The sequence below is a fragment of the Trichosurus vulpecula genome (assembly GCF_011100635.1).
Source record: "Trichosurus vulpecula isolate mTriVul1 chromosome X unlocalized genomic scaffold, mTriVul1.pri SUPER_X_unloc_9, whole genome shotgun sequence".
Taxonomy (NCBI): Eukaryota; Metazoa; Chordata; class Mammalia; order Diprotodontia; family Phalangeridae; genus Trichosurus; species Trichosurus vulpecula.
This window is the reverse complement of record NW_023494385.1, coordinates 11,316-83,404: the sequence shown is the minus strand read 5'-3', so window position 1 is coordinate 83,404 and position 72,089 is coordinate 11,316. Positions and strand designations below refer to the sequence as shown.

Here is a 72,089-nt window from a genome sequence, read left to right as displayed (position 1 = left end):
CCCCACACCCCCACCACGCCCTGCTCCGGCCACAAGCTCCAGGCCCCTCTAGTTCAGGGCTCCACGTACAAAGCTGCCCCTCCTCCACCCCTACACCCCTCCCACCCACACCCACTCACCTCCCCACCCCCACTCCCGCCCTCCCCCGCTCCAGGCCAGTCTGGTTCCCTTGGGTCCTTCCCCCTTTCCCTCCGTTGGCCCAGCATGACGCAGAGGAAGCAGAGTCTGGACAAACCCGACCAGAAGGATCTGAAGGCAAACCTGGCAGCAACACAAGATATGGCACATGTGATGGAATGCCACAAACTCTTCCAGGGGGGTCACGGTATACAAAGGATGCACCTCTGACTCAAACCCTAATCCTAAATGTGCCTTCCCCCTAAATGAGTCCCAGAGTGGAACCCCTAACCCTAAATCCTCTATGCCTACACTACTCTTACCTTAACTTTAAATGATCATTGGACTGGAACCCTAAATGCTTCCGACTATAACCCTGACACTAAACGCACCCTGGGCTGGAACCCTAAATGCCTCCAGCTCTGACTCTAACCCTAACCCTAAAGCCTCCTCCATTTCCTACTGTAACTGTAACCTTAAATGGACCCCATGCTGGAACCCTAAATGTCTCTGCGACTCTAACCCTAACCCTAAATCCACCTCCACCTCTGCCTCAGACTCTATCTCTAACCCTAAATGGGCCCAGGACTGGAACCCTAAATGCCTCTGACTCTAATTCTAACACTAAATGCAGACATGGTGGCAGTATGCCACAAGCTCTTGGGGGGCTGGGGTTGGGCAGGACATCCCAGGGATGTGCCTCTGACTCTAACCTTAACCCTAAATCTGCCCCAACTCAGACTCTAACCAAAGGGTGGGGGTAGCCCACCTTAGTTTCACTGGAAGGAGAATCTCTTTTGCTGGCATAGACTCCAGCCAAGGGGTCAGCTGAGAATTGCACCACGCCCTGCAGGGATTGACATGTCAAAAAGAAGAGAGCTGGGTGTATTGGCAAGAAGGGACACCAGATTTGTGCTCCATACCCCTTCCCCTGAGAGTACAGTCATGGGGGGTGGGGACCAGACTGTGCAACCTTGGTCAAGGGAACTCCTTCGGCCAGTGTGTGTGTGTGTGTGTGTGTGTGTGTGTGTGTGTGTGTAGGAGGTGGGGGAGTGTTTCTGCCTCTCTCAGGTTTTGGGAGGTGAAGGGCCTTGCCCTGACACAGATTGTTATGCCAAAAAAAAGCAAGCGAGACCCGGATATAAACTTTGATGTGGATTTATTCAAGCGCGCGACTGTTTGGAGTGAGGACTCAAATCGAACAGCCCAGAACAGGGGTAGGGCCAGGGTATTTAAAGGAAGAAACCACAACCTGCCATGGTCAGATCTTGCAAAAGCAGGAATTTACAGAAGCAGAGAAAGCAATTGGTTAATACTTAGCTTAGAGCCTTATAAGCAATATGGTTAGGTAGTAATTTCCAGAACAGGGAGGGTAACTGGGCCTTAGGCAATTTCCCAAAATTATGCCTTGGGTGGTTACTTTTACTGCGGGTGGGGTTCCCTTGGTGGGACTTTATTTCCATGAAGAAGGGAGCACAAAATGGTGGGGACTGAGGCAAGATGGAGGGTAAACGGGGGGACAGGGCACAACAAGATATGGGTTCTGGTCTTGCTTCTAGGTCATGCTGACCCTTGTTTCTGTCTCCTCCCAGAGCAGGGGGCTCCCTCCACAGCTGCAACCTTGGATGCTGGACATTGGCCTCCTAGAGTGGCTAGGGATGGCCCAGCTGGTGGCTTCCCCTCTACGGCTGTCCAGGCCCTTTCTTGGAACATCAGTTATTTTCTCCCCACAAGATTCCCATCAGCTGCTCCCATGCCCATTTTACAGATAAGAAAGTGGAGACTTAGGGATCTGTGTCCTGAGTCCAGGCCAGGGTACTTCCCCCATGGTCTGAGGCCTCCAAAAGAGCAGCTGATGCAGACATGAGAAGCCAAGGAAAGGTCCCCCAGGTCAGGGAACAGAGATGAAGAGGGGCTAGGCTGGGGCCTTGGTCTCCTCCCTCCTAGGTCCCTGAGGAAAGGAGCTGCTCTTGGGCTGCCTGAGTGGCCAGACACCTCTGACTATCTGCACTTCCTCCAGGACTGTGTGAGCAGCCTGTTTAAAGAGGTCAAGGAGAAGCTCAAAGGCTGGGTGAGCCACTGGACATCAGAGCAGTCCGAGCTGGCATACAAGAAGGTAGTTTGAGCTGGCTCCCTGCTGCTCACCCCTGGGATGCCCAGCATCGGAAGGTCAGGAGCTGGGGTGGGGAGCATCGAGAGCTCCAGCCACCAAGGGCTGTGGCTCCCACTGGGCATCGCCAGCCCCATTTCACAGGTGGGTAAGTTCAGCTCTGGCAGAGGGAGGCACCTTGTCCCAGGTCATGTGGGAGGGAGCAAGGATGTTGCTTGATGATGTCTCCGCTGTCCTCCATGGGATCTGTGAGATGGGTCACCAGTGGGGAAGCATTAGCCTGGGAGTCAAGAATCCAAGCTCAAACCCCAGCTGAGTAAACATGCCATTTCCTCTCCCTGCACTTCAATTTTCTCATCTGGGAAATGGGGTGAGTGGAAAGGTGGAGCTGGGTGAAATGGCCTCCCCCTTCCATCTCTCTGGTCCTGTAGATTTAGTGGCCTGGGAAGTGGGGGAGCTCTTCCCCTCCTTGTCAGTTTGTGGAGGACTGTTTCAACAATTCAGCTAGCAGCTTCTGTGGGGGAGAAAAACCCAACACAAGCCCCAAAACAAGAACACTGCAAGCCCAGGTTCTTTTGATCTGCTTTAGTAAGGAAAGCAATGTTAAGGGGTTAACAATCTTAATTTAATCCAGCATACAAATGTCATTCACTTAGTTCAGGGGAAAAAGCCAGCACCCTGAACTTCAGAGCAAATACAAATTACAAACATCAACAGAGACCTTGTCTCATTCAAATCTCAATGCATAGTTACCAGAGTTTAACAAAATCCTAACATCTGGGTTTACAAGCTGGAGGGCTCTTATCTACAGCTGCCCAGAGTCTCCACTTCAACATGCCTCCAAGAGTGAGAGCCCTGGCAAATAGCTCCATTCTTCCTTTTTATATCCTCTTTAGCCATCATCAAATGTCATTTGAGGGACCGGAACTTAGGCTCTTACTCTTGGCTCTGGTCTTAGCAACTCCTCTTAGGACCCTGAGGGCTTCATGCCCACATAGGCTTAAGTAGACAGGGGTTTGGGCCTGGGACTTTGCACTTAGTAAGGTTCAATCAAAGGCACTTAATTAATCCTTTCAAAACAGTAAGAAAGTACCAACTTAATTGATATCATAAGGACTTGAAGCATCTGGCTTTGACAACATCCTATATTCACACCTTCTACTTCTGGCAGTGGGCTTGGCCTTTGAAGGCTCAGACAGAGAGCACACAGGGTATCCATGGGCAGAGCCCCAGCTGCACTGGACAGGGAGATCCGACACCTTGGTCTCTCTCCAACTGCTGCTTCTCCAGGAAATCATCTTTTTTAATCCGTATAACAAATATACATAGTCCAGAAAAACAGATTCCCTCTCAGACCTAAAAATGTTTGTCTCCCACCTTGTAAGCCTATCCCTTCTCTAGCAGGAGGTGGAGGGGGTGCTCCACCTCTGGTCCCCTGGCCTTATGATAAACACATTTTTACATGGGTCAGAATTTTCAAACATTTCCAAGTTTTTTTTTTCTTTATAACGTCAGGCAGTCAATCAGTAAACAGTTATTAAGCATCTACCATGTGCCAGGCATTGGGACAAGTGCCAGGAACACCACTAAAGTCAGAAAGGTACAGTCCCTGCCCTGGAGAAGTTCCCAATCTGATGGAGGAGACTACAGACAAACAACGATGTAAAACAAGCTGTAAAATACTCCACGGAGGTAGGCTCCCTGAGCTCATCATCTGTACATCCCTCTCCCGCGTCCGTGCCTTTCCCACTCCAGCAATTCCTAAGTCTGCCCAATTGCCTCTGAACTAATTTTGTCATGTTATGGTGCCATAAGATTTTATTGCATCCCTAATTTATTTAGCCATTCCCCCGGTAAACCATTTGGGGCCCTCCCATCACCTGAGAAAGGCCTAAAATCTGGATTGGCCAATCAGGAGAAAGACATTGTGGCCCACTCTGAGCTTAACCCACCATAATGCTTGTGTGCTCTGGTGGAACAGACATACTTTGCTCTGTTCTCTGAGTGAACCCCAAATGCCCCTTTCGGTGTCAGCAACTCTAAGGCCCAACGAGGCTGACCAGGAAGGAGCATTCTGCTGTTTATGACTGCCAAGGGCAAGGCACCTGGGACCAGAAACTGTCTTGAGTAATGGGACTTCTCTTATGTTGGTAGGTTTTGGACATATGCTATATAGGGGAAACGCAGGTACCCCAGGATTGTAACACTTTGTGTGACACTTTGTCATTTCTCTTATCTTACTGTGTTTATGAGCTCTTCAACTAAGAATTGAACCAAATAACTTTATCTTTATGTTTTAGATGATGGAATTAATTCAAATCCACATTTAACTTCTCCCATCAATACAAAAATATTCTACAACTTATCTCTCTTGAAGGGACTTAGATTGAAATCCTTTTTCCCTAAACTGAAGATATCTCTGATTTAGTTCCAGTGATTAATTACTGGTAATTAATTACCATTTGTAGTAATACCTAATTGTTCTTATACCACTTTAAAACATTTAACCTTCTCCTACATAGATACAATGTAATGTTAAATCCCAGCCTTAATCTATAGGATAGTAATTCAGCATTACATTCGGATCCTTCTTTTATCTTGCTGGTCCCATTAATATTAAAAAAATGTTATCCTTTACATGACTATACAAGAGTACCAATTTACCCAATTATTTGACTAAAAACAACAAGATTTCACATATTTGCATTAATCGAATTTTTCATTACCCCCCATAAAACCTTCTAGGTCTTTGGGTATCACAACTTCACAATAATAGATTTTTCTGACAAATACCTTTCCTTTTAAAGCTTTACCAGGACCTCACAATCAAATTTCAATTCTTAAAAGAATATCCTAAAAGCTAATTACTAAAAATTAGTCCTACTGACTTTAAAAGCCAGGTTAGGAGGTCAGCTAGTTTCTGACCCCACTGTTCTCTCTCTTTCAGTAAAACTTCCAGGCTTTCCAAACTTGTTGTACAAATAGGGATCCCAGTAACTGCTGCTACAAAACTTGGAAGTTTATAATTTCTTAAGTTAAACTTCTTTAAAAGACATGGTCAAATAAAATGACTTAACAGCTAACAATACAATTGTCAACCTAACAACACTTAGAGAAATTGCCTCTCTAACAACACAGATGATACAATTGTTTACCAAACAATATGACAAAATTTTTAGAAATAGACAGTTGTCATGTATTTAAACCTTTTAAAACCATAACTAATTAATTACCAATCTGGGCTGAATGTGCTTGCACCTTCATCTTATCACCATTGACATAAACTTCACATCTGAGAAAATCCACATATGAAGCCAATTATATTTAACTTAAACATTTGTTTTTGCCAATCAGTATGCCAAATACTTTTACAATTATGTGATTCCCATATTATTTCTAGGAGTGAATTCCCCCCTCATCCTCTCACTGAACAGTGAATTAACTTTCTTAGTGCCACACAATTAACAAATTTTTCATTGCCAAATAGTAATATGTTCTAATACCCTGGCCCTTAAAAAAATTATTATCCACAATTTCATATATTTCCTTAATTTTTTTTTCAGTTCCCCATTCCTGTCCACCCTTCTTTCTTCCTTCTTTCTATAGGAGTTGTAACCCTTTCTTATCCTGAAACTTTTTTATTGCAGAGAAGTTCAAAGAGAACTTTTCCCATGCACCTTTACGTCTTCCTCCTGCTCACATAACTCTGCCTCTTGAGTGGAGGGTATAATAAACATTCAAGGCCTGAGAACTCAGTCTAACACTTCTCAGGCTCTCTCTCACATACCCTGTTTTCTCCCCATTTTCAACATAAATCATTCTCAACCGCCACAACTAGACATTCACTGACAGTAACTTGTGGGTATTTCTCCTTACAATAGTAAACTTTTAACCAGACTATGGACACACAGAACAAAACTGAATTACCTGCTCTGCTCCCCCCGCCCCCACTCCTTCCCACTGCTGCTGCTCCAACCTGTCTCCTCAGGAATGCCAGTGGGATAGCGAGGGGCAAGGAGGAGTTTACTGACTGTTCTGCTGCTGCCGTTGCTGCTGCTCCTGCTTCTGACAGGCTACACTCACTCATTCACACAGACACACAAAAACACAGACAGGTAGATACAGAAATCCAAAAGCTTTTCCTCTACAAGACCATCTACCGGTATACCTGGAAATCCTCGCTCTGAAATAATAGACTTTGATTAATTTTTCCCCATTTCAAATTAGACGAGTTCCGTCGCAGGAGCCTCTGAGTCAATGACTCTGGAAACCACAGAAGCTGGTCACCCAGCTTCTCCCAGCCATTCAGGGGGGTCACTTGTCGGGGCCCAATCTAATTAAGACCCTTGGGTCCGAAAGCTCTTGCCCTCCCCTGACGGATTATACCGTATAACTTAATGTGACTGATTTCTCTATCCACCAGCTAGAGTTTCAGTTGGGGGATTTTAATTTTAGAATTGGAGCTCTTTGGTTTCTGTTCCCCTTAGTCTTTCCGTCTTCGGAACTTTGCCCAGCCGAAGCGAAAATACCCGAACAGTTCCGGAGACTATCAGAGAAATCTCTGAGTGTGTACCAGTCTCGAAGCCCATCAGGAGTCTCGCTTACAAAGTGGGCAGATCCCGGATGTGCCCCCAAACTGTGTGGGATGAAAGACCCTCACCAATTAAATTTATAACAAGGAGCCACCTCAGGGTGGGAACAGAAATAAATTTTATTCAATTCTCGAGAATAGGGTGTCCTCTGCTAGAACAGATCTAGCAATGGAAGCTCTTTACAAGGCACAAAGCACCAATAATTATACCTAACACAAGAGAATTCCCACCCACCTCTGACCCTTCTCACCATTGGCTGGGAGGTGGGCTTACAATCTGAGCACAAAAGCTAGATAAAGAACAGGGAAATTGAGGCACAGAAACTCCAATTCCCATTCCCTAAGTTAATGATTACAACTGAGTTGACATCTATAAATCTAAAGAAGGAGAGAATAGGATAAGGGGAGGGAGAGACCCTCTCCATTCTTCTACAGTACTTTTACAGTAAAAGAAAGCAGGTCACAGTGACCCTATTCTTACTGAGCAAATCTTTAAGCCAGAACCAGAGGAAAGAACGAAAAGTTTCAGGGTAAACTTTCCCAGAGGCTGAGCCATCAGACTCTCATGGCCTCAGAATTTTTCCACCTCCCTATTTCCTTATTTCTTGATTTTTTAGCCATTTCTTCATATATATATATATATATATATATATATATATATATACACACACACACACACACACACATATCTTCCCTGTGAAGTCTTCACATTTTATTTGCCTCACACAGACCAAACATTTGGAAAATGGTTAACACCCAATAAGCATATGCAGACCCTCTCCCAAGAGCCCCACCATAATCAGCAAAAATCTATAAAAGAGAAATGACCATGTATGGAGGTGGGTGCCAGCTGGAATCTCACAGATCCTTTTGTTTGTAATTCTCTAAGTGGAGCACTTTTTTTTGGCAAGGCTGTGGATTGCTTGGATTTCTTAATTTTTAAACTACATATTCATTTCCTTTGGTCATTTATCTTTTGGAGAATGGCTCTTTGTCTTATAAATTTGAATCAATTCCGTTTATCTTGGATATGAGGCCTTGAACAAAGAAACTTTTTGCCAACAGGTAACTATTTCCCTTCTAATTTTAACCGTATTCAGTCTTGCACAAACAAATCTTTTCAATTTTATATGTTCAAAGTTGTTCATTATTTGGTCATGGATTCTTCTGTGTCTTCTTTGCTCTTCCTTGTTTGGGATGTCATCTTTTATGTCTAAATCCTGGATCATCCGGAGCTCTCTTGGTATCCAGGATGAGAAGCTGCAGGTCTATGTGTGATTTCTTCCATACTGCTTTCCAGTTTTCCCAGCAGTTTGGGTCAGATACTGAGTCCTTCCCCCTTTAACTGGAGTCTTTGCGTTTAGCAAACAATCCTAGGCTTCTTGGTTTGTTTGTTATGTCTTTTGTGTGCCCAAACTGTTTTGCTAATCACCCCCTCTATTCTTTAACCAATACCCAATCGCTTTGATGATTTCTGCTGTGGTGAAGAATCTGAAATCTGCATTTGCTTTAAATTCTCTACAAAAGAGAGCCCAAACAATCCCTGGGCAGCCTCTGGTCCCTAGGGCTGTATTTTGGTGGCTCTGTTGGGGCTCAGCTGGGAGGGGCTTCCCACCTCTGCCATGTCCCCTACTCCCACCTTGTCCTCACGCTCTCATAGGGCACTTGCTTCTGCCATACCCTCTATCCCCATCAATGAGCAGCCTCTCCTAACAGATTCTTTGTAGCCAAGTGTATCAGCCTCTTCCAGATGTCTCCTCATGGCAGTGTCTACTGGTCCCAAGACATTCTTTTTTAATATTTAATTTATTTATTTTCAGTTTTCAACATTCATTTCAATAAGTTTTAATTCCCTCCCCGCCCCCCCTCCCCACCAAGACAGCATGCAATCCGATATGGGCTCTACACACACATTCCTGCTAAACACACTTTCACATTCGTCCTGTTGCATAGAAGAATTATAATGAATGGGAGAAACCATGAGAAAGAAAACAAAACAAACGAAAGAGAAAAGAGTCTGCTTCCCTCTGAATTCTGACTCCATAGTTCTTTCTCTGGATTTGAATGGCATTTTCCATCATGGGTCCTATTGGAAAAGTTTTAGGTCCTTGCATTGCTGAGAAGGGCTAAGTCTATCAAAGTCAGTCCTCAAACACTGTGGCTCTTACTGTGTACAATGTTCTCCTGGTTCTGCTCCCCTCACTCAGCATCAGTTCATCTAAGTCTTTCCAGGTTTTCCCGAAGTCCACCTGCTCTTCATTTCTTATAGCACAATAGTATTACATTACATTCATATACCACAACCTGTTCAGCCATTCCACAATGATAGGCATCCCCTCAATTTCCAGTTCTTGGTCACCAAAAGAGAGCTGCTGTAAACATTTTTGTACATATGGATCAATTCATTCTTTGTCCTGCTCCTCTCTTCACCCCAGCCCAACATCTACTCTGCTGCCACAGTGACATTTCTAAAGTATTCTGATCTTCGCCCCACTCCAGCCATCTCCAATGATTCCCAGTAACCTCCACAATCAAATATAAAATCCCCTTTGTGATTTGAAGTTTTTCATAAATAACCTGGCCTCTTCCTGTTCTTCCAGTCTTCTCACATTCCACCCACCTCCATCGGGACAGATTGACACACAGACACACACAGAGGCATGCACAGACTCTCTCACACACACACAGACTCTCACACATACTCTCCCTCTCACACACACACACTCTCTCTTTCACACAAACACACACACACTCTCTCACACACACATGCACCCACAGTCTCCTTGTCTCTCTCTCTCATACACACATACTCTCACACACACATACACACACACTCTCACACACACACTCACACACACACATACTCTCACACACACACTCTCTCTGTTCGATTAAGCTAGGTTAGGTTCGGATTCGGATTTGAGCTGGCAATAACACACACTCCCAACAGAATAAAGTTTTTGTTGAAAGACAGGGAAATGCTATATTGAACCTACAACCACATTAATCAGCAAATCCTAACCAACACAGTGACAGAGACAAAGACACAAACGACATTTATGCATCACTTACTCCTTTCAAAGCTGACGGGATCCGGGTTTATACAGCTCAATCAAGGCCCTGAAAGGGAAGGTAGTCCCAGGCAAAGCATCTTCTCTATGGGTGAGATCCCAAGGTGATTCACCAGTGTGGTGATTTTTATAGGATCCTGAACAAAGAAAGTTTTTCCTGCCAGAGAGGGGGAGCCCCCCCCCCCCATTCCCAAGAACTGGCTAGGTTCTTAGAAGGCAGTCAAAGGGATATTTCCTGTCTTTTGTATACTGTCTTTTGTTCAGGGCCTATCAGTCTCCAAGCAGGAGAGTCTAAAGATCTGCAAAGGGGAAGGGAGAGCTGGGCTTACACTGTGATAAGGAGGATCTTCTATAATGATTTACCATTCAGTCTCTCATACACACACACTCACACACACACACACACACACACACACACACACACACACACACACTCTCTCACACACACATTCACTCTCCATCTCTCTCTCTCACACACATTTACTCTCTCTCACACACACACACTCTCTCTCACACACAGACACACTCACACACACATTCACTCTCACACACACTCTCCTTTTCTCACACAGACACTCTCACACACACACATTCACTCTCTCTCACACACACACACACTCTCTCTCACACACAGACACACACACACATTCACTCTCACACACACTCTCCTTTTCTCACACAGACACTCTCTCACACACACTCACACACACTTTCACACACACACTCACACACACACTCTCTCACACACACTTTCACACACTCACACACATTCACTCTCTCACACACACTCACCTTCTCACACAGACACACTCTCTCACACACACACTCACACACTCTCTTTCACACACACACACACACACATTCACTCTCTCACACACTCACTCTCCTCTCACACAGACACACTCACAGTCACACACACACACACTTTCTCACACACACATTCTCTCATACACACACATTCACTCTCACACACACTCTCACACACAGACACACTCACTCTCACACACACACACTCTCTCACACAATTCTCTCTCTCACACACACATACTCAAGGTTACCTCTGCTGGCCTCCTGGAACATAGTGTGCCTGGCCATCCCCTCAGGCTGCTCTCTTGGCCCCCTGGGGCTCTTATTTCCTTGACTTTCTTAAAGGCTCAACTCAGATCCTACCCTTTGCTGGGGGTTCCTCCAGCTAGCTGCTGGTTTTCCCCACTTGTCTACTCTGTATATATTTTGTATCATCTAGTTAATTGCAGATTGCATCCCCCCGTTGGGACGTGAGCACCTTCTTAATCCCCCATAGTAAGTGCTTAATTGGTGCTTGTTTATTGAATGACTGACTGGAGGACTTCAGTATCACAGAATTGATATTCCAGTATCTCCACTTCCAACTCCTGCCCTCATCCTGGGTGACTTTGACATAGTGTTGATGTTCCCTGGCTTCCTGGTACAGCAGTCTGTCCTGTGGTGGACTCATCCACTCCACGTCAGCCACACACTGAGATGACTGTGCCTTTAATCTTGCTATCCCCCCCGCAAGGGTTTCACTTCCATGAGCAAGAATCCCAAATTTCTTTATCTCCAAACATGAGCAAGACAGAAAAAACTACCTGGGGCTTAGTTTGCTCACCTATAAAATAGGACGTTTGGATTTGCTCATCTCTACCATCTTTCAACTAATATTATGATCCTATAATTAATAGCATCAGAATGGGGACCCAGCCAGTTGGGGTAACTCAGCTTTCCCTCCCCTTCCTTTCTCTCTTCCTCCTCTCCAAAGGAAGGTAAATTTTGATGGCCGAAAGGTGCCTAGTTAATTGGGGTTTACTGGTGCAATTTCTTTCTTAGAAACCAAACCATAAACCCAGTTCACTCTGAAGCTCATAGATTGGACCACAATAGGTCCCTGCCCAAGCTCCATTTAATGGCTCTATTTTGGGCCCTTCTGGCTCAGAGTGAATGTCAATGGTAACTGTTTCTGTTTGGAACAGCAACTCTGAGGGTCTTCCCCTCCCAGCTTGATTTTTTTTTCTTTTTCCATCCCTTGCCTCAATTCTGTTTTTAAACAATTTATTTTAATTTTATTTTACCAGAACACAAATACAAAATAGAGAAAAGAAACCAAAATATATAAAAAACTATAAAAAACTTGAAGATTGAAGCTTAAATATAAAGAAATAAAAAAGCATGTCATGTGCATAGCAGAACATTGGAGAGGATTCAAATTACGTAACAATAAATTTTCATTTCAAGAAAGCCTGTATGATACTGATGGGGTGCTTGGTGCTTGAGCTCGGACCCTAATTCTAACATCACATTTCTCCTTAGCCTCTGCTTGGGTGCCTGTGCCTGGACCCCAGTTGTAAAATTACATTTCTCCCTAGCTTCAAAACAGTGGCCCCAGCAGATTCTCTCCAGTTAAAGGGCAGCATGCCTTAGCAAAACACTTATCTCTCCTCCTGACACTGCAGTCAGTTGTGCCTATAGAATTTATTAGTTTGGACTCCTTGTGTATCGCCAATTGGCTGTGCACTGTGACATAACAATATTTACTGCCTACTGACCTTACTGATATGTATCCTGGACATAGTTGAGTGGAATACAAGATTGTGAAAGCTTCCCTATGAATAACTCAGGCAAGGCAATATTCAAAATAGAGATCGGACTTAAAAATTTAGTTAGGATGTGAACCTCACCAGGCCTAAGTTTCTTTTTCCTGTAAATCATATGATTTCAAGGAAACCAGATGGTATTCCCCTCTCCTCCTCCCCTCACCTATTTTGCAAACTGCCACCTTAACAGGAGTCTCCCTATGAGGTATTTCTGTAGTTTCTGTACTTATATTGGGTAAAAGCTTATTTCTTTATTCCTGGTTAGATTGTGAGGCCACTTGTCCCTGACAATGGGGTTGGGGCTCCAGCCTCTGGGGTGGGATTTCTTAGAACTGTTTGTACAAGGGTATATAACTCCCTGCTTGCCTTCTACACCCTGCCTCTCTCATCACCACTAGTCCGCCCTGGTAGTGAGAGAGATGCCAAACTCCCACAGCACTTGATCAAATGAAGCTTCTGTTTTTCCTACCTTGAGAAACCACTTTTTTTTTTACTTGAGTCGGTGGTCTCCTGACCCACACAGTCAAATGTATACTCCCTCACATTCATTTTGTCTAACAAGACATTTGATGGAGGCCACCTGGATATCTTCAGCCAGCCCTGACTGATGGTTGACTTAGTGATGCTTCACAGTCAAAACCACACCCACAGGTAGTCCCCCCTTGGGCTATTTCCCAGTGAACTCTGGGTAAGATACCTGCGTAGTAGATACCAAAAGTTCATGTTCCTTTAAGAAATGACCACCTCTTAACCACTCCCTAATCTCACCCCGAAACACCTGTGTGTTGGTAAGCAAAATGGGCTCCTTAGCACTTAGTTCAACAAGTGCCCTTGAAGAGTTTGGCTTTTGTTTGCTTTGAGTAATTCAGTGTATTTCATTGAGTCTTAGTAAGTGCTGAACCCCAGGCCCAAACCCCTATTAGGTGTAAAACCTTAGTGGGTGTGGATTGGCAACTAAGGTGGGACCCAAGGTGGTGCTAACTCCAGGGTGGGTGTAGTTTACATGTCTGGGACAGCAGAGGCTTTTAGACCACATGGGTTTAAGTCACCTGTTTGTGACGATTCTAGGTCACGTGGGTGAGTCGCATGTGTGACTCACCCCTGACGCTGAAAAAGATATAAAACTAAGAGTTGGCCTCCTCTTTCTTGGAGCTCTTTGCCGCAGCAGTTGTGGTGCTCGTGACTCTGGGCCAGTCCTTGTTCTGAGCTCCCGGCTGAACCTAGATGTTGGTAACTATGAATCTGTATTTGGTATGTCTGTTGATGTTTGTAATTTGTTTGTAATTTGCTCTGAAGTTCAGTGTGTTGGTCTCTTCCCCTGAACTAAGTGAATGATATTTGTATGCTGAATTAAAGTAAGCTTGTCGATCCCCTTCACCTTGCTTTCCTTAGTTAAGCAGATCAAAAGAACCTGTGCCGTTGGCAGCTTTCTGGGTGCTGGCTGTGGGTGGATCTTACACCCCAACATAAGCTGCTAGCTGGATTGTTGAAACAACCTGATTGACAGGTTTCACCCCCGAATCTCGTATTTAAACGTTCCGTGTAGCCCTGTAAGTTTGCAGGTTTCCTAAGAACTCTTAACGACTGGAAAGCGTAATAAATCTTTTGCACTTTGACTTAAAGAATGTTTGAGATCGTGAATTCATTCCAGATGGCCCCGACCCTCTTCAATACTTGGGTATTTGAGGGTAACTCCCCCTCAATGACCCCATCTGGGAACTCCAGTTTTGGCATTCCTGGACTGCATCTCCCCCGAGCCTCAACAATACACCTTGTGTTGAGAATTGTCCATCTTTTCTTTGCTTCCTTCTGTTTTCTTTTGCTGTCTGCAGTGCACTTTTAAACTTTGTTCTATATACATACACATACAGATACATACATACACTGATACATACATATATATATATATATATATATATATATATATATATATATATACACATAACTAGTCATGTACTTTCCCAAACCTAGTCCACTCCTGATCCTTGTTTTATGTTTGTACATATTTTTGTTTCCTATCCCTCCTTCCTCCTCTAATTTACTTCTACCTGCTACAACAGCGTCCTATTATTTGCCTCCCCCCCCCGCCCCCGCAGGATCCCTACCCTATCCTCCCATTCCCATTAATCTAAAGACCCTTTACCTATTCCCTCATTCTCCCCTCTAAAAATCCCTCCCTTATCTTCATCCCCACCTTATCCTCTTCTGCCTGACTATACCCCTACCATTTTATTTTTTCTAAATTTAGAAGACTTTTATACTCTTCTAAATATATATGTATTGTTCCCTCTTAAACCCATTCCCAATGAAAGGAGGTTATCAGAAGTACCAGCCCTCCTCCCCCATCTAAATCCCTTGTATCCTTTCTTCCTCTTGCCCCACTTTTGTATAAAATAGTTACTATTTTTAGCTGTTTCTAAATGGTTTTACTTTTGAAATTCATATCATAGTCAGGTTTATCCCTGTCTTTCTTATGAGCTCGACAATTATTTATAATAATCTCAGACATATATTTTCTATTTTATGTTATACAAAAGGTAGGCAGTCTGCCCTTATAGTCAGTCTTTGGTAAGTACCTTATGTTTCTCTTGGTTCTTGTATATCAAATCTTCTATTAAGTTGAGGATTTTTTTAACAAAGTCTTGAAAGTCTGAGGGTTTGTCAAATGACCATTTTTTTTCATTCAAGACAATACTTAAATTTGAAGGGTATGATTTTTTGGCCAGAGCCCCAGGTCCTTTGCTCTTTGATATATTGTGTTCCAAGACCTGCAGTCTTTTAATGTCTCTGCTGCTAGGTCTTGTGTAATTCTAATTGTGGCACCATCATATTTAAATTGTTTTAATCTTGATGCTTTTAATATTTTATCCTTGGGCTAGGGTATGATATTCCTATGAGTTTCCCTCATAGGATCTCTTTTAAGTGTTGTTTGATGGATTTTCTCTATTTCTACTTCCCTGCCTTGTTCTAATGCTTCAGGACAATTTTCTTTAATTATTTCTTGTATTATTGTATCAAGATTCTTTTTTTGATCATAACTTTCAGTTACTCTGATTATTTTTATATTTTCTCTTCTTTATCTATTCTCCAAATCTGTTGTTTTTCTTATAGGATCTTTCACTTTCTCTTCTATTTTTTCATTATTCATGTTTTGTTTAATTATTTCTTGATCTCTTACAGTTTCACTGGCTTCACTTTGCCAAATTCTAATTTTCAAGTTCTCATTTTCCTCCTTGAGATTCTGGATCTCCTTTTCTAATTGGTTGACTTTCATGTTTTTCTTGGATTATTTTCATTTTTTTTTTTGTGTTTTTCCTCCATCTCTGTCATTTGATTTTTAAAGTCTTCTTTAAGATCTTCTATAAATTCTTTTTGAGCAAGTGACCATTTAACATTGCTCTTTAGGGGTTTCTTTACTTTACTATCCTCTTCTGAAGATGAACCACAGTCATCTTTTTCCCATAATAGGTTTCTATGGTTGGGTTCTTTCTCCTTTGCCTGTGCATTTTTTTGTGGTAATAACTTGATTTCTGTAATCACCTCTAGCCCTGGGGTATGGGAAATGGTACCTATTGCCCCAGATCTTCAGTTCTCCCCTCTAGCCTGGAACCAAAGCCAAACCTCCAACCTCCTGGAAGTCCCCACAGCCAAGGATTTTCTGCCCCACTGCTTCTGCACTCACTGGGCATGTGCTAATTCTTTTTCGCCCCTGCCACTCTTTGCAGCACAGCTGGGTCTGGCGTTCCTCATCAGCAGAGCTTCCCTCAATCTTCCTGTGCTCAAATGCACAACTCCCCTCACTATCCTGGGGTGAAAAGTTCCAGTGGCTGGGGCCAAGGCAGCCTCTCAGACCAACTAACCCCAGGACTTGCTGCTAGTTGTTTAAATGGCTTGCTGCTTACTGTTAAAACGGAATCAACCCTGAAGGTGTTTACCGATGTAAACCAAACTCAGTACTGGGATGTTTCTTCAGATCTTCTCAAATTGTCCCAGGAAAATCCTGGTTCTACCCCTGTTCTTTGTCTCCATCCACACTTTGTTCTCCCTAAGGTGCTATTTTAACTCTTTTGTGGGGAAAATCTTGAGAGCTTGGAATTTTCTGACCTACTCTGCCGTCTTCCCAGAATCCTCTCCGCCCTTGGCTCAATTCTTAAAGAGGCCTATTCACTGAATGGGTATTATCTCACTCAAAATGAGAACCCGAAAAGGCCTTAACCTAGAAGGGACAGGGTCTCCCATTGCATCCTGGGCCATCTCCAGTCCTCCTGATGATTATCTGGCCACTGGACGCAGTGGGTCTAGAGGAGAAAGTGACCTTGCACAGCCCTTCCTCATTCAAATCAAAGTAAACTGGAAGTCATCTCATCATCTCCCTGATACAAAAATTATGTTTATTCAAAAAGTTAGAATTCCCCTCCATTCTGTTTGAATATCAAGATGTATTTTTGTTTTAACAACCCGGGTAGCAGCTTCTGTGGGGGTATAAGATTCACCCGCAGCCAGCACCCAGAAAGCTGCCAACAGCACAGGTTCTTTTGATCTGCTTAACTAAGGAAAGCAAGGCGAAGGGGTTGACAAGCTTACTTTAATTCAGCATTCAACTATCATTCACTTAGTTCAGGGGAAAAAGCCAGCACCCTGAACTTCAGAGCAAATTGCAAACAAATTACAAACATCAACAGACAGACCAAATACAGATTCATAGTTACCAACATCTAGGTTCAGTCCGGGAGCTCAGAACACGGGCTGGCCCAGAGTCACACGCGCCACTACTACTGTGGGTAAGAACTCCAAAGACGAGAAAGCCAACCCCTGGTTTTATATCTTTTTCAGAGTCAGGGGTGAGTCACACACGCGACTAACCCACGTGACCTAGAATCGTCACAAAGAGGCGACTGTTTTAACAACCCAGCTAGCAGCTTCTGTGGGGGCGTAAGATGCACCCAGGATGCTGCCGGGACACCGGAAAAGCACAGGTTCTTTTTATCTGCTTAAACAAGGAAAGCACGGTGAAGGGGTTGACCAGCTTACTTTAATCCAGCATTCAGTTAGCATACAGACAACATTCATTTAGTTCAGGGGAAAAGGCCAGCATTCAGTTAGCATTCAGTTAGTTCAGGGGAGCATACAGACAAGCATCAAGAGATATACCAAATACAGATTCACGTACTTCAGGGGAAAAAAGCCAGCACCCTGAGGTTCAAAACATTCATTTAGTTTGGGGGAAAACAAACCAGCACCCCGAACCTCAAAACCAAAATACAAACAAGTTACAAGTATCAACAGACAGACCCAATACAACTCATAGTTACCAACATCTGGGCTCGGCCCGAGAGCAAGGGCTGGCCCAGAGTCACGCTTCCCTGCCGCTGCTTCCCACACCAACCGGAAAAGGAAAGAGAGCTCTTCAAGCTGTCCTCTCCCCTCTTATAGGGCTTTTGACATCATCAAGTGCCGCCTGAATGACCAGGGCCGATTGGTTCTTGAGTTGGCACCTCCCCCTAGGGTAGACGTTAACACCTCCCCTCAGCCAGCCCCATGACTCATCACACAGGAAGTTCTGATTCCTGGTATGGTGGGTGGACTTCCTGCCCCAGAAGAGCAAGCCACAGCGTCCAGAGGCTCAATGAGGTAAGCTGAGTCATTCAAAGAAAACAAAGGCCATTCTGGTTACAGCGACTTAAACCCATGTGGTCTAAAAGCCTCTGCTCTCCCAGACATGTAAACTAGGCCCTCCCTGGAGTTAGCCCCACCTTAGTTGCCAATCCACACCCACTAAGGTTTTACACCTAATAGGGGTTTGGGCCTGGGGCTTAGCCCCTAGTAAGGCTCATGAAATACACTGAATTACTCAAGGGGAACAAAAGCCAAACTATTCAAGGGCACTTGGTTGAACTAAGTGCTAAGGAGCCCATTTTGCTTACCAACACAAGGGGCAACAAGAGAAAAGGCTTTAAAAGCCAAAGAGAGCTTTCTGTTGAGCCTGGACATAGGAAGGCCAGAATTCAAATGCAGCTGGACACTCACTAGCTTTGTGACCCCGGGCAAGTCACTTAACCGCTGTTTGCCTCAGTTTCCTCATCTGTAAACTGGGAAGCATAATAGGAAGTACCTCTGGGGGTTGTTGTGCGGATCAGATGAGATAATACTTGTTGAGTGCTTAGTGCAGTGCCTGGCACAGAGTAGCTTCTATATTAATAATGATCAATATCGTCATTTAATATTTTATCCTGAAGGTCATAGAGAGGCACTGAAGTTGATTGAAGAGGGTGGTGACAGGGTCAGACCTGAGCTTTTGAAAGATCACTTTGGCATCTGTGGAGAGATCACCTGGAGTGGGGAGATGAGACTGTAGACAGGCAGACCCACCAGTGGCCATTGCAGTCACGTCATCGGGGCAGGAGGGATGAAGGCCTGCCCCAGGGGGTGGCAGGGTCAGAAGAGAGAGATACCATGAAGGTCCAATGGACAGGGCTTAGCCACAGCTTAGATGGGGGGAAGGAAAGGGGAGAGAGGAGTTAAGGAGGACCCCTGAGCTGTGAACCAGGGAGCTGGGAGGAGGGGGGCCCTCCCCAGGGAATGGGGCAGGGTAAAGACCACATCCCAAACAGCTTATGGAGCTGATAACGTTCAGAGGACATCTGATTGGAGATGTCCTTTAGGCAGCTGTCAATGTGAGCCTGGAAGTCAGGAGATGGTGGAGCTGACAAGTAGAGCCATGTTGTAGAGATGAGAAGGTAATGGTAGCCTGGTAGCAGATGATCCCAGCGAGGACGAAGGAGAAGGGGGTCAGGGCATGGGGCTGGGGGGTGGGGCCTCCCCAAGGCTGTGACCAGGTGGAACGGGGAAGATTGAGCAAACGGAGCTGAGAAGCAGCTGGGATGAGGAGGAGGAGAATCAGCAGAGAAGAGCCAGTGAGGAGAGGGCAGCAGGGACCGATCCAAGGGCACTCATCCGTGTCAAGGGCCATGGAAAGGCCAAAAGGATGAGCAGGGGCGGGCTGTCAGTGGCCGGGGCCGGAAATTTAGCTACAAAGGGCAGAAGAGACACAGGAAAGGTTTTTGGAAGGAGGGGGAGGTAGGGACGTGTATGTAGACCACAGGGAAGCAGCCCGGGTGAGAAGGGTGAGGACTCCCTTAGGAATGATTCTCACCCATCTGAGAGACACGCACCTATCTGCCCTGGCAGAGGGAACGTTCTCCCCTGAAAGTTCCCAATGCCAATGACATCACAGGTTCAGGGCCTATCCCTTATGCCAAGTAGCATCCAAACCTGGAGGGCTGCAGGGGATATTTTGGCCTCAAATGTAAAGGCTAAATTTTCAGGGGAAGATAAGCAATGCTTGCTTGAACAAACTGGGCAGAAAAGAGGATTGAGCGCTGGGCTCCTAATCAGGTAGACACCTCCTCCTGAGCTCTCATCTGGCCTCAGACAAGCACTAGCTGTGTGGCCCCGAGCAAGTCAACCTAACTCTGTTTGCCTCAGTTTCCTCATCTGTCCAATCAGCCAGGGAAGGAAATAGCAAACCAGTCCAGTATCTTTGCCAGGCAAACCCCAGATGGGGGCATGGGGTCAGACAGGAGCGAAACAACTACCAAAAGGACAATTGAAAGAATAAATCCTCTACCACGTTTCTGGCCAGGGTGGGGAGTGACCAGGGACCTACAGGCCCAAGGTCTCTCTTGTCAATTGTCCTCATTACCCCCTCCCAGACAGCAAGGACCCTTGGGATCACTGAAGACACAGATGAATACATAGACCCATTTTTTCACTTTTCAAATATATTTTGTTTGCAGTCAGTTTACTAAAGACACCAAGTGGGAGAGAAGAATGTTTAGAAACAGAGCCTGGACTTGGTCAGGTCCTCTGAAGAGGGGCTGTCCTCGCCGGAGCTAGTTTCTTTGAGGAGGGAGCCACTTGGGTCCTCCACACTCTCAAGGTGCACATGCTCTCCCTGATGGTCTTTACAGCAGCATCTCACAAAACCAGAGAGAATTCAGGGTGCTTCTGGAGGGTGAGAAGAAACCACACCCAGTCTCCTGCAGGCCTCAACTCAGCTCTTTTCTTCTCTCCAGGGGCATTACAGGGTTCACCTGGAGGGGGCTACTCCCACTGATGCCTCCAAAATAACAAATAACCGGTTGAGATCGGGGCTGAAGCTGGAGGACAGGGAGTGTCTTCTCCCCACCCCCACCCCCAACCTGCTGGTCCTTTGCTGTTTGCAATTGAATGGTGTATGGAGGCTCTTCTCTTGACAGAGCTGACCTTGGAGCCAAGAAGAACCCTGGCTGGGTGGGTTGTCAGACCCTTGCTGGAGGGAGAATCAACCCCAGAGAGCTCCCTGTGCCAGGGAGATCAGGGGCAGTCCCTGCCACATCCTGTGCTTCCATTCAGATGATCAGAGGCCTAGGGCTAGAGCCAGAAGGGGCCTTGGAGATCAGCTCATCCAGTTTCCTTTTATTGTCCAGAAAGGGAAAGGGACTTGACCAAGGTCACAGCTAAGAAGTGTCTAAGGCTGGATTTGAACTTGGGTCTCCACAACTTTAGGCCAGGGCTCCATGCACTCTGCCACCAGTTGCCTCTAGAAGACATGACTTCAGGAGAGATGCCTGCTCTGGGCTGAGTTAGCCAGGGGAGGTAGAAAAGGGCCTCTAGGAGGGTATTGGGGTGGGCAGAGGAGACCCTGTGTGCTTGGGTTGGGCTGACCAGAGCCCAGGATTCTCTTGGTGTTTCAACAATCCAGCTGGCAGCTTCTGTGGGGGTATAAGATTCACCCACAGCCAGCACCCAGAAAGCTGCCAACAGCACAGGTTCTTCTGATCTGCTTAATTAAGGAAAGCAAGGTGAAGGGGTTGACAAGCTTACTTTTAATTCAGCATTCAAATATCATTCAGTTAGTTCAGGGGAAAAAGCCAGCACCCTGAACTTCAAAACAAAATGCAAACAAATTACAAACATCAACAGACTTTGTCTGATTCAAATCCCAACACCTAGTTACCAGAGTTCAACAAAGTTTCAGCATCCGGGTTTACAAGCTGGAGGGCTCCTTAGCTACAGCTGCCCAGAATCTCCTCATCAACACCATCTCCAGAGCCCCGCACAAATGGCTCTGTCCTCCCTTCTTATAGGGCTTCAGACATCATCAAACATCATCTGAATCACCGGAGCTCAGGCTCTGGTGATTGGTTCTTGAGTTGGCCCCTCCCCTTAGGACCCTGGGAGGTTCACATTCACATGGATCACCTTAACACCTAATGGGGTTTGGGCCCGGGGCTTAGCACCTAGTAAAGCTCACTGAGACAAATTGAGTCTCTTAAAGAAAACAAAGGCCATTCTGGTTACACTTGGGTCCAGGGCTGTGCCCTCGGCCCTCTGAGCCCTCCTTCCAGCCCGCCCTCTCTGCCCATCTGTAACAGGGCCTCTTGTCCCAGATCACATGCTCCTTTCTGTTGTTTCTCCCAGCACAAAAATATTCCAGGGCTGCTGGCCTATTGCCAGGGATGGGTGTGGGCTTTTTCTCCAGTCTTTGCCCTGACAGAGGGGCTGCCCAGTGTATTGTTGTGTATGTTGGCCACCCTGCCTTTCCTGCCCACCCACCTGGGACTCTGCTCCAGCTAACCTGGGGTATTGGGTGACCATTGCCCGTGCTTTTCCTGGGCTCCACATGTATGTTCTCCTGCCTCCAGGAAACTTTTCCTGATTTCCCCCCTCAGCTTTTATCAAGTCCTTCGCTTTGAATGTCTCCCTGAGGCATGGACTGTGGGCTCCTTTGTGTTTTCTCTGTGGGGACACCAAATGCCCAGTCATCCTAGACCTGCCGCTGTGGGAGGCAGAGACATCTCTGACCATAGTACCTGCCTTAGGGCCTGGCGAGGGACTCTGCATGTGGCCAGTTCTTCCCTCTGTGAGCAGCCTGTGAAGTAGCCAGAGGTTTGAAGGATGTAAAACATCAGGGCGATTGTCAGCTACCTGAGGGTTGGACACAAACTGCCTCCTGTTGGACTTCATTGAATGGCCATGAGGGTGGGTGCCCAGAAGGGGCAGAGCCTGTTTGGGTGGCAAGTGTCCGGAGGCTGCAGGATGATTGACTTGATGGAGTAGACGGTGGGAGCCATTGAACGGTTTGGAGCAAGGAAGGGGTCAGGACCGGGTGGAGAACCTGGAGCCTCGAGGCCACATGTGGCCCTCTAGGTCTTTAAGTGCAACCCTTTGACTGAATTCACACTTCACAGAACAAACCCACTTAATAAAAGATTTGTTCTATGCAACCTGGACTCAGGGGAAACTTCCTAGAATTGATGGTTGATTGCAGCAGAGCTCCTCAGGAGCCCCCTGCATTCACCTGAGTATGCAGGGACTGATCCAGGGGGGTGGAAAGGATACCACATGTCTTGTTTCAAAGGGTCAGAGGTGTCTGAGTGGGTTTAGGGGTTGGGAAAATGGAGCCCTCTCTGGGGCCCCCTGTCTTCGGAGAGGTAGTGGTGGTTGGTAGGCATCGTTAGATGAAGTAGGGAGGTCAGGCGGGAAATGGACTTCTGTTGTCCTCTCTCATGTTCCCCCCCCCCAAAAAAAACCCCACAGAACTTAGCAGAACCAGGTCTCTGAGTTCTGGTTTGTCTAAAAATAGTCCCAAGGGAGCTCCACAAGGTCCTCTCCCAAAGCCTCCCTGCAGGGTGCAGGTGATACCACCTTCTCAGAGGTGATGCCACCTGCCAAGCAAGGGAAATTAAGACCAGGTGAAGGGTTGGCTGGTGGTCTGTGCTACCCTGAAGGAAGGTCACCTCCCCAGCAGGGGACCAGTCACTCAGGACACTTGGTGAATTTGGCAGGTTTATGTATGTCTGAATTCGGAAGGTCAGGCCATGTGGATGTCTGAGTTTGTTGAAGTAAAAGGAGCCATGAGGAGGCCAGGGACTCAGCAAGCATTGGGTTTATTATCATTGTCTGTGGAGGTTTACATGGACACTGAGCTGGGCTCAGAGCCAACCAGGCGGAAGTTGGAGATGCCTTGTGAATAGGAGTTTGGGTTGGAATTTGGGGGCAGAGGGTGTTTTGGGAACAAGCAGCTCTTTGGAGAGCACTTGTGGAGGGAACTCAGCTGCAGGGGAGAGAGAAGCCCAAATGGGTGCTCAGAAGGGGCCAACAGTGCTCAGCCCCACAGGACTGCTGCAAGGGGAGGCTCATCTGGGGGGCCCAGACACAGGCCTGATTGGCCCTCGGTCACCTCCCATTCCCCAATTTCTTCTCATGGTTGCTCTCCCGGACTAGGCCACAGGGCCCTGCTGGCTTCTGGGTCATGGAGGCCTCTGTGGGCTGGCCAACAGAAACTGACCTCCATTTGTGATGATGTCTGTCACAAACTGAATTCTCAGTCCCAGATACTGGGATGATAAACCCATCCATCCATAATATACCATCCATTCATAGGGTACGGGCTGGGCTTGTGATTTCTTTCCCTTAGGAAAGTCCTAGGTGTGGAAACTCACTTCGCTAATGCAGGTCAGTGCCTCACATTAATCTGTGGCCTCAGAGAGGGTACTGAGAGGGGAGGGGACTTACTCAGGGTCGCACAGACAACCAGAAGGTGTCAGGTAGGACTTGAACCTTCCTGCCTCAAGGCCTCACTCCATCCATTGCACCAAGCTGCCTCTTGGCTTGTCTCCTATAATTTGCTTTATCGCTTTAGACCTGAAAAAGTGTGAAGAGGAGAAGAGATGTGGCTAGCGCCTCTCTTGATGGTGGTGCCCCAAATACGAACATAGCAGCTGAGAGAGAGGGTGGGCAATAATGGGCAGGGCAGGGCCCCTCCACAGTCTGCCACTAACACCTGGCACTTTGTCTCCCTCAGGAAATGAGAACACCTCACCCCAAAGGATGCTTTCTGGAGAAGACCTGGATTGTTGAATGACCCAAAATGTCCAAGGTGGTCCAGCAAGCCCCAGACGAACAGTCTTTGGACTCAGGTACTCGGCCTTGCCTCACCCAGCTCTTCCTCATTTCCTTGCAGGGCTCTTGGAAGTCTAGTGTGGGGGAGAAGATGGACCCTCCCCAGCTGCAACAAGACACCAGCAGTGGGAATGTGTGCAAGCCTGCCCCCCCTGTTGTCAGACAGGTGATGCATCTGTCTGTGACTGCTTAGCTCTCTGCCCAAGCAGGGAGTGGGAGTGGGGAGAGGGCTATGACATTTCAGACAGAGGACAGCTAGAGGTGCTCAAGTTAGCTCCCACATCTTAGTACAGAGCTGCAGTCAGGGAGCTCCTGAGGCCTGGGACCCCAGTCTATGAGGAAACCCCTTCCAATTTCCAGTCAGCTCATTTCTACGTGTATAATACAGTCTGTCAATGACCATCTGTGGCTGTGATTTGTCTCAGGTGAAGACCATGCTTTCCTTAGACACAGTTCTGGCAGAAGACACTCCCTCTGTGATCTCTGGTCTGGGAGCATCTCCTAGACCTGGCCAGCCCTCCAGGCTCCATCAGTGATCCTCAAGTTGCCTCTTCTCAGCTTTCCCACAAATCACCTCCTCTCTGAAGTTCCAGATGGAAAGCTGGTGCAGGGGAGTGATGCCTGGACTTTGGGCTCCTTGGGGCTCTGTAATGACTCTCACTCTACCCAGGGCTTGGGGAGCCCCCTGAAGCATTCTGAATGTCAGCCTGTGAACTCACAGTCCGCCTGAGCCAGCCCCAGAACAGCTGCATCGTGCATGCACGGCGTCATGGAGCATCTCGTGACATGGGCACCAGGAGGCTTCAGAGCCCACATGAGCCCTGCCCCATGTGCTAGCAGTCCATCATATGATCACATTTACCTGCTCTAGGTACCCCCACTCAAGGCTTGCAGGCCATCCTAAGGAAGGGGCCAAGCCCCGATAACCTGAGGTTCCATGAAAATGATTATGGTAGCCCATCAGACAGTGTGATTATCTTCTTTGGAGAGAATGTTTTTCATGCTCCCTTCAGGAGAGAATTCTGGCTTCCATTTTTGCACTTGGCTTTTATATGGCACAAATTTGGGAACAATATAGTGGGTGGAGTGTTGCGCTTGGAACCTAGAAGATCTGGGTTCGAATTCTGCCTCTGACTCTCGTATCCTTTGTAATGTTGGGCAGGCTTCTGTGTGCCATGGGCAGGTCTCCAAACCTGAAGCTGGAAATTGGACCCAGACACTGGGTGGAGATGCCAGCCTTTTGCCACTGTTGCCATTGATAGACATCAGGGACAGGTGCATTGCTAGTTATCCGCAAGGTTGGATAGGTCTCTTCTTAAATGATTGTTGTCTTATCTCATTTGGGAAGGCCTGATGGGGCTGGGGGGTGTGTGGCAGAAACTTTGCTGTAACTACTAGTCAGTGAATGTAATGTTGTTGGTGAAAAGTGATGTCAGTTCACAAGAAAGATTACACCCCTCTGTCAAGACTACATGCGATGATTAAGCACCCTCTCTGTGCCTGGCACTGAGCTGAGCTCAGCTGGAGTGGTGTGACTTTCCAATTATTTGAAATGTTCTGGGTTCTTAAAATAGGAAATCCCTGCTCAGGAAAACTTGATGTCACAACACGTCACCTTGAACTCCATTGGTATGGGGTAGACAGGTGGGGTTTCACATTTTCCACCTTCCAGCTTTGGGCCAACAACCCTAAAGGGGTGGCTGTGTTAAATGTACAGGCCCCAAGGCAGTGGAAGGTGCCATTGGCCCTTGGAGGGAACCCCTGCAGCCAGGCCTTCTTCCCAGCTGGAGGAAGGACAAGAACCAGGAAGGGTGTGATCAGTCCCAGCTAACAAATATTCCCAGCTAGGTGCTGTGGCTCAGTAAGTAAGGAACCTGCCTCAGAGGAGGTGAGACTCATTATTATTGTCATCACAGCGTGAGGGCCCCCATTTCATTGACAAAGCCAGAGAAGTTGGTTTGTCTCTACCTGCCCAGAATAGGCAAAACCCTCTTCTTACCTTAGTCCTTTGTCCTTGGTCCTGCCCGGTTATGACTGGACCCCGTCTTGGTGAGATGTTTGGCCAATGGGGGCACTCCTTCCTTCCTGGGAAGCCAGCTACTTTAGCTCCACACACTAAAGAGTCTGGCCTCCTGAAGGGCTCCCATCCTATTTAACAGGTCTGGAGCCGACCCTTCCATGGCGTAAGTGGACTGGATGGGCCAGGGCCTGTTCCTACATCCCAAGCCTTGACCTCTCCCTGCAGGGAGCCCTTAGGCGAAAGTGGAGGGAAGGCCTAGAACATTTCTGACTATCCCCACAATCAGTGAGCTCCATTCTCAACTTGATCCTGCAGTTTCCCACTAACCTGCTCTTTGGCATTTGTGGGTTGAGAAGTCTGGTAACTGCCACAGCTCAATGATTCATGGCCCTAGGGCCTGTTCAGCTGGCTGACTCCAAGTCTGTTATGTCCTGGCATGGCTGCCTCCACTCCCAGCACCCTGTGATAGACCCTTCCTGGTGACCATCCAGGCTCTCCAGGGCTGGAGACCTATTTCCCTCTTCTATTTCATGGGTTCCATAGCTCTAGAATTCATTCAGAGCCATTTTTTACAGGTGTTTGGAGGGATTTGGGGGAGAGCTTAAGCATATCCCTGCTTTCCAGCCGCCATCTTGGTTCCCGAATTGCTCTATTTTGGACACTAGAAACACCATTTGAGAAAAAGCCAGGTAACAATTCCTGGGATAATTTAAGTTTGCTAAAAAAGCACAAACCCTTTTATCAATACTAATGTCCAAGATAGTTATAAAATGATAAAAGTGTGTCTGGCCCTTTTCATGGCAGATAACGAGAGTGTCCTCAGTGATGAGCCTATGTATATGCTGTACTATGTGCCAGGCACTGTGCTACACTGGCTGCTCAGTCAGTCCACATTTCTAAAACCATGCCAGGTCTTTGGCGATGTGGGTGTTACCAGATATTAGCAGGGCCTCTGCCATGAGGTCACCAGGAACCCTAGCTCTTTGGGTCTGTATCCTCTGCACAGACCTTGTCCACACTAAATACTGCCTTTGTTTGAATTTTGTTAGTCTCTGTGGGTCAGAAATCAGCCCCTCGAAATGGCCCCTTTGGAGATCTGGGGACACATACTCAGGCTGTGGGAAAGCAGGTCTTCTGTGGCTTGGTGCAAACATTGTGCAATGGAAGTTGGAATTAGGGCCCCTGGAATGGCTGAAGCTGCTGGAATCCCTGCTTCCCCAGGGCATCGGTCATGATCCAGGCTCCTGCTCAGCAGCCCTCCACCCCCTTCCTGCAACACCCAGTGCTCACATGTGCTGGCCCGGGCCTAAGCACAGATGGGGCTCTCTTACTGCTCACAGGCCTGACTAATGCCGGCCCTCCGGGGTCAGAGGTTCTTTTTCATTTGTGGACTGCCCTTCCAGCTGCCATGTAAGACGGCAGTGATGCTCTGATTCGTTTGATGATTATCTCCCATTCGCCAGCTCCCCCCCCCCATGGGACAGATAATATAAGTGGTCCTTGTCCCTCCCTTCCCCCCAGACCGGGTCCCATCCCACGTGGGCAGGGCCCTGCAGGCACCGGCCTGTTCACGGAGGCGCAGCAGCCCGGGCTCCAGGCTTTGCATCCTGCCTGTCCTGCCAGCCCTGATGGATACACTGTTTCCCCCTCCTCGACCGCCTCCTGGCTGGATGCTCTCTGTGTGTGCCATCTTTGGATACACTGTTTGATCCACCTGGACCTTAAGTGGCCCCGCCCCTCCTCCTGCCCCTCACATGGCCCAGCAGGCCAGGCACAGTGAACCTGGGGGCTTGGGGCGGGGCTGCGGGGAGGGAGCAGGCTTCCCCCAGGCAGTGCCAGGGGCGTGGGGGCGGGGCTTCTCACGTTTATTGGCCTGGGGTCAGGGGGGCTGCACCCATTCCACTTTCTGGTCTCCTGCTTGGCGCTTATCCCATACCCGTCTCCTTCGCGTCCTCGATCTCTCTGACGGCCTCTGGTGAGCCTTCTTGTTCAGCTGCATCTCCACTTAGGGAAGGTTAAGTAGAGACAGGAGGAGGTGTGCGGATCGAGGGAAGTGACCTGAGTGGCCAGTGAACGGCGGCGAGCCTCATTCCAGTTAAGGGGCAGGCCGGCCGGGATGCCCCAATATGGGGGTGGGGCTAGCCTGTAGAAGTGAGAGTCCATTGCCCCAGCCCTCCTCGGCTCAGGTGTGGAGGGAGCCCCGGGTGAGGTGGGGGGCTCCCGCAAGGGGAAGGCCCTGTAGGGTGGTTCTTTGAGCGCTGGGGGGTGGGGGGGGAGGTGCTCAGTCTGGAGGACGCGGGCGTCTAGATGCGGGAAGTATGCGGCAAATCAGGAGGAATGGCTATTTCTCGCCCAAAGGGCTTTCCCCCCTTGGGAAAGTCTGCCCAAGGTTAAGAACAAAGCCGGGATACAATAACAAACTGCCCTCAGAAGAGGGAGGGTTAGAGCCAGAGGCCAGGGTAGCAGAGCCGGGACTCCAAATAGCTCTGGGTGGGGCTGGAAATCTCTAACCCTAAAATTCTACGGGAAAGTTGGGGGGAAGGTGATAAAGGGGGGCGATAGAAGGGAGGGCATTTTGGGGGTTGGGGCAAGGAGAGAATAGAATAAATGGGCGGGATAGGATGGAGGGAAATTGAGATATCCTTCACAATATTACTACACATGGTGTACCCTATATCGAATTGCTTTCCTTTTAAATGGTGGGGAAAAATTTGGAACTCAAATTTACAACCTAATGTTAATGTTTTTACATGCAACTGGGAAATAAGATATACAGACAGTGGGGTATAGAAATCTGGCTTGCTCTACAGGAAAAGAGAAGGTGGGTTGAGAGAAAGGAGGGTGGGAAGCAGTAAGCAGAAAGCCCCCCCTGTAATGGGCTGGGAGGAGGGGAGAGATGGGGAGAAAATTTGGAGCTCCAAATCTTGTGGAAGTGAGTGTTGAAAACCAAAAATTAATTTAAAAAGTAGCTCTGGGCCTTGGGATCCTGAGGGGATGGGGGCGACCTAGGGCCCATCTAAGGAAGGTGGGCGGTGCCTACTGTAGGTCCCCTCCTCAAGGGTTTATTGGATTGGAGATTCTTACAGGCCTTGAGGGATGAGGGCATGGGAGGAACGGGGAGATGGGAGATTGAGTGACCGGGAACCCCAGACTGAACAGATAGCAGCCTTTTCCTCCATCTGCACTCCTGTCAATGCTACCCCAGGAAAGGACCAGGGCCATGGGGGAAATGCACCCATTGGCTCTTTGCTCTCTAACCTAGAACTGCTGAAACTAGGAATAATATGGAGTTGATAAGAGTTGTGTCTGATAACTTGAGCCTACCTTTGAGACTGTGGAATTAGAGACCCTTCGGCCAAGCTTATGTGAAGGGCCCTGTGCTACAGGGAAGAATTAGCCTGGCCCTGCTTGGTTCCAGAAGGAAGGGCTGGGAGCCAGGGCTAGGACTGTAGGAGAGCTGTCTAGATGTCCCTCTGCTGTCCACACCTCCCTAGGTAACCAGCCAGGGGCAGAGCCAGGATGCAGACATACAAAGTGGTGGTGATGGGCAGCTGTAGTGTGGGCAAGAGCGCACTGACCATCCAGCTGGTCAAGAACTGCTTTGTGTCCGACTATGACCCCATTGTTGAAGACTCCTACCTTACCCAGTTGGTGGTGGATGGCGAGATCTGCCAGCTGGACATAATAGCACGGGCAACGAGGAGTACCAGGCCTGGCGCCAGCAGTTCATGCGCCGTGGGGAGGGCTTCCTTTGCGTGTATGCAGTGGACGAAATAAAGTCCTTTTTGGATGTGAACATCTTCCGTGACCAGCTGCGTAAGGTGAAGGACGTTGACCGTGTTCCCTTTGTCCTTGTGGCCAATAAGACCCACCTGACCGACGGCCTGGTGACCCTGGCACTGGGCCAGGAGGCAGCCAGGAGCTTGAAGGTCCCCTCTTGGAGACCTCGGCCAAGACTCGGAAGGGTGTGGAGCAGGCCTTCCAGGAGCTGGTCCGAGAGATGCGGCGGTCCTGCAATGAGGAGCCCAAATGGCAGCCTGATGCTGAGCAGAATGGTGGCTGCCGCTGTGCAGTCCAGTGCGCAGGTGTCCCTACTGCCCCCAAGCCTCCCCGAGGAACACCCCAACATCTCCGCCCCTCCCCCACCCCTCCCCAGCTTCCCCGCCCCCATCTGGACCCGTCCTCCTCCTGGGTGCTCTTCACTGGACTCCTATGGGGTCTTGGCCCCGCCAGGTCTCACCAGGATTTCTCTAGGCACCTCTTGGTGGATTACTTAGTGTTTTTAGACTCAGGCTTTTTGGATTTTTGCTTTTTTTCCCTTTGAGAAGGAATGACTACTTCACTGCCCTGGTATCCTGACTAGGCATGAAAGCATTCCTTCCCTCCTCCTGTGGGCAGCCTCCCCTGCCTCTCTGGCTGCTCAGGCCCCACAGACAATGGGCCCTAGCCACTTTCTGCCCCATCTGGCACCACTACCCTTGGCAACTTTCTCTCTCCTCCTGGGGGCTGTGAGGGGGCTTTTCTTTCTCAGGATTTGCCATCCACAGGAAATTGTGCTCCCTCAACAGAGCCTCTGACTATTCACCAGGGCATTTGGTGTGTTGGCTGTCAGGGGCCAGGTCAACCCAGTCCTGGGAGTGGCCTGCAAGATATTGTCTGTGGTGTTGGTGAGGTGTTCTGCTTTGAAGTGGCCCCCCAGAGACCCGGGGTGGGGGGGTTGTATTATATTGAATGTCTGTATCAACCTTTGTCCTCAACTTTGCATGTCACCCTATGTACTTTCTCTGGCACTACTGGCTGGGGATGAGGGGTGGATAGAATGGGCCTGTCTCCTACCAGGAGGAAGCCTTGGCTAGGGTTGGGAGGTGGTAATGAGATTAAGTGACTTGCCCAGTGTTACAGAGTGCTCTATCCCCTGTGCTACCTAGCATGTAGGCATCAGCTAAACCTTTACTTTTGGACCTTGCTGTGAGTCGCAGTGTCTTGTTAAGAGGAAGTGAGACTGGGGGGCCTGGCTGTGAGTGGTCTCAGCAGAGACCCCACAGCTGCAGGTCAGATGGGGTCTGTCTGCTTAGGAGCCATCTGACTTAGGCATCTCTGTGCCACCTTGCGAGTGGGCAAAAATGGCAGGGGAAGACTAAGCAAGCTAAAACTGCCCTCCCATTCAAAGTTGGCTATTGTTCAGTTCTAGGATTTGTTACAAATAGAGGTTATTGACTTCTTTCTAAGTGTGTTGCTAGTGTGTTTGGGGTAGGAGTAACCTGAGTGCAGTATGGCCGGTGGGGAGAGCTGGGCTTGGGAGTTGGGCAGGCACAAGTGTTTTAGCTTTGGGACTCAGGGCCTCGGTTTCCTCATCAATAAGGTGGTGGGGGGTCTAGATGATCTCTTGGGTCCCTCCCAGATTAGAGTCAGTTGGGGTTGTGTGGGATGGATTTTACGAATCCAAAAATTAACAACAGAGGCATCTCAAGGTGAAAGTAGAAAGGAAAATTTATTACGATCCTGCAGGAAAGGGCAACCCGGACATCGAGAGGACTGGGGGTCCTCTCAGTGTCAGAGCGCGCTGGACACAGAAAATTGGGGTGTTTATATAGGTCCCTAACCGCAATTCCCCCTCCCAACCTCCTTCCTCTCAGCTTGCAGACGTAAGCTTTGAGGGTACAATCTAGACGCGATAAATCTACCCAGGGACAATGGCAAGGAACAAACAGTATGGTTATTTTTTTACAAGCAGGTGACAGTCATAAACTTCCCACCATTCTTGTTTCATTCTACTATCAATCTCAAGGTAGTAAATCTGTCTTAATAAACAAACAGTTCGGTTATCGGTGACAGGCAGGAATTAGTTGTTAGTTACCTCATCTTCACATCTGTGGCTATGGCGGATATCCCCAGTATCCTTACACCTTGCCTCCCATCATTCTTATACCTAACTAATCTTGCACATCTATATTGCACCTGGCTTTTCGGCTTTTCATCCATTCTTCCCCAAACGGAGGTTCTCTTATCTTGGGGTCAGTGTACAGGGGGTGAGTATCCTGTGTCTTATCCTTATCCTCAGAGAATTTTATGGTTGCTGACTTATTCACCTCAATCCTTCTTTCTTTCAGGCCTCTCGCCATTAGGTAAATACACAGGACCTGTTCTTAACCTCGGGGGCCTTATGGTCACTAGCTAGGCTTGTGGAAAGGAAAATATCTAAGTAGAGAAATGGGACTCACTATCCTACTTATTTCTATTTATCTAATTTGTTCCCTTTTATGAGAGGTCTTCACTCGTCCCACACAGGGTCTCAGAGCACCTCCATCCCCTTCGAAGCCTGAGCTGTCTCTTAACACATTTCCCTGCTGCTTGCCCACCCACCTAGGTAAACCCCCGACCATCCTGCCTTTGGAGTGAGGGGAAGTCCCCCACCTCCTGAGGTGGCCCTGCCTTAACTCACCTGGGTCTGCCTCACTGTTACCTATGGTACCTGATTCTTCCCTTAGAAACCTGTCCAGCTGCACCCCAGACATCCCAGTGACCACAGCCAGCAGCAGGCCTGGGAGGGGACGAAGCATCCTCTGCCTTGCCCACAGGGTACATGTTCCCCAGTGTAAGCCCCAAAGCCAGGGGGCCCAGGCCTGGTTAAATCCAACTCCTTCAGAGGAGGGAAGGATAGGGGTCAGGCCAAAGTTCTGGGAAGCCTTTCCTTCTCCAGTTCATTTCACAGATGAGGAAACTGAGGCAAACAGGGTAAAGTAACTTGCCCAGGGTCTCCCAGTCAAGCTGGATTTCAAATCCGGTCTTCCTCCAGGCCTGGTGCTTTTTTTACCTCACCAGCAAGCTGCCCCCATTCCACCTACAATTTGTTAGAAAAATGTTCACCTGCAAGCATTAGAAAAGGAAAAGGTAAAGAAGCCTCAGGTTTTCTTTAAAAGAATCCAAGTTCCTAATATTCTTGCTTTCTAAGCACTTGGTACAAGGATTCCCCATGAATGGCTAGTTTCTGTAAAATTGGTGCCATTCAAAAGCACAGCTCCCTAGGTTTCCCAGGCTGAGGTCTGGTTGTTAATCATGGAAACCTTTGTATGCAGAGTCGTGGGGGCGGGGGGGAGCAAGGAGAGGGGGTTGTCTGCTTTAAAAAATGCAGTATTCCTGAACCGGCGACCCAGAGCTGAGCATTTTGAACCCTGGACTCCAGAGTTGCACCGGCCACAAAACTGGTGCTTCATGTGTGCTGCTTCTCTTCCTTTTTCCTCCCCTTAATACCAGCTGAAAAATTAATACATATTGTTTTGGAAACAGCATTTTGTTATCAAACCAAAACTACCACAAGAGGAAGGACAAAATGATGACAAATGCACTGAAAGTTTTGTGTCACTGACGAACTGCACATGTCATGTTATAGTTGAAGCTAACATAAAGGGAATTTGGTACAAATTGCCTGGAAACCTACTGTGGCCTAATTTAGGAAGCTCGAGTCAGAGAGAGGGTGGGAAACCTACCCAAACAAAAACACGACGCCCAGCTTCTTTGGAATAGGACAGGTGAGGGAACCCCCCTTCCAAGCAGTTTGGGGTGGAGGGAGGAGATAGGTCAGGGGCAGCATGCAGAGGGATGAAATGCGATCAAAGGCTGCAGGGCCCAGAGAAGTGAAGCAAGCTACTCAGACCACACAGCCAGCTAGTGGCTGCGGTAGGATTTGTACTGCGCTCTAGCCACAGCACTGCCAACAAGAAAACTACCGCGGTGCAAAGGTGCTGGGGGCCTGAGCTAGGATGCTTCCTGGTTGGGAGGGTGGAGAGGAGCAGGGGACAGACAAGTGGAGATTTGGCAGCTGGCTGGATGTGGGGTGGGGGAGACTTTTAGAATGATAGCTAAGGGGAATGGTTGGATGTGAATATAATTTGTTAGGGCTTGAGGAGCCTTGGGTATGTTTTCAGGCAGCAGGGAGGCAGGTAGTACTTAGGCAGAGAGAGAATCTTGTGACAGGGCAATGGGAAAAGGTGGGAGGGGTATAGAGAAAGCTAGGTTTGGCCGAGGGTAGGGGGCACCTCTGCATCTCAGGGTGGAATGAAGGAGGAGAGTGGGGGGCGGGGATGGTGAGCTGAGGGGGAGGAAGGACGAAGGGGGAGTTCCCAGCCAAGCCTGAGAGAAGGTGGGGCTGGGGGAGAGCAGAGAAAGGTCCCATCCCGGGTCAGAAGCAGGGGAGGAAGCAAATGGACCGTGGACTGCAATGATGCCCATACACGGCCATTATTAACATAAATGAATATATTAAATAAATTATACTTAATAATAACGAACATGCAACATAGATACCAAGGCCATTAAACTATGCTCTGCATCACTGGAAAGGTCTCTCCAAGCTGAGAAGGTGGAGCCCATCACTTACTCCTCCTGGCATCAAGCTGGGGCGGGGGGGACTGCAGGTGCAGAAAGGTGCATGTTCTGTTAATCCTCAATAGCTACCTGGGTTGGACACTGATTCCCTTAGAGGGTCGTGCTCTCAGAGTCCCCTGAAATTGTTGGGAAAGAGCTCCCCAAAGCCCCAGTCAGGGTACACTGGACCCCAAGAAACTCTTGTGATTGAGGTTCCCAAATCCCAGGGTGGGGTGTGGCTCTGAGCTGGCAGGAGGTGGGTGTTGGGAAGGGCAGGCTTCCCAGGAGGAGGGGAATGGGGGCTAGGGGGTTGGTCTAACCCTGCATTTCATGTCGTGGGTGTGGAGGGACGGGCAGTCTCCTCTGCTCCTAACTAGCTGACCTGTGTTCCTCTCCTGCCTATTGGACCCAGACCCCCTAGCTAGGTTTCCCTGCCAGCCCCATTAACAATTCAGAAAGGGTAAGTAGAGGCAGGAGGAGCAGGGCAGGTCAGGGGAACGAAAAGGGGGTGCAGTTAACGGGCTAGTGGGTGGTGGCTGGTTTCCACCCCACCCATGTTCCCATAGATAATAGCAGACCTCTGGGTTTACTGTTCTCTTAAGACCACTTGGGAAACCCTGAGATCAGGTGTGGGTCCCAGGGTTTCAGAAGGGTGCCCACAAGCCAGAGAGGGTTGGAAAGAGATCAGCTGGGTTTGAGAAGAGTGTGGGGCCCATGTACTCCAAGGACTGTTTGGAGATGGTCAGCAAAAGGCAGGGGAGCTTCAGGTCTGTCCTTCGGAGAGAGGGGAGGGATACAAAGAGACCAACTGAGGCTGAATGCGGAGAAGGGGGGTGGGAGCCTCCAGTGGAATGGGTTGCCCTGAGTAGAGGCACCTCCATGGAGGAACACTAGACACCCATTCTTAGCCCCTCTCACTCTAGTGTCCCTTGAATGAGGCAGGTAGCCAGTGCATTGAGTGCTGGGCCTCGAGTCTGCATGACCTGAATTCAAATCCAGCTGCAGATACTTGTTAGATTGTGAGGCAGGGCTTACCATGGTGCCTGGCACATAGTAGATTCTCAATGAGGGCTTGTTTCCCTTTCCCCTTCCTTCCAGTGCAGAGACAAGATGCCGTACAGGTTGGTGGTGATGGGCAGCTGTGGCGTGGGCAAGACTGCACTGACCATCCGCTTTCTCCAGAACCGCTTCATGGCTGAGTACGAGCCCACGGCTAGAGACATGTACCATGGCGTGGCAGTGGTGGACGGGGAGTCGTGTGAGCTGAACATCCTGGACATTTCAGGAGGTGAGAACTGCACTGAGTGGCTGGAGGAGTGCATCCGCTGGGGAGACGGCTTCCTCTGCGTCTACGCTGTTGACTACATCAAGACCTTTGTGGATGTGAGCGTCTTCAGGAACCTCATATGCAAGGTCAAGGGCACAGCGAGGGTACCCATGGTGCTGGTGGCCAACAAAACAGATGAGGGTCACTGGCTGGTGGACTCAGACATGGGTCAGGAAGCTGGTGACAGCTTCAGGGTGCCTTACGTGGAAGCCTCAGCCAAGACCCAGCAGGGCGTGGAGCACGCCTTCCATGCAGTGATTCGAGAGATCCGTCAGAAGCAGGCCGAGGACAAGCTTAAGGGCTGCCCAGATGGTTGTGAAGGGCAGTGTTTTGGGCAGGATCATTGCACACTCCTATGAGCAGGTGCACCGCCTTCCCCCAAGCTTCCCTCTGGCATTCTCCAGGCTCCCTTGGCCCCCTCCGCAACCTACTCTGGCCCCCACTGCAGTCTCCCCTGGGCTCCTTGGCAGCATACCCTGGGCCCCTCAGCAGCATCCTCTGGCCTCCATCGGGACAAGTCCTTCTGTCTGCTCTTCACTGGAGTCCCCCGGGACCATGGCCCGGCCACAAGCCTCTGGGTGGGACTCCATCTTTTTCCTCAGGAGCTGTCTGGCCTGGGCATCTCTGCCACCTCGGGAGCCCTGGGCCAAAGGGCAGGTGGGTGGTGCTCCTGCTTCAGGGCACGGTACTAAGGATCCCAAAACTGCCTGCCTGGGGGGAGGGAGAATTAATGCACCTTAAAGGGGTTTCCCTCGTGCTATCATTTAGAGTTGCCTTGTTATTGCAAAGTTTCTTGTTATTACCAATAAAGGTTGTTGGTTTGTTCAGTTGATGAATGTGTTGCTGGCGTTTTCTAGGGGACTGCGGTTGCTGGAGGTAGGAATAGGAGTGCCCTGAGGCCCCTGGAGGAGAGCTGAGCCTGGGAGCTGGGCAGGCATGGGTGTTTGAGCTGTGGGATCCGGGGCCTCAGTTTCCCCATCAGTAAGATATGTGGAGTCAGTCTAGATGGCCTCTCAGAGCCCACCAGCTCTAGGTCTCATTTTGAGGCTAGACTGAAATTCTAGGAAACCCTGGTCCCCCAGGCCTCCATTTCCCCATGTGTGAAATGGGGTAATGGCACCTGACCCCCACCTCCCAATTTTGGGGAGGTGATACACACAAGCAAAGTCCTTTAGAGATTTGGAAGCCTTGTAACAATAGAAGTACTAATCCCTTAGTAAATTTCTTAGGAGTCATCAGTCTCACTACCTTGGCACTTCTGGGCTTAGGCAGAGACTCCTTGGGCTTGCTAAAACCTGCTGGTTCTGTCCCAGTCCCCGAGAGGCCAGGGATAAGACTGAGGCTACAAAGACTGGAAGAGAGGCAGCGTCTGCCCTGGAGAAGCTTCCACTCTATCAGGGGGAGACCTCTGCTGGAGGGGAGGGGTGACCTGGGAATTGAGCTTTGTCTAGGCCAGCCAGCCAGGAAGTGATGGAGGGAGGAGAGGGCCCCAGCAGGTCCCTGGTGGGGATAGTGAGATGACATGGCCTGTCCTGGTGTCTAAGAACAGCCACTCTTGGGCCGACTTGTTCTGAACACAATTCCAGGCATCTGGGCTATGCCCTAGGACTAGAGCCCTAAAGTACGCAGTTTGATACATGCTGTACATTTTCAGTCATGCCAACCATTACCATATTAATTATGTTGTGAAAGAAGACTTGGACCCCAAAGAAAAAAACACAAAAGAAATGAAAATAGTATGTTTGCTCTCTCAAGGAGGGATGGAGGGAGGGGGACCATTTGGAACGTCAAATCTGAGGCACCTCAGTGGGGAGGACGGCTTGTCCTCCAGGTGCATGGTCCAGTAGGGGCATGCAGGACTGGTTGGGGGGGAGAGGGGGAGAAGGTCTGGAGGGGTGCAGGTGGCTGAGAAACCCACCGAGGCAAGAGCCACTTTCAGCTTGGCAGGACTCAGCATCTGGGCAGGCTTCGGGGAGCGGGGCGGGGGGGGGGGAGGATTACTAGGAAGAGAAGTGCATGGACAGCCTGGGAGACCAGCCAGATGAAAGCCCCCTCTTCTCAGAAGTGAGCTGCTCAGCCAAGCCCAGGTTTAACCTGGGGCCTAGAATCCATTAGCAAAGCCAGCAGCTGTTCAGAAGGTACTTGGCCGAGGTCAGTGGGTTTTGTAGGTATGATCTCCATCTGCAGCCACGGAGGCTGCAAGGAAAGGTTGCACCAAGAACTCTGGGGTCTAGAGCTTAAATTTTAAATTTGGGAGATGTCCTGGCTGCCTAGCCCCAGGCAAACCCTTTGGCCTCTCAGTCTCAGATTGCCTATTCGTAAACAGGAGGGTTTGGCTGTAGGTGACTCTTATGGTGGGTGCCGTCTAGCTCTTGGTTCATGATCCCAGTTCCGTGAGGTTGAGGTTGCTGCAAATGGTATTATCCTTCCTGCTTGACAAACGATGAAAGCCAGGCTAGGACTGAGAAAAAGCACCCCATGTGTCTGCGGCTGGGAAGAATCAGGGAAATAGTGTCATCTCTTCCCTCCTAGGGCCTTTCTACCATTTGGGAATTGCTGGATTCCAGAGGCTGTTAGGGCTCTTGCACAGGGCAGGCCTTTGGGGACAGAAGACAAGGGTCTGATTTCTTCCCTCTGTGACCTTGACACATGGCTTCCCCTTTTTAGGGTCTGTTTGCTCACCTGCAGAGTGAAGGCTTCAGATTGGATGGCCTCTGCAGACCCTTCTGCCCCTAAATACAGAAAAATCCCCCACCCCAGCCCAAACTGGGAGCCCTGTGGTGGATGCTGGTCTGGTCTTGGACAGGGAAGTCCCTTTCACCTTTGGAGCTGGCCAGGTGAGATCCCTTCCAACCCTGGTCTCTTTTCCTACACCCACAGAGCCTAAAATGAGTCCATTTCACTGGCTTGTCTCTGTCTTCCCTGTTCTAGTGGGTGTCTGAATGTGCTGCTGACTCCCCATCTCTCATTACTGGGCATTTAAGCCTGTTTGTGGCTGGTTCTTCCCAGGGTGCATTTCTTCTGTGGGCCACATTGTCTTCCTTGTTTTCATTGGATGCTACTTAGATCTGGAATCAAACCATTTTTCCTGTTTCCCAGGACCAGGCCCCAATTTTATTTGTTACTGCTGGACAAAATCCATTTTTTAAAATAATATTTACACCCCCCCCCAATAACATGTAAAGACTATTTTAACATTAATTTTTTTTTATAATTTGAGCTCCAAATGCTCTCCCTCCCTCCCTGAGACACTAAGCAATTTGATATTTGCTATACAATTTCAATCATGCAAAACATTACCATGTTAATCACATTGTGAAATAAGACTAGGACTCAAAAAACAAAATACACATAAAAAAGATACAGTAGAATGCTTTGCTCTGCATTCAGACTCCATCGGTTTTTTCTCTGGAGGTGGAAAGCATTTTCCAACATGAGCACTTTGGAATTGTCTTGGGTTATTTTATTACTGACAGGAGCTGAGTCCCTCCCAGCTCATCATCCTCAGTGTTGCGATTCCTGTGTGAACTGTCCATTTGGAGACCCAGTCACCCTGTAGCCTTTCCCTTGTCTTCTCCTGGGTCTTCTTCATGTCCAGTGAAGGGGGTGGCAGCTGCAATGACACTGTGTCCCCACAATGGATCCCTTCCCCGATCTGCGGATTATCTCAGTTGTTCACCACCTGATTCAGTCATTAACTTTATTCTTATTGAGGAAACCACAATAAATTTCCAGAACTCAAAGACTGGCAGAGCCCTTTCCAGCTATAATCACTGGATCCTCACAGTCTCTCTGGGAGGGACATGCTATTATTATCCCCATTTCACAGAGGAGGAAACTGAGGCTCCCAGAAGTCCAGTGACCTGGCCAGTGTCACGAAGCAGCTTAGACAGGAGATGAGCCCCTGCTGTCCCTCTGCTGACCCCAGTGGCTCCTCTGCTGGGATCCCAAACGTCCTCCATTTCAGCCAGTCTCCTAAAATGTCTCACAGCCCTCTAATTATGATCATGTTTTGGAAGACGATTCAAAATCAGTACAAACACTATGCTGCTATAATCATCCTGGCTTTCAGTAGATTGAACATGTAACCATATCAAATATCCCTGTAGTTTATCCTGTACATAGTGCAGTGGTCCTGTGGCATTTTCAACAGGAAAGAGTTTTGTCAAAATGGAGCAGGTGCCTAGGAAGAAAGAATGCTCCAGCTCCAATTGTTTGGATCCCTTTCTGTCCCATCAAGACAATTCACATTTTTGACATAATGGACAAAAGGAAGGTGTAATTGACCTGCTCTCTTTGAAGTGTCACAATGCGGAGAATTCTCTCCAAAGAATACTCCGGCAACACAGCGTGGAAGACTGGAACACGGATGGGAATCGCCAGCAAGCACGTCCACTCAAATTAAATGAAATTTACTTTTATTCTCAACTTTTAGAATCGGGGTCTCATTTCCACAATCAAAAGACACTTCCATGTTAGAAATTGTAAAACATGTTCCTCAAGTGAAGCATTTGCTGATGTCCATCCAGGGTTTGGGGACACATCACTTGTAGGGTTGATTCCCTAAATCAGTTTAAATTCCCTCCTAACTATATTCTTGGTAAGGGGAGGGAGGAAAATTGTCATTTTTTTTAAAAAATGGCATTGGCTTTCCCTACCTAAGAGCAATCAATGTTGTCTCAATTATTTAGATCTGACTTGACCTGTACACCAAGCGTTTTCTATTTAGGTTCATCTACTTCCTATGTCTGTTTGGGCAGGTTTACTCCCAGGTATTTTATACATCTAGTTATTTTAAACAGTCTAAAACGATATGAAGTCATATTGCTGACATGTGGCATAGTTTCCCTATTTTTCTTGGTGGGTTCAATCTGTTTTCTCTTTCTCTTTGCCTGAGATCATGACCACTACCCCTGCTTTTCTTACATATTCCACTTGACTCCTGATCTTTATTTGATCTCTGTGTGTCTCATTTTTATAGCCTTTCCTGAAAGTGACATACTTACTGCTGAATTCAAAATTTTCACCTGTTGTCAGTTTCTTTTAATGGGTAGATTTTGCCCAATCTTGAGGCCCCAAAGCTCAGATCTTTGTCTTCACTAAACAATTACTACTTTACATTACCTACCTCATCCTTTCCACTGAGCAACCCCTCTACTTCTTAGCCAGCTTCAGCTCGTTTGGAGGAATCTTGATTTATTATTATTATTATTATTAGAAATAAAATTTGAGATCTACCACTGCTGGGTATCCTTCCTTCACATTTCTTCCCCCTCGTTTATTCTCTTGATATTCTCTAGCAGTTCTTCCAGAGGAATTTTTTTATCTCCCCCTCCCCATCTATAAAATGATTCTTTGGTAGTTTTATTGGTATGCACTGAATACAGAAATGAATTTTGGAAGAATCTTCTTTGTTTTCAATTGGATCAGCCCACCCATGAGTGAATAAGATCTTTACAACTGTTTAGATCTGTGTGGGGTGAAAGACCCTCACCAATTAAAAAATTAATTTTTAATTAAGAGCCATCTCGGGGTAGGAACAGAAATAAATTTTATTCAGTTCTCGTTAGAAAAGTGCATCCTCTGCCAGGACAGGACCAGCAGGAGGAGGTGTGGTACAGAAGGCAAGCAGGGAATTATATACCCTTGTACAAACAATTCCAAGAAATACCACCCCCCCAGAGGCGGGACCCCCATTCCCATTGGCAGGGTCAAGTGGCCTCACAATCTAACCAGGAATAAGGAAATAAGTTTTTACCCAATACAAGCACAGAAACTACAGAATTACCTTATAGGGGCAAATAAACGAGGGGAGGGGGAGAGGGGAATACCATCTGATTTCCCTGAAATCATATGAATTACAGGAAAATGAAACTTAGGCTGAGGTGACATCTATAAATCTAAAGAAGGGGAATTGGGAAAAAAGGGAGGGGGAAACCCTCTTTTCTCACTTACGGTAAAGAAAGCAGGTCACAGTGACCCTATTCTTATTTGGTAAATCTTTAAACCAGAACTAGAAGAAAGAACAAAAACTTCAGGGGAAAAAGACATTCCTAAAGGCTAAATAATCAGATGTCCACAGACTCAAATTTATCTCATTTCCATTTTCTCTAAATATTGAAAACATTTTGGATGTAGATACATATATATATATATATATATTCCCTGTGAAGTCTTCACACTTTATTCTCTCACTACCTCACACAGATCTGTCTCTGTTCCTGTGAAAATTGGTTGATCATTGGGTTCATATAGTTCCTGAGTCTGTCTTGGCATGTAGACTCCCAAGTATTTGGTACTATCTGAAGTGGTTTTTTTTGTTGTTGTTGTTGTTTTCTTGTTTTTTTTTTTTTTTTGCAAATCTTATTTTATTTATTTAATATATTTTATTTATTTAATATATTTAGTTTTCAGCATTGAATTTTCTCCCCATTTCTACCCTCCCGCCCACTCCAAGATGGCATATATTCTGGTTGCCTCATTCCCCAGTCAGTCCTCCCTTCTGTCACCACACTCCCATCCCAATTTCCCTTCTTCTCTTGTAGGGCAAGATAAATTTCTATGCTCCATTGCCTGCGTATCTTATTTACTAGTTGCATGCAAAAACATTTTTTTTGTTGTTTTTGAACATCTGTTTTTAAAACTTTGAGTAGCAAATTCTCTCCCCTCTTCCCTTCCCACCCACCCTCCCTAAGAAGGCAAGCAATTCAACATAGGCCATATGTGCATCATTATGCAAAACCGTTCCACAATACTACTCATGTTGTGAAAGATTAACTATGATTTGCTCCTTCCTAACCTATCCCCCTTTATTGAATTTTCTCCCTTGACCTTGTTTTTGATTACCTCCTCCCCCTATCTGCCCTCCCTTCTATCACCCCCCCTGTTTTTATCTTCTTCCTCCTTCTTTCCTGTGGGGTAAGATACCCAACTGAGTGTGTATGGTATTCTCTCCTCAGGTCAAACCTGATGAGAGCAAGATTTATTCATTACCCTCACCTGCCCCCTCTTCCCTTCCTACAGAACCACTTTTTCTTGCCACTTTTATGTGAGATAATTTACCCCATCCTATCTCTACCTTTCTCCCTCTCTCAATATATTCCTCTCTCATCCCTTGATTTCATTTTATTTTTTTAGATATCATCCCTTCAGATTCAACTCACCTTGTGCCTACATATATACATACATACACACACATACATACATACACATACACACACACACACACACACACACACACACACATATATATATATACATACACACACATATGCATATTCCTTTCAGCTACAATAATACTGACGTCTCATGAATCATACACATTATCTTTCCATGGATGAATGTAAACAAAACAGTTCAACTTTAGTAGGTCCCTTGTGATTTCTCTTTCTTGTTTACCTTTTCATGCTTCTCTTGATTCTTGTGTTTGAACGCCAAATTTTCTATTCAGCTCTGGTCTTTTCACTGAGAAAGCTTGAAAGTCCTCTATTTTATTGAAAGTCCATATTTTGCCTTGGAGCATGATACTCAGCTTTGCTGGGTACATGATTCTTGGTTTTAATCCTAGCTCCATTGACCTCTGGAATATCATATTCCAAGCCCTTCGATCCCTTAATGTAGAAGCTGCTAGATCTTGTATTATCCTGATTGCTTTTCCACAATACTCAAATTGTTTCTTTCTGGCTGCTTGCAGTATTTTCTCCTTGACCTGAGAGCTCTGGAATTTGGTGACAATATTCCTGGGAGTTTTCTTTCTGGGATCCTTTTGAGGAGGCGATCTGTGGATTCTTTCAATTTCTATTTTACCTTCTGGTTCTAGAATATCAGGGCAATTCTCCTTCTTAATTTCTTGACAGATGATATCTAGGCTCTTTTTTTGATCATGGTTTTCAGGTAGTCCAATAATTTTTAAATTATCTCTCCTGGATCTATTTTCCAGGTCAGTGGTTTTTCCAATGAGATATTTCACATTGTCTTCCACTTTTCCATTCCTTTGGTTCTGTTTTATATTATCTTGATTTCTCATCAAGTCACTAGCTTCCACTTGCTCCAATCTAATTTTTAAGGTAGTATTTTCTTCAGTGGTCTTTTGGACCTCCTTTTCCATTTGGCTAATTCTGCCTCTCAGGGCATTTTTCTCCTCATTGGCTTTTTGGAGCTCTTTTGCCATTTGAGTTAGTCTATTTTTTAAGGTGTTGTTTTCTTCAATATTTTTTTCAGTATTTTTTGGGGTCTTCTTTATCAAGTCATTGACTTGTTTTTCATGGTTTTCTCGCATCGTTCTCATTTCTCTACTGTGTTAATAAGCAAAATGGCCTTTGTTTTTTTTTTAGTAATTCAGTGAGCCTTTCTAGGTGCTAAGCCCCAGGCCCAAACCCCATTAGGTGTTAACCTAATCTATGTGGATGTGAACCTCCCAGGGTCCTCAGGGGAGGGGCCAACTCAAGAACCAATCACCAGAGCCTGAGCTCTGGTGATTCAGATGACGTTTGATGATGCCTGAAGCCCTATAAGAAGGGAGGGCAGACCCATTTATGCAGGGCTCTGGAGATGGTGTTGACGAGGAGATTCTGGGCAGCTGGAGCTAAGGAGCCCTCCCACTTGTAAACCCGGATGCTGAGACTTTGTTGAACTCTGGTAACTATGTGTTGGGATTTGAATCAGACAAAGTCTGTCTGTTGATGTTTGTAATTTGTTTGCATTTTGTTTTGAAGTTCAGGGTGCTGGCTTTTTCCCCTCAACTAACTGAATGATACTGGTATGCTGAATTAAAAGTAAGCTTGTCAACCCCTTCACCTTGCTTTCCTTAATTAAGCAGATCAAAAGAACCTGTGCTGTTGGCAGCTTTCTGGGTGCTGGCTGTGGGTGAATCTTATACCCTCACAGAAGCTGCTAGCCAGATTGTTAAAACATCTACCTAATTTTTCCTCCACTTCTCTAATGTGCTTTTCCAAATCATTTTTGAGCTCTTCCATGGCCTGAGACCAGTTCCTGTTTTTCTTGGAGGCTTTTGATGTGGGCTCTTTGACTTTGTTGACTTCTTCTTGCTGTATGTTTTGGTCTTCTTTGTCACCAAAGAAAGATTCCAAAGTCTGAGACTGAATCTGAGTGCATTTTTGCTGCCTGGCCATGTTCCCAGCCAACTTATTTGATCCTTGAGTTTTTGTGGGGGTATGACTACTTGTAGAGTAAAGAGTACTTTGTTTCAAGCTTGAGGGGATGCGCAGTTGTTTTCAGAGCTATTTCTATACAGCCATCTCTGCCACACCAGCACTCCTCCTTCCCCAAGAACCACGAACCTGGACCTGACTCAGATCTTAAGCTGGCTCTGCACTCCCACTCCGATCTGCCACTTAATTCCTCCCACCAGGTGGGCTTGGGGCAGGAAGCAAATGCAGCTGTAGTTCTGTAGCTGCCACCACCCCCACTGCCTCTGGGGTGGTGGTGGAACCCCGAACTCTTTTCATTCTGTCCCCCACAGCTTTTCCCACTAACCTCAGTTGTCTTTGGTGTTTGTGGTTTGAGAAGTCTGGTAACTGCCACAGCTCACTGACTCAGGCCAATAGGGCCTGTATCGCCCGGCTCCTGGTCTGGTTGGTCCTGCTGCCACCGACACTGCGTTCCGTTCCCCTCTGCTCCCAGCTCTGTGCATGATAGAACTCACAAAGCGACCATCCAGGCTGTCCTGTGCTGGATCCCTGCTTCTCTCTGCTATTTTGTGGGTTCTGCAGTTCTAGAAGTTGTTCTGAGCCATTTTGTGTAGGTTTTTGGAGGGACCTGGTGGGGAGCTCACACAAGTCCCTGCTTTCCAGCCGCCATCTTGGCTCCACCCCCTGAAGTGGTTTTTTAATAGAAAATCTCTCTCTCTCTCTCCCTCTCTCTCTCTCTCTCTCTTTCTCTCTCTCTCTCACCCTCCCTGAGCTTTGCTGATCATTCAGAGACTTGATGATGTAGGTGGGTTCATTTTCTATTCTGAGACTTTGCCAGAATCATCCAATGTTTCAACTCAGTTTTGAGCTCATTCTCTACCATCCTGTCATCAGCAAAGATGGATGGTTTTGTTCCGTACTGCCACTCACTTTTCTCATCTCATTGCTATAGCTAACATTTCTAATACAATATTGAAGGATCACGGTTATCATAAACATCCTTGCTTCACCCCAAACTTATGGGAAAGATATCTGGCTTATCTTCATGACAGATAATGCTTGCATTTGGTGTTAGATAGAGATGACTTATCAGTTGAAGAAAAACACACTTTCCACTGTTTTTCCTGGGAATGGGAATTGGATTTTGTTAAAAGCCCCCTGCCAATATACACACCTTTTTTTTATAGGGTTCATTAAGCTGATATCTTTTCTTAGTATGGAATGAGCCCTGCCTGCAGTTACGGTATACATCCAGCCTGGCCATACATACTATATTTTGTTTCTCTCTTTGTTCGTTTGGTTGTTTTTGTTTTAGATCACTGTCATTTCCTCACTGGTATGTATGATCTTAGCATCCTTCAGTATCCATTCGCAAACTCGGTCCATGGTTTCCTTTGTTTGTTTTGGCTATCCCTGCTTTAGGTATTTAAACTGTAGTTGTGTCCTAGAAGGAATCTGGTAGGACTCCTTCTTTACCTCCCCTCCCCTCTCCCAACACAGTTTATCTTATACTTTTGGAATTCATTGTTCTTTCCACATTTGCTAGAATCTGCTTGTCCACCACATCACTCCTGGGTGGTTTTGTTTCTTGGTTTTGGTTTCGGTTTTGTCAGAGTGAGCACGTTGATGGCATCTTCGATTTCTCTTTTCTGTTGGGGTTCTTTAAGGATGCTCTTATTAAGTGTACTATTTTCTAAGTCCTTGTTTTTGGAGGTGGCTTTTAGTTGAATTGCCTTCTCAATTGGTTGATGTGCATTCTCTGTCTGTCTCTGTCTGTGTCTCTGTGTCTCTCTGTCTGTCTGTGTGTGTGTGTGTGTGTGTGTGTGTGTGTGTGTGTAAGAAGCCTTTGAGACATTTTCACCTGGGTAATGCTCCACCTGTGCCGCTAGGTGGCGCGAGTGGATAGAGAATGCCGGGTCTGGAATCGAGGGGACTCATCCTGGGTTCCAATCTGGCCTCAGACCCTTACTAGCTCAGTGACCCATGTCCAGTTTCTTAACCCTGTTGGCCTGAGTTTTGCTAGCTGCCAAAGGACCTGGAGAAAGATACAGCACACCACTCCAGAATCTTGACCTAGATAACCCCAAATAGGGTCATGGAGAGGCGACTGAACACCACCCAGCAGCAGCAAGGAAAAAGGTTTTGCTTGTTTCCCTCAGATTTTCGTCACTATCCGGGCCCATGTGGGGAGGTGGATTGGGGGGGGGGGATGTACAGAGGCAGAGAACAGCCCAACTCTTCCCACCTGTTCCCTTCTTCCTGTGGAAAGTCTTTTTTTTTTTCCCAGTCCTGGGGCAGCCAGTTCACCCTCAACAGCCCCTGCTCTCCTTCCTCTAGAACCTACTCCTGTCAGGATCTTTGGGTCCCAGCAGGGTCATTGAACTTCAGCAACATCCCTGAGTGCACACAATATCGTCCTTTGCCAAATATCGAAAACAGGGAATCCTTTATATGAGCCAGAACCACCACTTACAACAAAACAGAGAAGGTGGATGGCAAACCTAAATATATCCATTTTGTAAATGATACTTCCGATGGCTCCAGTTTTATTGGCCAGGACAGAAATTTTGAAAGGAAGATTGCCCTCACTTTCAAATATCACATTGGGGTTCTGAATTCCTGGTCCATGTTCTGTCTCCAAGCTGGTTTGGGATAGGTAGTGTGATACTTGGACAGCCAGCTATTGCTAGAAAAACCCTGCCCCCAGCCCCTAACTAAAAAAAACCCCAGTTTGTGTAAGAAAATCAGACTTAGTTCCTGCCATTTGGCGTTCAGTGGGTGTCCTTGGCACCTCCCCCCCCCCCCCCCCCCCCCCCCCGCCCCGTGACTGTTCTGGGAGTATGGAGTATGGCCAAGGGAAGGGCCTGATGCTTAGCAATCTCTGTTTCTTTCCTGAGCAGGCTGAGAGACGTCTCTATCTTGTGTCAACAAACCCAGCTGGAGCATCCCTTGATCTGCCTATGGCCTTGAAGGATGAAGGCCTCAGCCCCGGACATTCTCTTGAATTCCTTATTCTTATCTTATGTTGTGGGATATAAATGGCAAATTGAACAGAGAGATTCTGGGTTGTAATTCAGTTGACACTTTGTCAGCAGTATGATATGCTGTACTTACAGTCTGTTAGGAGGTTCCTCTTCATGTATCATGATCACAAAGGTGGAAGAGGCTTGCCAAGCCTGCTAAAATAACATATGCAAGTTTCAAGAGATAACTAACCACTGCTCTTTGATCTACTGTATAAATTTGACTTCTCCACCCCAAACTCTTGGTCATTTTGATTTGGGTTGAACCTGAATGACTTCCGGCTAATAAATTCTCCATTTAAAACTTATACTCTGTGGAGTGTCTCACTCGCTTCTGGTATAACAGTAGGATCACTTTTTTTATTTCTGCCAGTATCTGTTTTCAGTTCTCCTTCAGGACTGAGGGAAACATTTCACCAGCAATTGAGGAACATGTTTGCCTAAGTGCCAAAGGCAAGAAAGTCAGGATGTATACAGGAGAAACACTGTCAAAGAACACCACAGTCCAGGTTTGCATTCTCTCTTGTCTACCATTCCATGATTTGGAGTTGCTGCCTTTGAGCTGGGACCTAGAAATCTCTCTCTTGAGATGGAGAAGTTGGCCCAAGTCACAAGGGAATCCATTTCCTCCCTCCCAACTGAGGGAGATTCTTTAGCCTAAATGGTCTTACAAAACCATATGTTCTCAGACTGTCTTGCAGTTTCTGGAGGAGGGGCCTGTGCTATGAGCTATTGGTTTGGTTGTCCTGCTGCTGGATTGGGATGACTGTGGAAGAGAGAGTGACGCCAATCACTTCCTGCAACTCTGCCTCACTTAAATCCCTGCTCTCCTTCCTCCAGATCCTACTCCACAGCCTGCCCACCCACCTACAACCAGACTCCTGGAATTGAGAGATGGAGAAATGTGGTTCAAACACCATCCTTTCAGGATCTTTGGGTCCCTTCCCCAGGACCTCTGCTTTTCAAGTGGAGGGTAGGTGGGGGAAAAAAAGGCTCATTTCTGCCACAAGAAGGAGACTGGCCTGGGTCAAAAGGCTACCAGCTGGTAGTCCTGAAATCCTTCAGGATGCATAGAATTGAGGTGGACAGAGGTGGGAGAGAGATTCAAGGAGAAGGAGGTGGAGGAGGGGAGAGGACCCAGGACTGGGAAAATGAATGACAACAACACCCCATCCCAGAAACATAATCATCTCCTGGGGCTTGGATTTGCTCCTGAGCAGACCCTTTTATTCATTTTAGATGGTCATTGAACTACTCCGGGAAAATCAAGTTTCCTCTGTGCCATAGGACACAGGGACTTCTCTCAGAGTGGTCTAATGCCACGGTCACAAACTCTCCCATTTATCCCCGCAGTACATCAATGTGTGTGGTCGTTCTGTCGCCCCAGGAGCCTGGGAGCTCTGGGATCTCAATGTCCTTAACGGTGAGACATGTAACAAAATGTTGGCCTGAAAGCCCAGTGCAATTAGCCTCAGGGAGATCTGATCTCAGAGGAAACAGAGCCAGCAGAACCCAAGGGACAACCAGGCTGGTGGGCTGGTGGCAGGAGCAGAGGGTTCAGGGTTCCCCACCCTGGCCCTGCAGGCCTGCTATCCCACTAGCTGCCCCGGGGGATGTATGGAAGGGGGGGCAGTGCTGGAGGCGGATGGGGGGAGGTGGGGAAGGGTGAGAAGACAGGTGTTCTAGCTGATGGCTTGCTTGAGTGCTTGTGCTTGGACCCCACTTCCAAGATCACATTTCTCCTTAGCCTTAAAACACTATCCTTGACAATTCTCTCCCCAGCCTAAGGAAACTATGCCTAGCAGTTACTCATGAGTGGGCCCCAGTAAGACAAACTATCTTTTCCTGTTACAGGAGGAAGCTGATCTCTGCAGACATTCTCTTCTAAAAACAGGACTAAACTTGTAACCACACAATTGTCCTGTATGCATTCCCACAGTTATCGTATACAATCCAGAGGTCAAGCTATAGACATCAACTCTCAAAGCTATCTTGTTACAGACATAATAGACTCAAAATACACCCCTGAGAAACCCCTTCCCCTGGTTTCCAGTAGTGAATGACACCTGTGACTAAAGTTGTCTGTTATCCCTTAATTAGCATATCTGCCAGATAATCCACTCCTTTTCCTAGGGAACCCTTACCATCCTTCCTGTTAAGTTGCAAGTTCCTTAAGGAGCTCTGCCTACTATACTGGTGTTAAAATAAACCTTTGCCAACTTGACTTAAAGAGTGCTTGAGTCTGTGAATTCATTCCACACGACTCTCTGCAGTCTTTGAGGGATCCCTGAACCTCTTAAACCGCATCATAGCCATGGCTGAGGTCCTGTTTTCCCTGACAACAAGCAGCTGTCAGTCCCTAAAGAACTTTCAGAAACTCTCCCCCTCCTTGGCCTTCCAGATCTAGAAGAAAAAGTCAGTACCTCTTTCTATTTCAATTTACAGTTCTATTTCCTGTCCCTACCTCTATTCCACATTCCCCCACCTATTGAGAAGGCAAGAAAGAAACAAAATACCCATTATACAGAGGAAGCCCTGCAAATATTTGCAAAAGCAAAAAGTTTAACAGGACTTTAAAAACTTTCTCCATAGAAATTCCTCTACAAAGAAAACTTTACACAAGATGGATAAGAATTCATGGCTAGATTGTTCCAAATGTCCTTGTTTCAGTTAACAACCACATTTTCTTAATTAAGTACAATTCCTAATCTAACAACATGTAGATTAGGAGAGGAATTGTTTTTTTTCTCTATCAACATAGGTAATGCAATGTTAACCAAGTTGCATAACATAACATATTTAGAAATATAAGTACACCACAAGCAATTATCATGTATTTAAAACTTGAAACAGAACTATCAATTACCAATCAAGTGATCACAACTTAGTTGGATGAGCAAATCAAATCTGGATTCATTAATTACTAATGGTAACATTTTAATTTCTAAGGCCCAGTACTCTTAGCACAGTAAAGGAATAGATCATGATCTATAAAATCACATTTTTTTCTTCAATATTGCTGACACATCTGTTTGCCAAATTACACAATTTAGAAATGTAACAATACCCTAAACATAATTATGCATTTTAAAACTTGAAACAACCCATTTATCAATTTAGGTAAATGCATTTCTTAATCTCCTTGCACAGAGAATCTTTCACCTCATCATTCGAAACTATAGCTTTAAGCCACCAGATGTATTCTCATAATAGAAAAGTTTTCACATAGAAAATCTGTTCTCATAGTAAATATCAGTATTATTGATTATTTCTTGTTATAACCAAATATAACAGTTCAAAATGTCAAATTTTATCACATCCCTTTAAAAACCCAATTCATATATATCAAAATCAGATTAAAATTGCTATAGTATCATTTCAATCACACAATGGTCCTATCAAATTTCACAATCTAAGAGAATTTTAGAAATACAATGAAATTTTAGAAACACAGAAACAATAATTTTCAGATGACATCAATTGCATTTCCAGATTATCACATATAGAAAAATTTTCAATTTATTACTTTCAGTATTCAAAAACCACTTCAAAAGTTAACAATTACATTAAATTAGAGATAGATAATAATAATGTTGTGTCTAACATACACTAGGTGTTATATGAAAACATTTTACAATCATTATATCATTTTTGATCCCATAACAACCACCATTATTATTTTCTCTTTACAAATCAGGAAATAGGTCAAACAGAGAAGTATGAAGTTTACCTAGAGCAGAGGCTGGTATCCCAGTGGTGACAATTCTGGGAGGCAGAGCTTAGGGAATGCTAACCACAGTCCAAATCCATCTTCCTCCCCCTTCCCCCACAACTGCAGAAGTTACTGAGCCTAGCATGTTCTTGCAGCTGCTGGGGACAGAGTGGGTGAAATGTATAGGACCTGGATGATATTCCCAAGCTTTGCCAAAAGGGATGGGCTACAAAGGTACCCAAGGGGGCACAGGACTGTCAGGATACTATCAGTCTGTGAATTTCTGCCCCTCTTCTCCTTTTGTCAGGTGGGGGAGCTGTTGGTTGCTGAAGCTGCATGGTATGAACCTGATCCTTTTTAGTTCGGAGTTCCCTCTTTGCTGCTAAATTCTCCTCAGCCTGTGTTGCTAGGGTCTGGGAGAGCTGAGAGGCAAGCTCAGCTATAAATTATGGGTGTTTAGACTGCCATTCTGGCTGGGTGATTTTTATATCACCTGTTTGACTAACTCGATTTCTAATTTTAGTTTTTGATTGACGCATAGCCAATTTTTTTCTTTTTCTTTTTTCTTTTTTTTTTCTAGATCCGGATGCTGAAAGGGGACCTAATTAATCCAAAGCGATTTAAGGTGAATTGGTCCTTGTCCCTAAAGCTAGTTTAAAGGGAATGTCGTACTTCAACCAACCTAGTGGGAGTCCTTTGGAAGCTGAAAATAGGGAGAACTTACCCAACTCTTATCAAAGTTAAGACTCCAGGAAAAATTGGATCCTGTGGCGCCTGAGTCAAAACATTGCTGAGATTGGGATGCAGTTCTCCTATTATGTCAGGTCCAAATCCGAGTCACGGCACCATAACTGTTGAACCTGAAACAGAACAAGAAAGCTGTTAGGTCCAGACTTTTCTTCTGGTTAATTAGTTCAGGCTCTGGGTCTTATTGAAATTACAAAAGTGATATAAAATGGCATAAAATGTTCCACAAAAGGAACAACCACCACCACCACCATCACCACCACCCCCAAGAATCTGAAATAAACAAAAAAATTGTTAATTTCACAGAATGAAAATGATCTCTTTTACCTCCTGTGATCCTTGATTTCTCTTGTTTGGTCAGCAGCTCATCCCTTATTCAGAGATCTGACAGATGCAGTTTTTTTCAAAATTCCCTTCATTGGCTTATGATATGACCCTTTAGGCCTAAATCATGTATCCGTTTTGGCCCTTATCTTGATATGCACACAGGGAGAGATGTTATTCTGGGCCTAGTTTCTGCCAGACTGCTTTCTGGTTTTCCCAGCAGTTTTTGTCCAATCGTGAGTCCTTGCCCCCAAATCTTTATCAGGCATTTACTCCTTTATACTACCTACCAAATCCATTCCACTTATCAACCATTGTACTTCTTTCTTTTTGGTTAATTTTTTAAACCTAACTCCTCTACTTTATTGACAATTCAATTGTTCAAAAAATGTTCTCACACTTCAGTAATTGCAAAGACTCAGACTTACATTAAAAAAATGAAAACCAGATTCCACCCATCCCCATGCCCCAAAGCAGTAGTGTCCAGCTCCAAAGGAGCCTTTTCATGGAGAATCAGAGGAGAGAGGCAGTACTATCTATCAGACACTTAATGTTACAGGACAAGCATTATTTGTAATGGGAATAAACTAGATGCATTCCCAATAAGATCAGGGGTGAAACAAGGATGTCCATTATCACCCCTATTATTCAATTTGGTTCTAGAAACATTAGCTGTAGCAATAAGAGAAGAAAAAGAAATTGAAGGAATTAGAATAGGAAAAGAAGAAACTAAATTATCACTTTTTGCAGATGATATGATGATTTATTTAGAGAATCCTAGAGAATCAAGTAAAAAACTACTTGAAATAATAAACAACTTTAGCAAAGTTGCAGGATATAAAATTAACCCACATAAATCCTCACCATTCCTATACATTACTGACAAAGCCCAACAGCAAGAGATAGAAAGAGAAATTCCATTCAAAGTTACTAAAGGCACTATAAAATATTTGGGAGTCTATTTGCCAAGACAAACCCAGGGCCTATATGAACATAACTATGAAACACTTTTCACGCGAATAAAATCAGATCTAAATAAATGGAGAAATATCACTTGCTCATGGTTAGGCCGAGCTAATATAATAAAAATGACAATTTTACCTAAATTAATCTATCTATTCAGTGCCATACCAATCGAACTACCAAAATTTTTTTTTACTGAGCTGGACAAAATAATAACAAAATTCATTTGTAAAAACAAGAGGTCTAGAGTATCTAGGGTATTAATGAAAAGACATGCTAGAGATGGTGGCTTAGCCACACCAGATATTAAACTGTACTACACAGCAGCAGTCATCAAAACTGCCTGGTACTGGTTAAGAAACAGGGGTGTGGATCAGTGGAATAGGATAGGTACACAAGTAGGTGAAATCAACAAGTTTAGCAATCTACTCTTTGATAAACCCCAAGAGGCCAGCTTCTGGGCTAATAATTCACTATTTCACAAAAACTGTTGGGAAAATTGGAAAATGGTAGGGCAAAAACTGGGCATACACCAATATCTTACACCATATACCAAAATAAAGTCAAAATGGGTTCATGATTTAGGAGTAAAAGTTGATACTCTAAGTAATTTGGGAAAGCAAGGAATAGTTTACTTATCAGATTTGTGGAAAAGTAAAGAATTCATGACCCAACAAGAGATAGAGAGCATTACAAAATGCAAAATGGATAATTTTGATTATGTCAAATTGAAATGTTTTTGTACAAAAAAAGCCAATGCAACAAGAATTAGGAGGGAAGCAGAAAATTGGGAGAAAATCTTTGCAACTAGTATCTCTGATAAAGGCCTCATCCCTAAAATATACAGGGAGCTGAGCCAAATATATAGGAATACAAGCCATTGCCCAATTGAGAAATGGTCAAAGGATATGAACAGGCAGTTTTCAGAGGAAGAAATTAAAGCTATCTATAGGCATATGAAAAAATGCTCTGGATCACTACTGATTAGAGAAATGCAAATCAAAACAACTCTTAGATACCAAATCTCTCCTGTCAGATTGGCTAAAATAACAAAACAGGAAAATGATAAATGCTGGAAAGGATGTGGGGAAATGGGAACATTGTTGCATTGCTGGTGGAGTTGTGAGCTGATCCAGCCATTTTGGAGAGCAGTTTGGAACTATGCCCAAAGGGCTATAGAAATGTTCATACCCTTTGACCCAGCAATACCACTTCTAGGGTTGTATCCCAAAGAAATCACACAAGTGGGAAAAGGACCCATATGTACAAAAATATTTATAGCAGCTCTTTTTGTGGTAGCAAAGAATTGGAAATTAAAGGGATGCCCATCAATTGGGGAATGGCTGAACAAGCTGTGGTATATGAAGGTGATGGAATACTATTGTGCCATAAGAAATGGGGATGATGCAGACTTCATAACAACCTGGAAAAACCTACACGACATAATGCTGAGTGAGCAGAGCAGATCCAGGAGAACGTTGTGCACAGCCACAGATATATGGATTCTGTGAGGACCAAACCAACCCTGACATACTGCGCTCTTCTCAGCAACCTAAGGGGCAAGGACAACTCCAGGGGACTCACGATGGAGAATGCTATCTTCATCCAGAGAAAGAACTGCGAAGTTTGAATACAGATCGAGGCGTACTACATGCTCGCCTTTTTTTGCTTCTTTTTTTGTTTTTGTTTTTGGGTTTTTTTTTTTTTGGTTCTGTTTCTTCTTTCTCATGATTCATTCCATTGGTCAAAATTCTTCTCCATGACTTGACTAGTCCATAAATTAATTCAATGCGAAGTTATACATGACAGTTATATGAGATTCCATGCCGTCTTGGGGAGGGAGGGGGGAGGGAGGGGAGAAAAACTGGAACTCAAAACCATGTAGAACCGTGTGTGGTAAACTAAAAATAAATAAAGAAATTAAAAAAAAAAAAGTGAAAACCAGATTCCACCCACCCCCACGCCCCAAAGCAGTAGTGTCCAGCTCCAAAGGAGCCTCTTCATGGAGAATCAGAGGAGAGAGGCAGTACTATCTGTCAGACACTTAATGTTACAGGACTAAATGTGGAGTAGAACACTGAGTGGCAACTAAAAAACAAGTGCACACCATAACAGTGGGCGGGGAACGTTGGTGTCTCATTAGCCCATGAAAATGAAATCTTCAATAAGTGACATCCAACTTTCTTATTGGGGCAAAAGGCACAATAATGAATCAATGAAAAACTGGACATGCCAGCCATGGGATTAATTAGAAGCTTTTCATGAGATGAGGTCACAAATATTGCCACTAAATGGAAAATATGAGGAAGTGTGAGATTAAATAGCCACACAAAACACCAGCACTGCACATGGGCCATAGGAAGTCTTTAGGATGGTGCTGTGTGTTTTTATACATGATCAATACTTCTTTAGTCTCCATGCAGGTGAAAGACGGTAAATGAGAAGAGCTGCTCTCTCATTTGACCCTTGTATGGAACCGAGAACACGGATGTTTCATCTGTGGGTGTTCATTGGGTATTCATACACACACATTCACAAACGCATATGTATATGTGTGAGAGAGAGAGTGCTACTCCTCCCCCCCAAAAAGGGAAATGAGAAATAAAGGATAAAATCTTTCACCACAGTATTTCTGAAGTCTTAAAAGTCCTGATCGGTGCCATAATTGAGATGAAATCAAAAGCAGTTAGTGGGTTAAAAAGGGGAAGAGGGAGATGTTACTGGTAATAGTCCTATACACATGACTAAAAAGTTGGTAGAAGAATGTTTCTGCAACTGAGTACATAATGAGTAAATGAGTCAAAAGGCCACCAATGAACCTCAACTTTCTCTTGACTTCAGGAGTCTAGTGATGCTGGGAACAATGTACAGTTTCCTATTATTTTCCTGAAGTTTTGGGAAAGAGTTCCAGGGAAAAGGGAAAACCATATTGATCTGAGGGTGTAACACATCCATAGCTTGTCTAAAAGCATTTCTGGCTAATGAGTCATAACATCAATCTGCAGAAAAATCATATTGTCAATTTTACTACCAGCATTTTCCCCTCTGTTCCTTTCTTGGCAGATGACATTGTTTCTTGGTTTTCTTTGATGCTTATAGGTAACAGATTTCTATCACAGCTGTGCAGAAATGAATGTATCTTCGCTCTCCAAACTGCCTAACATTGCCCCCAAAAAGTGATTGTCATTGTCATAAGAGTTTGTTTTCATTTCTATTTTCTTATCTACAATCTGGATATGCATTTTCTTGTGCAACACTGAGTAGCAGTCTTGCCACTGATGTGACAAGCTTGCTGCATTCGTTTCTGAATACAAGGTGCAGTGCTGGGAATGTGAAGCTGAATCACTGGAGGCTAGAGTGTTAGGCAGCTCTTTGTCCAAATCCTGGTCAGGATCAGACATGGACATGCTTCTTGGAGGTATTGTCACTCCCAGGTTTTTTTTTTGGTTGTTTGTATGGTTTTTCAATTTCTGAAAACATGAATATTTAATTAATTTTAATTAACTCCCCAATTAAATTGTCAATGTTTTATAACAAACTCTTAGTTAAGGCCAAACATCAAAAACAATAAACATCCAATCTACAAGTAATGGCTGACACCTAACAAAATGCTAATCACCAGTAATGTAAAAAAACAAAAACCTTTGAGTTCACAAATCTTGTAACAGCAGTGTTACGGGCTCCCAAAGCCTCGTAACTATACTCGGGGTTCCCCCCAAGCCCCAGGCCTTTACCTAAGCAAAGGACCTGATCTCACGGACAACGAATGGGGCGGGAGCCGAAATGATGGTGAATGACTCCGTTTATTATTTCAGCAAGCAGCACATTTATATCTTTAGTGACGTAGGTACATTCTTTGGTTACGTGGGTGAAGGACAGGTAAAAATCAATACACCTGGATACTAGGACTGCCCCGACTCCGCCTACTCTCCTCCCCTTCTCTTCCCTCGCTAACCCAATGCTCCCTGCGGTCAGGCAGTCCAGGCAAATAACCGGAAACTCCATGTGCTCTGGCAATCCCAGACAGAGAGCCGGAAGTTCCATGTGGTCAGGTAGGCCCAGGCAAAGACCTGGAATTGCCAGGGAGGCAACAAAGGCGAGACCCCTCCTCCTGGCTTCACCCACATCCCAAAGCCCTGAGTTTATCTCAGCAGGCTCCTGGGCCTGGAGGTCCGAGGAGGACAGGGCTCAGCTCTAACGTGGCCCGCAACAACTCCCTCTTTTCTGTTTGCAACAAGTCAACGGGTACTGACTCAATGGCTGTATACAGGGCCCCAAAAAACATAATCGTCACTAAAGGAGTACAACATAGCAAAAAAGGCAAAGCCCCCACAATGGACACAGTCTCTAAGACATGACTAAGCCAATTGAGGGTTAAAAAGGTCTTAATATGACTCCGAAAGTCATCTATAACACTGTCAGGTTGTAAGTTCTCATGCACTGCCCCTCCTTCCTCAGTGGCCAATTGTAACACCTGGGTAATTTCTGCTGTAATGTTCTGACTATGAAATAAGGCTTAAACATAGCATTCATTATCCTAAGGACACAAGGTAGACAAAAAGTTATTTTGACCTAACAAAAACATAAGGTACTGTATGGAAAAAAGTCAAGAGTACAATAGGAAATGGGTAAATGTTTTGAAAATACCAATAATTTTTTGAAACTATCAATAATCAATAATTGTTCTGCTACTTCAATATTCCACTCAATCAGTATTCCACTCAATGACTAGTACTCCCCTTTTTTGTCTTTGCTGACACCTCACCGCTATAGGTAAATCTGAATTTTTTTCCTTTAACTATCCCCTAGTAAATAAACATTGGAAAGATTGCACGACGCATTGATAAATCAAAGGGGGAAGTCCCCTTTGTAAATACAGCTACATAGACCCAAAAGGAAAAGCAATGATGCAATTGTCCCTTTAAGATTCAAAAAGTCTTTTCCTGTATAGCTGTCCAGCAGGGAGCATCAAGTCTTCTGGTCCTTGGCACCTGCTCCAGACATCTCCAGCAGAGAGGCTTCTTCTTCTTCTCTTCTTGCAGGAACCAGCTTTCTGTCTATTCTCCTACAAGAGTAATCTTAGCAGAATTTTAAGTTACCATTTCTAATCCTTATAACCCTGATCATTTTACAAATTCAAAATTGGAAACTGGACCAATTGTTCTGTTTAAGAAATTCATATCAGAACCCAAATTCTTATACTTTGCAGCATTACTTATCATTAATTTTTCCCACCAGAGGGGTGAAACTCCAGTACGTACATAAATACATTAACCAATTTTCAACACAGTACATATAATGTCATAAACTTTTGTCATGCCATGTTTCTTTGATGGCATTGACAGGATAATACACAAACCATTCTTCTAACATTACTAATTGTAACAAAGCTTTAGACAAGCTTGATATTAACCAAATAGCAAAATACTGTTGTCACAAGCCCTTGACCTAATTGTCTCTGTACCATTACTAAGAGAAAATCTAACTTATGCCTATATAAAAACACTACTCCCAATCCTATAGTAATCTAAGATGTTCCATAATTAATATTAATAGATATTCACTGTGCTTACAAAACCTTCTGACTATGGAAATTTTGCCACCAAGAGAGTAGGGACTTAAGAGTAAGGGGACCATATTTTCCCCAGCTTACTGTCAACTCCAGGCAGAGGCCATGTTAAACTGCAAGCTGCATTGAGTCAGGCTTAGACTGCCAGGTTTTAATTAAGGCATCAAGTCAAAAAGGTCCCACCTCAGCACATGCTGAACAGTTGCCCTCTCAACCCTGCCAAGAAATCATACCTGCAGCTCATGCTTGCCCTCTCACAGGGCTGCTGGCATCTTGGGTCAGCCTTCCCTGATACTCACACCTGGAGTTAGACTCAGAAAGACAGCCAGTTAACAGTCCCATAAAGTCTTTGAGTGGCAAGATTGAATGAATATAATCTCACATTGCTTCAGGAACATCCTTAAACTAGCTTTAAATAGCTTGTATGCATTTCCTCCCTTGTTCATAAAATCTTCCCATTAAGATCATAAATTACTGCTCTAACACATTTGCATCAGTTTCTCTTCAGTCTTCCTATTCTTCTCTAATTATGCCTGATCTGAAAGAATTGAGCCATATAATTTTATCTTTATGTTTTAGATGATGGAATGAATTCAAATCCACATTTAACTTTTTCCCATTTTGTCACTACCTGCTTATTTCTGATTGCAGAGATCTGCCATAAAAAAGCATCATATCATCTCACCCAGAACTTGGATAACTCACAGAAAAACTGCAACCAATTAGCTTACAGGTGGAAATTCAGCAGGCCTTCTGAAAATCATACAAAAAGAGTTTGCGGAACATTTTAAAAACAATTTAAAATTTATCGTGATATAAACAGGGATGGTCACTAAACTTTCATGAAGAAAAATTATTTGGAGAGCTTTAAAATGAGATGTGTCTCCTACTTAAAGCAAAATAACCTTTAAACATTTGGATTCATTCACAAATTAGACCATAAACCTCCAGATTAACATAAATACAGCTTTAGATGATACAGGCCTGAAAATCACACTCCCATAATTTCAAAGTATTATAATGTGTGGGACGAGTGAAGACCTCTCATAAAAGGGAACAAATTAGATAAATAGAAATAAGTAGGATAGTGAGTCCCATTTCTCTACTTAGATATTTTCCTTTCCACAAGCCTAGCTAGTGACCATAAGGCCCCCGAGGTTAAGAACAGGTCCTGTGTATTTACCTAATGGCGAGAGGCCTGAAAGAAAGAAGGGTTGAGGTGAATAAGTCAGCAACCATAAAATTCTCTGAGGATAAGGATAAGACACAGGATACTCACCCCCTGTACATTGACCCCAAGATAAGAGAACCTCTGTTTGGGGAAGAATGGATGGAAAGCCGAAAAGCCAGGTGCAATATAGATGTGCAAGATTAGGTAACTAAGAACTAATTCCTGCCTGTCACCGATAACCGAACTGTTTGTTTAATCGTCATTGTCATTTAAGACAGATTTACTACCTTGAGATTGATAGTAGAATGAAACAAGGATGGTGGGAAGTTTATGACTGTCTCCTGCTTGTAAAAATAAGCATACTGTTTGTTCCTTGCCATTATCCCTGGGTAGATTTATCGCGTCTAGATTGTACCCTCAAAGCTTACGTCTGCAAGCTGAGAGGAAGGAGGTTGGGAGGGGGAATTGCGGTTAGGGACCTATATAAACACCCCAATTTTCTGTGTCCAGTGCGCTCTGACACTGAGAGGACCCCCAGTCCTCTCGATGTCCGGGTTGCCCTTTCCTGCAGGATCGTAATAAATTTTCCTTTCTACTTTCACCTTGAGATGCCTCTGTTGTTAATTTTTGGAATCGTAAAATCCATCCCACACAATAACAACTGAATTCTTTGTTATTACAGAATTTCCAAAAAACTTTTTCATAGGAATTGTTGATCCTGTGACTTCTGGTATTTCTATATTAATGCATTAATATATAAATACATGCATAACATATATTAATACATTAATATCTTAAATACACTTTATTAGGAATATTTGCCTGGACATGAATGAACTTATAAGAGAAAAGAAAAAAACTTTATTTGCACCCAGCTTTCTCCAAGCTTCATCTTATGCATTCCAATCCCTGACTCTAATTCTTCTGCTTTTACAAAAAAAGGTTTGAATTAACAAAAAACCTAAGGAATTTGAAAGAGGTGAGCCACTTCGTTTCAAGCAAAAGGAGCAAGCTAAAACAATTTCAGCTGCTGAGCAGAACTGACAAAGGTGAGTTAAAAAGGAACTCAGGATTATCCATAATAAAAATCTCAGCCACAGGTAAATTACCTTGGGCCGGGAAGTCCCATAGAGAACAAAAGAGCCTGCTTATGTTAATTTCCCAGGCGGGGAGCTTCCCGGACCAACAGTAAAATTTTAAACATTTTTAACCCAGTCATACCTTACATAGACAGAGCTTAATGAATCAAAATCTTTCTGATAGTAAATACCCAGAGATACAATAAAACCTTTCATCATGAACTACAGGTTACAAATTTCTTTTAGTTTCAGCTCCCAAGGTGGAGTGGGGGGAGGGGGTGGCCCCCGAGTACATGGACCCCAAGCCACGTGGACAGCCTCTACCCCCACAATCAAACTCCTCCATACCAGTCTCTCCTTCTCAAACTTTTACCTTAACTTTTTTCTTTTCTTTTTACTCTCTGTATCTCCAATTACAATCTTTCTTTCCCAAACTACCTTAAACATTTCAAGTAAATAAATTACATACTCACCCAGCTTTCCCTTTCCCCGGCTGGCTTACTTTTCACCTTAAAACTTAAAGATTAAAATGAGCAACAGCTTAAAACTTTTTTGGAAGTGAGAACTTTGAACTTGCCAGTCAAAGGTGAGTAGGACTCTGGAAAAAAGAGAATCCAGTGGTACCTTGTCCCCTCTCCTTGTACTGGAAGACTCAGAGTGTCTCTTTATTAGAGATTCATGCATTTTTCGAATTTGCCTTAGTGCCAAATGGTATAAGAAGTTCTGATTTTATCTTAAGCCAAATTAGAACACATTTCCACTTAAATTTTAAGGGAAAAGTTCCCACTTTCTTTCTTTTCTCTCTTCAGATCCTTCAAACTGGCCACATTTGAAGAAATGGAGTGAAAAAGAAAGAGCATTATTTTCCAGCAATTTTCCAAAAGTACATTTTTCTCTCTCTTTCTCTCTCCCCCGAGGATGGAGAGAAAAAGATAGAGGAGATTACAGAGTGTCAGATTACACACTCACACAGAGACAAAGACACAGAGACATAGACACAGAGACACAGAGACACAGAGGGGATTTTTTGAATCCTATACACAAAGTGCTTGGCCCTCTGATGTAACAGAGGCCAGCTGCCTTGCTTTACTGGGGTCGTGGAGACCCTGCTTTTAAGATAATCTGGGGCAGATCGCCCCTTGGTCTCTTCCAGTTGTTTAGGAAATATTTTTCCCTTACTAGCTTCTTCTGAACTTTCCTGTAATGTATTTTAAGTTCCCAAATGCACGGATTGAAATTATAATGAGGAGTTGAGGGAGGGGCCGAAGGAGACTTCATTCTTTCCTCCGGATCACAGTCTAAGTTGCCTTTCTCTGGTACCTTGTCCTTTAAGTCTGCCAAGTTTGCAAGTTCCTCCTCTTGCTCTGTTCCAGCAGCCCCATCTGTCTGTAAAACTTTTGTTTTGAGGAACTACAGTGTATATCGTGTTTGCTGCAGCTGCTGCTGTGATGTGATGCCCCTAACTTTTCTCAAATAAATCATGCATCCTTGCTTCTTGCTAAGCTTGTGAAGTATTCTACTGAATGTCTCTAAGTCCTTAGAGTCTGTGAAGGATGCACACTGCTCCATGATAAGAAGATAGACCTCTTACCTCATCAGCTTTGCTGAGTTGTGGTTACGAAACTGAGTTGTCCGCGGAGATGAGAAGATAAAGAGTTTCTCACTGAGTGTGTTGAACCTTACATTACTTATGTTGCTGTGGATGCACTGATTTAGTAAAACATTATGAAGAAGGGTAGAAATGCATATGAGCCACATAGGGCTTGCTTTGTAAATGTCCCTTAAGCAATGTGAGAATGTTATTTTGTTATTTGATTAATATGATGCTCGTCTAAAGTTTTGTTGCAATTAATGATGCCGATAAGAAGGATGTTTTGTGGTTTATTTTGTGAATGCCATCAAAGAAACATAAAGATTAAAAATGGTAATTTACAATTGTGCTAAGATTACTCTTGTAGGAGAATGGACAGAAGGCTGGTTCCTGCAAGAAGAGAAGAAGAAGATGCTGTGCTGAGATGACTGGAACAGGTACCAAGGACCAGGAGATGTCAGTGACGATGTCCTCTGCCAGACAGCTGCATAAGAAAGAACTTTTTGGATCTTCAAGAGACGATTACATGTTTATTTCTTTTTGGACTCTATGTATCTGTATTCACAAAGGGGACTGCCCCTTTTGAGTTCTCAATGTGTTGATCGATCCCTCCCATGTTTACTTACGAGGCAATAGTTACAAGGAAAAAATGCAGATGTACCTCTATTGGTGAGGTGTTTGCAAAAGAAAAAAGGAGGGAGTATGTGGAATACTGATTGAGTGGAATATTGATGTACCTGCACACTTGTAGGCATATCCCTTCTTGTATCCCTCCTTCTTTCTTTATCCCTTTTTGTATCCCTCCTTCTCTCATCTACTGCCCTTGCCCTGTCCGCATCCCATACGCAAAATCAGATTGTCCAAGCTCATGCTCTCCAGGACCTTATGCATAATGTCTCCTTAGGTTTTGAAACACAAGCCCATAGCATAATGTCTCCTTAGGTTTTGAAACACAAGCCCATATAGATTGACAATTTCATCAGGCCATCAACATCCTTCAAAATGCAGTCATGGCACTAGGAGAGGACCTGAAGCTGGTGGAACGTACCCAGCAGTTAAAGTGTGATTACCGCTACCCTTCATATTGCGTCACGCGCAAAACATACAATGCTGCAGAATGGGACTGGGATAAGATCAAAAACCAGTTAAATGGGCTCTGGCATGCAAATGTGTCATTGGATATCATAGACCTCTATGAGCTTGCCACTTCCATCAGTGAGACTAGTCGCCAGGACCTGTCTCCCAATAAATTTTCTAAAGATTTCCTTAATTTCTTCCGGTATCCCTGGTATCCTTGGGGATGGCTGGGGCCTACATTGATCAGTGTTGCCTTAAGCATTGGTTGCATAGTCCTTTTGTGTCACCTTGCCTTCTGTGTCAGCTCCTGAGGGCAATGACATCTTCCTTTACGGCTCTAACGCATGATATCTGGAGACTGTGCAGTGAGCCTCCTCCGGGAGATGTCGAGTTGCAAAAACAAAAAGGGGGAATTATAAGGGGTTGGTGCCAACCCTGGGGCTGTTAGGAACCTAGCACTTGGCTTGTTTCCTGGGAAAACCAGACAGGCTTAGTAGGATTGGAACATCAGGCACCTGGAGGAAGGGCCTCCGCCCTTGGGAAGCCACTATAGTCATCCTACACATGCAGGCAGAGCTTGTCCATGAGGGACACACGAGCCCGGAAGGAGGGACCTAGTTGGCCATTGCCTAATGATCTTGAACTGTTGCCTTAACGCAGTGCTTTGTTACTTTACTTACTGGGACATCTTTGATACTTTATGGGGACATCCTGCCTCGTGTCTTACGTAGCCCATGTAGCCTGATACCATATTGCAATTTTCCCGACCCTTCCCATACCCTTGTAGATACCATAGTGCAACATACATTGCTACAATCCAGATCCTTCCCATGCCCATGCCGAGACCCAAACTGAAACAAAGTGCAACAGTATACCCATGCTGCAACATTGCTATCCTTTCCCACTGCAACATTTCTGGTCTTTCCCATGCTGTCATCCTCATACCCATTGGCCACTTGCTTATGCTCACATAGTGCAAACCCTATAAAAATGGATGATTTCTCCCAATAAATTGGAGGCCCTTCCACCTTGACTCCCACCTCATTGAATGCGTGCCGAGACAAGGCCTTGGTGGACAAGGACCTCAACATCTACATATAACATCATATCTGCAAAGAGAGAGTTTTGTTTCCTCATAGACCTTTCTAATTCCTTCCACTTCTTTTGCAGAATATTTTTGAAAAGTAAGGTTTTAAAGGGACAGGATTTGAATGGAATCATCTTTGTCCTTTTCAATTGCTGCATTTTCAAGATATACGCAGTGACTAAATAAAAAAATATTTTCAAAAATTTTAAAAGAAACAAAAGCCTAGAATGTCAGATTCAGTTGGGGCCCTAGACTATAGAATTTCAAGGCTGTTTAGGAGCTTGGAATGTAGAATTTCTAGTCTGGGAAGTGACACAGAGAATAGTGTTAGACTTGGCAGGTCATTGAGAAGAAGGTACATCAGTGACAGGAGAGCCCTTATAACATAGAAGTTCAGAAGGAAGAGAGGCTGGAACAGCACAGGATGGTGAGGATTGAAGGGCCCTTAGAATATAGGCACTAGCTAGTATTACTAAGGGACTTAAGGTTGGGAAAGTCTTTGGCTAATAAGATCTCCTGTTATCCTCACCAGAAACCAGGAAGGTGAGTGCTCCTAACATCATCACTGGGGAAGAGAGGAAAGGGAGGCAAAGAAGGCTGAAGATCCTCCCCCATTGTCACAAACCTGGGAAGTATGTGAGCTCATGTTTGGGCTCAGCTGTTTCTGACTCCAGGCCCAGGGCTCTGAGCCCTCTGCCTGCTTGCTCCCCATCTTGAGGCATGGGGCCTTGGAATTCAGGATTCTTGGAACCTCATTTTCCATTGTAAAATAGAGCTAATGATACCACCTAGGGAGGGTGAGAGAATCAGATGAGATCCTGCATGTTTAGCCCAGGCTTGGAGCTGCTCTCCCAATCCACATTCACAATTGCAGCTGAGGTCGCCAGAGGGCTTCCCTGACATCTCTCTTCAGGGATTTAGAGGCAGCCCTTAGGCTTTGTGGAGTAGGGCGTGGTAATGGCTCAGGAAAGCCCCACAATGTGCTTCCTCCAAGATTAGAAACTGAAATAATTAAACCTCTTGACTTAATTAATTTTATAAATACTTATGTAGTACTATCATAGTACAAAAATCTCATCTCCTTGGTCAACCAGCACACCCACCAGTCCCAAGTCTATGACACACTCCACCCCCCTCCCCCATACTCTTTGGAAATCTTCTACCTCTAGCATGGTCCTTGGGGAGGTGCAGAACACTGGAGAAGGACAGTGAGTTGTCTTGGCTCTTCATGGGCTAAAGCAACCCTCCAGCTATTTATCAAATGGTTTCAATATGCCAAGTAACAAGCTCAAGCACCACTCCTCTGTGACTTATATTTTTCATCACCTGAAATAAAGCCAGTCTTATGTTTGTTTTGTTGTGAGCCTGATTGTTCTCATGGAATAGGAAGTTCCTTTATCCTTTTTTTGTGTTGTCCTCCTAATACAAACCACTATAGCTGTGCCCTGGGAAAGAATGAGTAGAAGGTGAGGCTCCCCTTGTTGTTCACTGCAAAGAAGACTGGTAGCAGTGTTTTCTCAAGTCCTGTGTTCAGGTCCTGCTTCTTATGCCTTGTACCTAGATGACCTTGGGCCTCCCTCCCTATGAGTCAGTTTGCTCAGTTGTAGAATGAGTAGATTGGACTAGATAGCCCATGAATTCATTTGCAGTCCTAATGCCTGGATCCTCTGCCAAGCCTAGCTAAGTGCAGCCTGAAGGATGCCCACCAAGGGCACAGAAACTCCTAAAGCAATTGTGAGATGCTCTTCGGGATGTATAGTTACAGGTGGTATCTACAATGTATCTTAGCATTGTAACAATGTCGAATGTTTCTTTTTGGCATCTTATTTATTTATTTATTTTTAATTTACAGGACTCGGTTCCTCAAGTTTTTGAGTTCCAAAATTTGTTGCCCTCCGTCTCCTCCCCCTTAAACACCAAGAAGTCATGTGATCTGATATAGGTTCTACATATACCTTCCCATTAAACTTATTTACACAATAGTCAAATTTTAAAGAATTATAACCAAAGTAATGAATCATGAGAAAGAAGAAACAAAATCAAAAAGAAGGAAAAAGAAAAAGAGAACAGATAGTTTCCTCAATTTGCATTCAGACTCCATAATTCTTTCTCTGAAGGTGGATAGCTTTTTCTTTGGAGCTTTCTTTGAACTTTGTATTGCTGAGAAGAGCCAAGTCTACCGAAGTTAGTCATCACAGATACTGTGTGTCTGTAATTTTGTATAATGTTCTCTTGCTTCTGTTTGCCTCACTCAGACTCAGATCATGTAAGTCTTTCCAGGTTATCATTAGGTCCATCTGCTCCTCATTTCTTATAGTACAATAGTTTCCCTTACATTCATATACCACAACATGTTTAGCAATTCCCCAATTGATGGGCATGCCCTTGATTTCCAATTCTTTGCCACCACAAAAAGAACTGCTATAAATATTCTTTTGTGCATGTAGGACCCTTTCTTTCCCACTTGTGTGATCACTTTGGAATAAAATATCTCATTGGAAAACAGCTGACCTGGAAAATAGATCCAGGAGAGATAAACTGGGGTTACTTTCAGTTCCTAATACAGGTCAGAGTCTTAGCAAGGAGTTCAGAGGTCATCTATTCCCCCCTCTTCCCAAATATCCAGATGACGAAGGCAAGGGAATAGAATAACTTCTCCAATTACATATTAAAGAACATGTAGCTGGAAGGAACATCCCAGGCCATCAAATTCAAAGCTCTTTATATAAAGTGAAAGAGACTGAAGACAAAAACAGTGTCTGAAGGAGGGATTGGACCTCAGGTACTTGTGTCTCTAGTGTTTAGTGATGTTCTTCTCTTCTCAAAATCGACATCTGAAATCTAAGGGATTAGTCTCTTTGATTTTTCTTCTTCTCTTACTTTCACATGTATTCTCCACCCCATCATTATGTGACATTTCAAAACCTCATAAGGTATAACTTCTGGGTAATTCAATCATTTTATTAATGACCCATGTGCTAGAAACAGTCTTTACTTTTATTCTTTAATCATCTTACTTGGCACACTGATGTGTATGCCTGCCGTCAAATGTGTTGAGCTAGGTCAGGAGGAGATATTAATTTTTTTTGGCCGAACACTGGAACACAAAAATTTCTCTGCAGAAAACAGGGCGATAGCACTACCTTGTCACCTTAGGACCCCTCTGGTGCATGTGTGAGTATTATAGGATATGAGTTGTTCCAATGTTAGGGTACCTTTGGACCTTCGGACCATGATTGAGACTGCACGGGTCATCAAAAGGCAAAGCTGGGCTCAAGGAATTCACTTCTTCAACATAGATTTTATTGTAGACAGGAAGCCAAAGAATTCCTTTCAGACCAATAAGTATCTCTTGAATGTTTACTAGATAAAACTTTAAATTTGGTGGGGAATTCTGTTTCTTTTCAAATGAAAAGACACCCCTGATCGCTTCCACTTCAGTTTTAGAACATCTAGAGAGAGGATAGTATAGGGGGCAGCAGGATGGAGTGGCTACATTGCTGAACTTCACAGGTACAAACACTTGATTTCCAATCCAGCCTAAGAGCAGTTGTGGGATCTCAGACAATTCTCATCAGCTGTCCTGGCTTTTGTCTTTTCCTCCACAAATTCAGGGGCTTAACTACATTACCAGGAACTTCCCTCTCAGCTAGGATCTTTAGTATGAAATGGGCAAATCACTTCCATGCCCTGGGCCTCAGTTTCCTCATCTGTAAATTGAGGGCCTTAATGAAGATGATTCTGAGGTCTTTTCCAGGTATAAACCAATGATCTTGAGAATAAATAGGAACTCACTTTACCTCCCTAGGCCCCAGTTTCCTTTTATGGATAATTGAGAGAAATGATTATTAATAACCAATGATTTGGGGAGATCAGTGTTCCTCTCTTTTTTTCTAAAGCACTGATTTCAAGTTTACTCTCTTCAACCACATTACTGATAATGAGATTAGACTATCTTTCCTAACAATCTTGGTCAAACCCCACCCAGGTGGGGAAGCCATTGTACTCTACCCTGGATTGGGTGGGGACAAATTTTTTGAATAGATTTCCCAAGGGTGGGGGTGACTTAGAATTAAACTAAATAATCAAAGTTCATTTAAATGGGGTCATCCCCTCACTGTAATATTCATTCTTTCATTGTTAACCATTCAGAGTTGACTGCCAGCCCCAGAAACACCCCTCTTCCAATGGGCATATAAGTCTTGAGCCCATTGCCATCATTGTCTTTGGTCTAAGAGGGAGACAGACAAAGGAACAGACTTTCATTAAAATGCTGGCATTATTAATAAAATGATTAAATTACTTCAAAATAATATTTTTCAATTTGTTTTAAAGACCTCACATAATGATAGGGGTGTAATACATGACCTCTGAAATCCTTGGATCTATCCATCTGACCTCTGTTTCTGCACACTCATTTAGCAGCCAGAAGTAATGGCTGAAGAGGGAAGGAATTGTGGCTGCAGGTGGAGACCACATATTTGAGAAGATTAGCAGTGACTGAAAGGAGAGAGGGATAGCTTTGTTCAGAATGGAGGGCCATGGAGGAGATGGAAATCCTGGTCCAAAGACAGGAACACTGGAACTGAAGGTAGAGAAGCCAGCTTTCAATTGCAGCTCTACTACTATCTAAAATGCTTAAATCAGTTGTTTCATTTACTAGGTGATTTTGCATAACAATGCAGGGCTAAGAGGGCTAACAATGTTGCTAAGTATCTCTAGGCACATAGGAAAGCATTTCCCTGTTGTTTGATTTAAATGTGCTAATCTCTTAATTTAACTTCTGATATATTTCAAAAACTTGCTGCAAAGGAAATTTTCATGTATTATTTTCTCCAAAGTTTTGTTCTTGTGAATGGTCAAACTGAATACTTATACCTGGGACCAGGTTCACTTTAGATAGATTCTATACAATGTTTTCTCTTCTATTTAATCTTAACCTGCCTCATTCTGCTGAGACAGGATGAGAAGTGAAATAGGTCATTGGAATGTTGATGATTTAATCTGAATTTCTATTTACACTGAAGTATTTCCTTTGGCTCTATTCTGCCTGTTTTCACAGTGATCGAGATGTCTCTTTATAAAATCAATTAAAAATAAGTTTTGGAATTGGTTAGATTGTATTATTAGGATTTGAATGGGAAATTGAAATAAGTTCATCTCTCCAGAAATTATTTTCTGGCTTAAACTTTTTCATATGCTGCAGTGTTCTTTGAGGCCAGCAGATGTCAGGGAAAGCCTGTCCTATTTTCCTAAATGGCAAGGAAATGGCCAACAAGTACAATATTTCTTAAGGACCGTTTTCATGTGGGGGCAAAGACTAGTTTCTGGGGACATAAAAACAAGAATTCAGTAGCCTCTACCTTCCAGGAGCTTAAATCGTACTGGTGGTGACAACATGTATGCATACAATTATGTATAAGATATAAAGAAAATATAAGTTGTTTGGGAAAAAGGGGGATGTCTATAACTTTTTTTGGTGGGGGAGGTGACATTTAGGAATGTCCTTAAGCAGGATGAGGTGGCATGTTAGCTGACCTACGAAGGAAACTAGGAAAATAGAGGATTGGAAGAGGCAGAGAGAAGGAGAGAATAAATTTCACCCAAGAGGACCTGCTTTTGCAAAAGTTTAAAGAAGAGATATGAAATGTGATGTATAAAGAACAACAACAAGGCAAATAAGCCTGGATGTTACACTACAGAAAGGAATAATACAAGATTACATCAAATACTTAGGTTTTAGATGTTCACAAATGGTAATAAAAGACAGAGTTGGTTCAGCTTGATACTGGATGTACCAGTGAGCCAATGCAGCTATTTGAGGCTGGAATTGACATGATCAGAAGTGTAAAGCAACAATATCTTTCAGCAGCTGAGTGGAGGATGGAATGGAGAGGGGATGACCTGAGGCAGGGAGACCATTTAGAAGACTGTTGTATTGGACAAGAAGAGAAGATATGAGGTTTGTGAGTGGAAGGATAAGAATGTAGGTCTGAGGTGCTGTTCATGTAGTTATTAAAAACTTGGTAACTGATTAGATATGAGAGCTGAGGAAGAGTGGGGGCCTTAAAATAGATAGGTGATATATAGATCATAGAGGGAGAAAATTATTCTCTGGAATTAAACTTTCAGGATTTTCTGATCTCCCTTTCAGACATGGCATGTCAGAGAAATACTGTACTATTTGCCTCACTGGCAATAACATGTGTAATCATAGACAGATAGATAGACTGACTGAGAGATAGATAGATACACACATAAAAGCCTGTTGTTAAATTTTCATTCCCCACAATTACACTTTAAAATTTGGCTAACGCTGCAAATCTTGGATAGATTTATTTTATGAATTATGAATTTAAAGCACTCACAAGGATACACCTGAAAAACTAGACAGTTACATAGATAGGATGAAAGATAGACAGATAGACAGATGGATAGA

At 45.0% G+C, this 72,089-nt stretch overlaps 1 protein-coding gene and 1 pseudogene across 1 annotated transcript; both read left to right on the top strand.

Annotated features, from left to right (window-relative positions):
• Positions 1 to 29,986: 29,986 nt before the first annotated feature.
• On the top strand, positions 29,987 to 30,791 carry LOC118833274 (annotated as a pseudogene).
• Positions 30,792 to 35,941: 5,150 nt separating this feature from the next.
• LOC118833273 (GTPase NRas-like) lies at positions 35,942 to 50,737 on the top strand. Its single transcript, XM_036740624.1, has 5 exons — positions 35,942 to 36,470; positions 36,648 to 36,815; positions 38,901 to 38,995; positions 49,684 to 49,753; positions 50,604 to 50,737. The coding sequence occupies exons 1-5, from the start codon at positions 35,942 to 35,944 to the stop codon at positions 50,735 to 50,737; spliced, it is 996 nt and encodes a 331-aa protein (XP_036596519.1).
• The last annotated feature ends 21,352 nt before the right edge of the window (positions 50,738 to 72,089 follow it).

Coding starts and splice junctions, on each gene's coding strand:
- LOC118833273 (XM_036740624.1), top strand. CDS start 35,942: ATGCCGTACAGGTTGGTGGTGATGGGCAGCTGTGGCGTGGGCAAGACT. Junction 36,816..38,900: donor AGCCCTGGGCCAAAGGGCAG/GTGGGTGGTGCT, acceptor CCCTAAATACAG/AAAAATCCCCCACCCCAGCC. Junction 38,996..49,683: donor TCACCTTTGGAGCTGGCCAG/GTGAGATCCCTT, acceptor TTATCCCCGCAG/TACATCAATGTGTGTGGTCG.